The following is a 59,485-nucleotide window of genomic DNA, read 5'->3' on the forward strand; positions in this document are numbered from 1 at the left end:
ACATGGCACCTGCCCAACGAGTCTCAAACTTGTCGACTCAAGAGGATGAGGACGTTACTTTGACCTCTAGCCCCAGCATCTGTCATGCTCCAAATCAAAATGGCTCTATGGACTGTGACATGCATATAGTGAATAAGTACTGGTAGTGTTTTGATGTAACAGCAGACTTCCCTGTCGATTTCATGTTACTAGCATGGTATAACAGTCAAAAGTAAAAAATACTTGTGGTGCCATTATACGATTATTGTAACATAAAATTCAAATGCTTCAGTGATTTTATAGTGTTTCTTCAAGAGAAATATATCTGATGATTTTTTTAGCTTTCTAGCTCTGCTCTAGACCAGAATATGTCAACTTATAGAGAACTGCATATAATGACCAAACAATCATTGTAGAAGTTTCCATGGTACAGTTTCCAAGCCAAAACACAATATCCTGGTAAGAGTGATTCAAAGAAATATTTCAAACTGGAAAGGGTAACTTGCAAAATTTATTAATCATCTCCAGGCATATACAATTTGGTAAAGCATACTTTATTTTCATTCACAACCCCAATATTGTACATATTTCAAGAGACCATTTATGATCACTTACTTTCGTACACCGTTAATTTTCATAAGATACAGTATCAAACGTGCATTACACATAGTAACTGACAGGCTCTACACACACACACACTCCCAAAATTATAATACATGCCCCAGAACACGCACACACTCCAACATCATACAACATGAGGCTTTACCCCACACATAAACATTCCCACATTATGCTGCAATCACCACAAATACAAAACCAACATTATACAACTGATCCTACACATACACATACCAAAAATGATTGTGAAGGGCCATCACCAGGTATTTTGTAAAGATTACTTCGCGGGGCACAAGTCCTTGTTACACTGATCAATAACACAAAATTTCAGAAAGATAATTTTCACTTTTCAGTCTCTTTTTTCCGTGTCATTTGTTGAGACACAAGCTCCTTTGTTGCCTTTGGACTTACTGGAGCAAGATGTGCAGACAATCTTCGAGGGTCATCTGCTGCCATAGCCTTTGGACGGTGCATTCCCATCTTGTCTTCTAAGCGTGCAGAAAGCATCCTTCTCAGAAGGTCCCTCACGTGCTGATAGTTTTTGTTTACCTTGCATGGGTATACAGACCACCTTCCACTTTTCTTATTGAAAGTTCTGTGATACCTATAAAAAAATGTTGTTTATAACTGGGTGTGTCACATAAGTCCTAATAAAAGTTTGAGAACAATGACCTGATGTTGACTCTACAATATCTCTAATTATCAATAATTCAACAGCTCATATAGCTAAGGTTGACAGTCAGTTAAAAAGGTACAAAATATGAAATGGACCTCCTCAATCTGAATATTTGATATAGAGACAAAATTTTCAATTGATCTTTCGATCAAATGGTCATGACCTTGTGCCCTAAACTTTTAATGATAACTTATTATTTTTTTATGTATATAAAAATTTAACTAGAAAATGATCTGATAGACAAGAAAACTGATCATACAGGGCTCTTGTACTGATACTGGACCCTAAAAACAGTATATAAATTGGAAAATGAAGAGATAAAGACTTACACAACTTCTCCTTTCTTGTTCATCAGTAATGGCTCTTGTCCAAGGCTTCTCAGTAATATCTATATGACAATTATTGACCAAGGCTTAATAATTACATGACAATTATTGTCCAAGGCTTCCAGTAATGGTATATAATTATTGGAAGGCTTCATCAGTAATGGCTATATACAATTTTTCCAAGGCTTCATCAGTAATGGCCTATCTAAGGCTTCATCAGTAATGGCCCATCTATATGACAATTATTGTCCAAGGCTTCATCAGTAATGGCCTATCTATATGACAATTATTGTCCAAGGCTTCATCAGTAATGGCCTATCTATATGACAATTATTGTCCAAGGCAGCCAGCTGGTTTCTTGTTCTGTATGCTGGAGGACTATATTCAAAACGCTTTGCACAATACATCAAAATAAGATTGTTGAATACTTCAATCTCTGCTGTCATTCTGTAGATAAATATGAAAACAGGATCTTGTATACACTTTTAGTATGGTCATGAATTATCAAGGCTTCCACAGTTAACTAGACAGTGTCTTATTGTATATAAAATTGTAACTTCGTAACTTCTATAACCATATTATGATGTGAGCTAAAACCTTTATTATTCAGTCCGTCTGTTCTGAAGATCAGAATCATTCCACTAATCTACCACAATTTTTCAAATAAATCAAAGCATAAATTCCTCTAGAAATAACAAATGCATACTGACATTCTGGTTTTGATAAGAAATATATAACACTTCAAATAACAAGCACCAACCATTAAATGTAAGGCATGCCAATGCTACTTGTAAGGTTAACATTTGCTACAAACCTGTGCAATTTTTGAATGGTACTCAATCAAACATTAAATTGATTACTCCCTCGGATATTTTCCATACCTGAAACAGGCTTATTTCAAACTTGTACCAGCCCCCTTGTTTAGTTCAAGTGGGCTAGAGTTAAGACTGGTTGAATCTTTCGTACCTGAAGTTTTCAATGTATCCATAACTGTTTCTCAGTCTTTTGTCTAACACTATTTCATTAATAGCTTTAGCTGCGAGAGACTCCTTTGGAAGCCAGTCTGGTCTGTTTGCATCTTTCTCTAGGTCTCCATGTGAGCACTCCGCAGGCCCTTCACCTTCTGAAAGGATCCACTCATGTTCATTGCAAGCATGGTGGCGCACTTGTCCCCAAATATTCTGAAAACATTTGTTCCTTGCTTATTAATTCACTTAATTTCTGTAATAAGATAAGTTACTATATTCAATCATCTAAATGCAAATCACACACTAGAACTCATTATACTTACGATGAACCTCATGTAACCTGTGGCTTCTCTACAAGCATACCAAAAATGATTGACAATATGTTTGGCCCATCTCAGTAAATCTTTGCATCCTTTTTTCTGTCCAGCCTAAAAAAAAATGATCAAGTTGACTTCAACTCTTTCATATCCTCCTGTCTATACATATGTATCATGAAAACACCCCACCCCACCCCCAAAACACACACACCCTCACATATATGTGATAAATTAAAATAAAAAACACTGTATATGTCAAAACTATTCATCATGAAAATGATTAAATACAAGATACTCATAAAATGGTGCCATTATCTGTTATATCAGAGTATCATATCCTTTGATCAGAATCCTACATTTTCTCTATCAGTGTTTACCTTTGTTATCCTTTTGCCCAAGTTTTTGGCTACGTGCCAAATGTCATGACTGTGTTTGATCTCAGTATAAGATGTCCCTGAAAATCAACATATAGAATGTGGAAATAAACAAGGAAAAGGTAGCATGATACAGAAACACCAATATTTTATTGAAAAGATTTTTCGAAAATTTAAATTGCCGATTTAACTTGACCTAATATACAGTTACTTTCTTCCATACTTTCTCGGGAAAGACAATGTTTACACATGAAATGATAAATCTGTCTTTTCCTCGGGAAATACAGCTCACACGAGCTATGTCGTCACCATTTCATGTAGCGTAACCAGGTCACTGATTGCTGACATAATACATTTTGATGATCATTTGATGGTGAAGCCATGTATACAGTGCACAGCAACTTTCAATTTCTTTTGTTATTTCTGTACATTTAAGTAAGGGAGAAAAAAGAATCAAACATTGGTCTGTTAAGTGGACAGGGTCTCTCAACCCTTGTGTAAGAATTTGGCTGGTTAGCACTCGGCAAAGCCTCTGTTAACCATACATCAACTGTCCACCTTCCAGAGTACCAAATGTTCACATGTACCCCGGTCCTCAGACTGATGGTATATGTTCCTCTTCTGTTACTATACACTGGAATGTTCAGTTGGATAGTTATATATGATACTTACTCATCAAATATCCAATTCCCATATGTGCATCTGTCACCACCTCTTTCACACCTAAACCTTTAGCTTTTAACTCCTCAATGCTCCTTCGAAAGGCTTCCTTTTCAATTGTTGTTGATTTGCGGTCAACAACACGTTTGTCCATTGTTACTAAACTCAGCACCTTTTTGGTTTCCATTTCCATGAGGGAATAGCTACAGTACTGAGCACTATGCCCTGGACTATCCATTCTTCCATCTCCTAGAATTACGTAGACAGATCAATCAAAGTTTGAATAAAATTTATCAGTTTATGCATTATAAAAAGAATGCAAATGACCTATGTGAGGCCAATGTCAGCTAGACATTGTTTGCTACAGAAGTATATAATGAATACATGCAGAAGTGGCATATTATATTGATTGGATAGGGAACATACTATAAATGTTCCACAAAACATGATAGATTATAGAGGTAAATGTCATAGAAGCACATTAAATAATCACAACATAAGACCCTAATTGGCTTTCACAGCCATGTTTTGAAAACAAATTATGTCTGTTCTATATTTAATTGAACTGAGGAGGACATAAAAATGTTCCACTTAAATTTCATTTTTTATATAAAGTACATGTAAATTGTCAGCACTATGTCTTTTCCTGCAAAACTTTCAATCAGTTCTGTTTGGTGTTCTTTCCAAAACAAATCCACAGTAGGTCCAATGTAAAAGTTCTGTATCCTGTGGAATACAGCTGCACTTGGGAAATGAAGATTTAGCATCTTAGCCCAAAGGGCAAGCTTTCCAAAATTATTTCCGGATGTCACACACATAGCAGATATCAGAAAGTCCCCACTATGTAATCGTCTATTCAAAATATGCTGTGAACATCAAATGTGTTCAATGTGTTTGTCAGCACAAATCTATAATTAAACAAAACCGAGTTTAATAAATTATCATTTAACCAAGCTACAGTAGTACAAAAGATAGTGCAAATATTATTTTCTTGAATATACCACCATTTTCTTATTACTGTATGTACCTATTCAGCATGAATCAATGAAATTTACAGCAAATATTACAACAGGAACTTGTGAACAATCATATATATAATCACCTCCCTCCTTTAACACAATAATTAAATTTGTGTAAAAGTTTAGAAATAACTTGCAAAAGAACTTACTTCTACAAAGATACCAAAATGGGACAGACAAGCACTAGTTACTGACAAAACCTACATTGAATAGTATGTGTATACTCCCATGTTGACTTACCCATTTCAAATAAATAGCTGATCCCAGGAACTCAACCTCAATTGCCAGGGTCATCCTGCAAACTGAGCACTGCTCCTTTGCAGTATATGCTAATGCAAGAAGCTGGCTTACATACACGAAACAAACATCATCTCTTACAAGTCTATCTATATCCTCTGGACTCTTTACTCTCTTGACTCCAGGACCAACATCTTCCTCCACCACTTCAATCCCTGTCATGACATCTTCTTCATCCTTTTCCATCTCCTGACCAAACTCAGCTTCTTCAAATGCTAGCTCTTCCACATCATCAGTCATTCCTTCTGGCCTTTATGTTGTTGCAAAAACATTAAAGTGGAATTATTAAGACAAAACATCAGGACAAAATAATTGTAATAAAAATAAATAAGTAGGTTGTATAACTGTACTTACAAGTAATCATGTATTAATGTATGATATTAAATATACTTGCCACTGTAACAAGATAGGAAAATATACTTCATTGTTCTCTATATGAAGTTGTCACTTGAAGGTTTAAGGGAAGGTGGTTGTAACAGATGGGAGGCCTTATAGAGATATTTTTTTTAAATCAATAATACTAACCATTAGGACTAATGGTGTAATTATGGTACAGATGTACAACTTATGAAGGCTCAAGTATTTTGTGAATGAAGCTCATAGTAAGTATGATAAACAGCAATATGTAACTTACATAATAGAGAAGTTGAATTCTGGCTTATAATCGGGATCATTTTGTAGGTCGTCATGACCTTCTTCTTCAACCTCCGATATCTCAAGTGTCAAACTGAATGACAAAATAAAATATTACAACTTCCATTAATATACTTGTGAACAATTTCTGATTATCTATGTTCATACATGTATCTAAATATGAGTACTACATAACTATTCAAATTATCTAACAGATGAATATTTACTTACTGCAACTGAACTAACAGAATTATGGGCATTATAAATAAAATTTTCACTCTCAAGTTGTTTGTAAGAGCAAAATATTAACTGAGTTACAAAATATGATATAACTCACTCAATTGGATTCACAAATGATCCAGACAAGGCCTGCTTTCTCTTTCGTTTGCCTTCATCAAAAGATGGTTCCTCTGCTGATAGCTCTTCAACTCCTGACATAGTTGTCTCTCTGAATATTGATGATGGAATATATTATACATGTGTGCATTCCAGGGTGTGTGAATGTTACAATTATCAGTTCATGCTCTACGTTGTCTAGACTGTGTGTTGTGTCAAAGAATTTTTCACCGCACTGCTAGGAGATGACTTATACAATCTATGCCTGTTGTCAAATCAAATTACACACATTTTATTAAACAATAAAAGGGCCGGTTTCCAAAACGGCCCCTTCTCTGATTCAAATTTCCTGTTGGTGGTGCATTGCCGATGCCGTTGTGGTCACAAATCTATAAAGTATAAAGATTTAGGTCACTTGGTTTGTTTTTTATGGCTCCTCAAAGTTGTACCTTTCAGAAGCTGTCTAAATGTTGATAAAATGTGCATGTTATGTAAAATATTAATGAAAATCTAATCAAATGATAGGCATCGTAAAGAATACATTCATGGCATGATTGTGACAAAAAATCATGTTTCCATCGCACCATTTGGCTGTTTTATGGAAGAAACAATCTCAAAAATGCCATTTTCGATGATAACATTTTTGACACAAAAACTGTGTTTTTTAGAGAATACACCCTTTTATGGGCGTTGGATGCAAACCAATTTTTATCCTATTAAATAGTACGTAATATGCTATTGATGAGAGGAAAACTCATCAAAATGTAAGTGGTGGAACATTTTCAAATGTTGGGTTGAATTAGCCTATGGTTGAATTGCCGATTTTCGACTTTCTTTAGTTAATTAAAAAAAAAATGAGAGTATTTGCTCGGTATGTTGAGAATATGTACACAGATATGAAAAAAAGTGAGAGAAACACTTTTTCTTAAAAATATCCAAGATGGCTACTTCGCAAGTCCCCGTGGTTGAAGACATTGGCTGACAAATAGACAGAACAACAAACAAAACGTGTTCCTTATGATTTTGGTTGGTTTTCGCATTTACGGGATTGTTCATAGCTACCAGCGATTGTATAATACCTATATTTATAAGTTTGGTTAGTCACATGGTAACGGGGATCTTTCATATCGAGCCCCAAACATACTTTCGACATATGCACTCTGTTGCCGCATGGAAAACTATTTCAAGTTTTGTCGGAATTTCTTTACCTGTGGTTGTAATGGTTGAGGGTTTTCCAGCGTCCTGTAATACCCAAGGTAGTACAAGATACTGGAGATGTGCGCACACATTCCCATCATTCTCTCTCCAACTGGGCACTGGCAGTAGTAGTCCTTTATTGGGGCCTCAACATCGGGTGAAACGGTGAATCGCATCCTAACGTTATATTTCGTTTGGCTTTTGTGTCGAGAATGTATTTGACATCGGAGAAGGTCTGGGGAGTGCTGGTAAAGCCACACCTCATAGTCGCCATCATCACTTAAATGTTCGGCGATGTAACCAGGAGCCAGAGATATCTGATACGTTCCACACGTAATGGTTCTCAAGTAATCAAGATCGAGACGGGGAAACAGTACTTTATTTATTTTTTTTTTACACATCATAAAACTGTCATGAAAATATCCGCTCTGATATTCAATATAAAAGTTTGTATATAATAAGCTATATAATAGGGTTTCAGACAAGGTTGTTACTAATTTCCCCTTTTCTTTCAATTTACAACCACATTCAGGCGGCGATATGAGAACGTTCCACCACATGGAATTAGCTGATTTTTGGTACACATATGAAACAAGTAAAGCTCTATCCGATTTTCTGATAGAAATTTGCATCCAAAACTATATAACGGGAGAAAATTGCAAATTTATGGCATTTTTCTTCATAATTGTGTCTCTGCAAGTGCATTTTCATCCAAGAATATATTTTTTTTATGTTTTATGAATAAACACGATGTTTTGGAAATATTTATCAAAAGAAATTTATACTATGTTGCGAATTACAATTTTGAGATAACCTTCTTTTATTTACGAACTTATGTCTTTGATGCTGAAATTGACAACTTTATACAAATACATTTTCACTGAAATTATGAAATCTGGGTGTTGGAAAGGTGTAAAATTATTTTTCGGAAAAGAAAAAAACAGTAGTTGAGCTAGATAAGAAATTATACGGGGGCAGGCTCCTATGGAGAATTAACATTACTGGAAACAGGCCCTTTGATGAAATACGAACTGATAATACATACACTTCTACATATATAAGATAAAATAAAATTTCTTCCCTTAGCGGCATTGTAATAAAAGCTCTACAGAGCTTATGTTGTTTGTTGATCTACATGACGTTAAATAAAGATTATTATTTATTTATAGATGTCAGTTTTATCAGAGACGTATATAACACATATACGTCTCTGGTTTTATACACAAAATAATTCAGACACCACAGATGTTTACCAGTAGCACATCAATAATGAATGTTAGAAATGATAGATATGTACTATATTTTATTTGGAACAAAAAGGAAACAATCTTAATTACAACAGATAGAAAGAACCATAATTAGCCTATTGCAATACTGTATACCCTTATGCTAACTCAACTGTACATGTATGAAATCAAAGTACTGAAAGTACTGGTATGCTAAGACCATTAGCTTGCTATATACTGAAACCAACTATATGCAAGCAGTAAAACATTGCAGTCCATAAGAAATGACCAGCAAATATCAGAAATAACAAGCATAGTAGTATTACTTATGTAATACATGTCCTGAGTAGGCTCCAAGATGCAATGATAGGGAAGTTGTCCATTTCTTTGGATACATTGTAGGGAATGTTGATCTTGGACACCATATTATCACTTTAAAGACCGTGTATCTTATTGGTTTAAGACCATTAGTTAGACTATTATGCAAATAACATGCTACATACAAATATTGGGCAGCTTCATTTTCCAGATTGTTTGTAAATGACTGCATAAGAGTGCCAATTTTCTAAAACAACCTTGATTTGTCACCATAACTTAAAATAGAAGATGCCTATTCTTCCGGAACACCTGGTCTTATTCTCTTTGTATTTTTTTAGGGAATCTTCAAGTAGATATTGTCTCTGTTTAAATTTTACACTTGTTTTGCTGGTTCTACGATTCTGTTGACATGTTTATATATTCTTAGTTCTCTAAAACTTGTCGCAAGATATTTTATTCCTCTTGTATTATCATTTCTTATCATCATTACAGTGACCTTGAACCTTGAAATTTACAAGATGTGAATATCTTTTAGGTTGTGAAATTTGATAGAAAAACGAGGGTAATGCAAAGGAAAACACCCCCATGCAACTATCCATTTTTTGACTGTAACCTTGATCTTTGACCTCTGACCCTGAATTTCTGAAGGTACCAACTTCTCCTCATAAGGGATACATATTCCAAATTTGATTAAGGTATACTATCTGTCTTAGTCTCAATGCGTTTACAAGGTAACCATATAGGACTTATGCAAGTACTGTGACTTCTACATTCAATCTTCAAAATCATTACTATATCTTCTCCACATTGCCCAGGGATAACTGAAACTGGAATTCAAATGAAAACTACTACCCCCCAACACCCACAGCCTTAGTTATCTCTACATGATGACCTTTTGCACAGAAACATCCTCGGAAACACAGCGGCATGTGCACATGTTCCCTGAGAAGTTCCTGGGAAGTTTTGTTGAACTTGGTCCACAGGTTTAGAAGTTGACAGACATGCAAAACCTGTCTATATTGACCAGTTGCCATGGCAATCAATATTTCGAGGGAAAATAATGCATGCACATCTACACATCGTCCCGAATATTACTTTAAGTTTCACTGAAATTGGTTCACCAGTTTAGGAGGAGTTGTCTACACAAGATGTGTCTACAGACAGACAAACAGATGGATGAATGGACGGATAGACATGATTCCAGTTTACCCACCCTGTTGGTGGTATAAGAATGCACAAGAGTGCTTACAGATTCCATGTGGACAGACATCATGGAAAACTATTATTATTAATAATAATAACAATAAAAACATGATAGAGATGCTTATATTTTGTTTCATTGAGTTTTTAGATATGGTATTTTTTCCATGCTTTGATCAGCAATGTAATCCTGTAATGTCAATATCTTTAAGATTGCATACACAAAATTGTTGTAGGTATAACTTTTAAGATAAATAAATAAATACATAAAATACATGCCCAAGTTTAAATTACGGTAATGTTAAAAGTTTTCAAAATTATACATGGCTTCTTATACTAATAGATCAAAAATTTATCTAATTTAGAAAAACAAGCCATAGATGAAACTGTGTTTCCAACCATAGGCTTAACTGTAAAATCAAGAATAAACTGTCATCATTACATACCATTCCTATGACTTTGCATCAAGTGCCACAATAACAGAACTGCCATGCACAAATGTTCAGCTCAACCATTGCATATGAATGTAACATGAAATCACTAATGCAGCCTTATTAATTGTCATTGATCTCGACTGCTTCCAACTTTTTGTTCGTTCTCAAAGGAAAGCTAAACCCGCTTGCTTATAATGTGTTTTATTCTAGTTTTATGAAGCGAGTACATCGTAAACTTTTAATACTCAAATGTACAAGTAAAACGTATACTAAATATAGGTTAAATTTGCATGAAGTTTTATGGATTGTCATGAAAATATGTATATGTCTATGAAAATATTGCATGAATTTTGGCACAATACTGTATATATCGATCCTTTCTACGCATGTGAATTGTTATCTACAAACTTGGTAAAACAGTAAATCTTGCTAGAAAGTATATTTTACATAATACTCTAAACTAAGTAAACAATAATTAATTAAGCTGTCTACCGGTGTGTATTGTAGGTTGTATACTACTAACTCAGTATACAGTCATATTTTCTAAAAAAAGTTTTTTTAGGTAATGTATACACTGCACTCAGAAAACAAAACATTAGTAAACATTCTGTGTACACTACAAACTCAGTATACAGTGATCTTTCGTATACATTTGTAAACTACAAACTCAGTATGCAGTTATTTTCTAAAAAAAGGTTTTTTTATATATATATATTTTATACGCTAAACTCAGAAAAAAAAAGTAAACCTTTCTATGTACACTTTAAGCTGATTTTTTTAGTTTCCTCGATTTGTCGAATCTTCTTTGGTAATGGTAGATATATTGCCACCTTTTGACAGTATTTTGACCTTAAAAGGCAACATGTTTGTAAGCACCTCCTCAAGTGATTCATTATCTTGAGCATCTAGTTGGAGGCCGGAAAGAAGGACATCTTTCTGCACGGTAAGGTCCTCGAATCCATTGTTGGTCTCAATGGCCAATTCCAATTCGGAAGAATCAATAGAGATACCTTCTACCATTCCAGATTTCATTTCTTCGAGGACATCCACCTGCTAAAATAGAGTAAGGGAAATAAATAACTATATTTCATTATTGCTATGATTATGTGCAAGAAATATACAATTCTGTGTAATCATATTGACAGAGAAAATATTGATATTGAAATGGTATTATCAAACAATCACTTAACATTAATATCAATAAATAATTGCCTTGACACTAAATTTATGAGCTTTACTTTTTGATATGAGACCTTGAATTTGGCTTGAACAAATCCATTGGCCATCATTTTCACATAACAGTTAAGCAATTTATCAGATGTACTAGGTTTTATCACCGACGGTATATGAAGTGTTTTTTGTCCTGAATTCTAAAGCTTTAAATTCATGTTATATAGACAATGCAACCTTGACCTTTGAGTTTAAAAATCCATTTTCAATGGTGATGTGTATTTGAAGAAAAAGCTACATGTTTCATGTCATGACATTCACAAGAAAAATTGAAATTAAGCAATAAATTCAAATGTTGTGTGGAGACAAAAATAAAGATAAAATAAGGTTATTTGTGAAACACAATGCCCTCGAAGGATAACCATTCCTTATGAAGCTAGTCATTTGACAGAAACAAAGAAATTGACAATTCTTAGAATTTAAAAGAGTGTTATAACTCCTGCAATTGCTGTCAGATTTTTTACCTATACCTTAGCCATCGAAGATCTTCTTAAAATAAAGCAGTAAAACAAATTTAGTTTAAATCCAATGATTAAAACTTCAAATATTTAATGGAAATTTAAAAATTGGTTATTTTTATCATTTAAAATCTGTTAATTATATAACCCATCAAAATGTCAATGCATTTTGATTAATATCCAACACATACGAGATCTTCTTGATATCAAGCAGTTTACTAAATTGAGTTTGATTCTGCTGATTAAAACTACAGTTCTATGATGGAATCCCTGACGCAGACAAACCGACATTGACAATCAGACAAAAACAGTATGCCCCCCAATCTTCAATCTTGTGGTCATAAAAATACAAGCATTTAAGAGAAATGAGTTTTCCCATCTACTGTTTCTGATCTCTATCTGTGTTGGAGTAAAAAATATTATCTGTTAAATTTTATAACAAATACTTACTGTTAAAGTACTGTTTCTTGTTGTGTTTAGCTGTGGCTGGCCTTGCCACTCTCCTGTAACACATTCAGTTCCTTCAATATATTGGCCAACTCCAATTGGAATATGCGCCATATCCCTCCACAGAGACAGGTTTACTTCAGTGCCATCATTTTCAATTCTAATAGTGTGTATGGATGTCTCTTGTCCTCCCACTTTTACAGTGCGTACGCATTCATCCTACAAAGGAATAACATTTAATTCAGTAAAGCATATATATGAATAATTTATTATTTGCTGGTATCAATTAAGCAATAAACAAAAGAATGATTTTGAAAGTATATGACTGGCTACAATACAGAAGTAGGATTTCTCAGGAGTGAATACATATGTTCCCTCTTGCGACAGAAATTGCTTTCTTTCATTACAATGGCACGTCAAACTTGAACGATTGCTTTTGACAATATCCTGTCGCCTTACCGCTGACTCATATCTCCAACCGATAGAGCCTACTGCACAGCGAAACTATACACCTGTACACAGATCAAAGTGTAAAGCCAATCTTTCAGTAACTAGCTAGCAACTAGCCCAACAATAGAACTTATAAAGTTAGCATAATAGACTTTAGAGTTGACCGGACATGATAGACTTACTATCAACAGCAAGGGTTAGCAAGGATGACTGCTTTCCCTCAAAAGGCATTGGTATATAAAGACATCTACATATATGACTGTTGACCTGTAAACCTGTAGAGCAATCCTGAAAAGCCCTTTCACCAAAGTAGCCTGTATGAAGTTTAGAGTTGACCAGACATAATAGACTTTAGAGTTGACTGGACATGATAGACTTTAGAGTTGACTGGACATAATAGACTTTAGAGTTGACCGGACATAATAGACTTTAGAGTTGACCGGACATAATAGACTTTAGAGTTGACCGGACATAATAGACTTTAGAGTTGACCGGACATGATAGACTTTAGAGTTGACCGGACATGATAGACTTTAGAGTTGACCGGACATAATAGACTTTAGAGTTGACCGGACATAATAGACTTTAGAGTTGACCGGACATGATAGACTTTAGAGTTGACCGGACATGATAGACTTTAGAGCTGACCGGACATAATAGACTTTAGAGCTGACCGGACATAATAGACTTTAGAGTTGACCGGACATAATAGACTTTAGAGTTGACCGGACATGATAGACTTTAGAGTTGACCGGACATAATAGACTTTAGAGTTGACCGGACATAATAGACTTTAGAGTTGACCGGACATAATAGACTTTAGAGTTGACCGGACATAATAGACTTTAGAGTTGACCGGACATAATAGACTTTAGAGTTGACTGGACATTATAGACTCAAGAGTTAAAATCAATGAAGGAAAATCTTTTCATAAGACTTTGATAAGAAAAAATCATACATATTGCCTAAGGTGACACAATGGTTTAGAACTATATATAATTTTACAAAAAATAACAATTATAAGCAAAAACCCATAAAATTACTGTACCTTGACAATTTTCGCAGTCACAGTCACAACTGATTTCAAAGGCATGGTCTTTATTTGGCAAACTTTTTTCATTGGCGAAGGTGGGCAAATGAGGTGAACTGCCTGTTCCTCAGAAGGGTACAGTAACTTCACTGCAGGTCATTATTTTAGAGTTTTTCGTCAGAACAATCTTGTTGCTTCGTAGAACAAAGTTTCTGATGTAAAGGCACTTGCCTTCACTGATCAGGCGATGTCTGTTAATGTCATTCAATGTAGCGATGCTACAATCTGAAGAATCAGCCACACTGAAAAATTCAGTATTGTCATCTATTCTCCAGTAGATGTTGAGAAATTGGCTGAATGGCCAACTTTTATTACCTTAACCCTGAACAGTCAGGGTAAGGGGCATGTCTTCCATCCAACTGTTTCAGCTCCTTCAGTGTTTTTTGTGCTATTCTAAAATATAGACATGAAGTGGTCATTGACAGAGAAAAAGCAATGAAGAAATATACCAAGTATGCAAGAAGAATAAAGATATCATTTCAGATGGTAAGCCTTTGATAAAAGCGAGATAACAAAAACATATATCAAAACTCTTGTAAAATACAACATAATGTTTCTTCACCTACATGATCGTACCCCAAACTTTCAACATGTAAACTGTCCTATGAATTCAATCATCAGAATTCCAATAAAATCACAATCAATAACGATGTTCATGAGAAAAAAGTTCCATGTTCTCAATGAAGGGTGAGGATACAATACGTATCACAATATACACCAACCAATCAAGTTGGTACATTGTATTATACTCAGTCTCTTTGTGACCCTGGATCTTGTATCTAGACCCTGTGCTAGCCAAGTAGCAGTATAGGTATCGCGACAGAGTTACCAAATGATGCATTGATACACCACCTCACGATATTATTCATTGGTGAATCGTTAAACTTCTAACAGACACATTATAAAGTAAACAGATATATAGCTGTAGCATTTGAGGGTCTAGAAGCAGAAAACTTCTCGGTTCTTTCCGTCAAAAAATTAACGATAATCTAGATTTTTCTTTTCCTGTAATACAGAAGTTTCAAAGGTTTAACCTCAGTCACAATTACTTGATGAAATCTGTTAAGCTTTCTTTTATAGTTCAGTCAGATACAAGTGCTTGGCATCTACTTCAAATCTGACAATAAAATAGTCCATGTGCAAAAGTCTGTTCAATGTGATGAAACGATTAACTGAATCTGTGCACCAGTAATGTGTCTTTAAAATTGATGTAGAATGCTAATAACTGTAAGAGGACTAATCATTTGACTGCAAAATACCCCTGCTAACAACTGCTCATTAATAAAACATCTCCATATCTACAATCAAGATATCTGTATTCAGATACTGTTCAAAAATGATAGATCATTTTCATCAGGAAGGTAACTAAATGTCGTCTGTCACAATGTGGTATCTAGTACGGTAAATAAACAACAATAGGTTTGTAATCAGAATAGTATGATTCTAATGTTGCACATGATATTTGTTCACTTGACAAACACCTTGTGTAAATATGGTCTAAACAACTGTGGTAGTCTGTGCATTATCTGAGATATTTTGTTCATCTGTAGGAATCCTTGTAAACTTTCCGACATCTTAGCTGTGTCAATGTTTGTGTCTCCCATTATGACGAGTGGAATTTTGCAATCCATGGCTTGCAATATTTGCTTCAAGAAGGTTATGAAATCTTGAGAAGGATTTCTTGGTGAATTGTAAATGAAAACAAGCTGGACAGCAGTATCATGATGGTAGAAAACTGTAGAAATCATCTCTACACCTATCAATGTGAATGCTTTAGAGTCGTTCAATGTTACCTTGGAGTAAAGCGCGATGCCTTTGAAGGGCCTGTCCTTACATGTTGTATCATCGGCTCTGTACAAGGTAAAACCAGGTATTTCATAGGTGGCATCTTCATCTGTGCTCATTAGCCTAGACTCGGCAATGGCTATGATATCAGCACACAGCATATTGTAATCTGTCCTCAAATCACTTATGTGCTTATGGAGTGATCTGGTGTTGTGATACACAATTTTTAAATCGGTGTCAATGTTATTCAAAATTGGTACGCATGACAACAAAGGTGCACTGAGACGAAACCTATTCATCTCCAGCATAATATCTTGTGAAACTGCTATTTTGTTCTCGTTCAGGTGCACATCTTGCAATTTTTTGACACGACTCAGACCTACATAGTGCATATGTTGTAACTGTCTAGTTCCAAAATGAATAACAGCTGTGTCTAGTGTTGAACCCTGAGACTTGTGTATAGTCTTTGCTGCAGCCAATCTCAATGGAAATTGTCTCCTTGCTACATAGAATCCCTGGTTTCTACCAACAGAAAATTTCCTGGTTATTTCCAAAATTGGTGTCCAAGTTTTGCAGATCCCTTGTGTATACAAATGGGCATATTTCATTCGTGTCTTTGATCCCGTTTTAGGTTCTGAAAAAAGCACCCATACAACACTGCATCTAGCTGAATGTGGAACTCGAAAGTCAAGTTTCTTAACTTCAACTAGGGCTCCATTTGTTAGACCGTCTTCCACATCCACATTCACACAAATTTCTGCTGGCAAATTTTGAGCTATAAACAGTGTTTGAAAAAGACCCATTGTCTTTGTTGGACTGGCTGGTATTTGTGATAATATTCTTTTTTGCAGACTTTCATTAACATCTCCACCAACAGTGTCTATTGCTTCAATCAAGCATTTCTTTTCAGCACTAGCATTTTCATAGGCTTTCATGTTGTGATTATCCACAAGTGCATTTGCTGTGAATAGGTGTGGTTTGCATTCCACTCTTGCAGGGTCCGTAACAACTCTTACAGAGAGTGTAGCAACATCCTCTGATGTGTGAAGGCCTTCACGTAGCCTATTCAACAAAGCAGCAAAATCACCATCATCTTTTTGTCTCATAATCTGAGTCAGCTCGAAGATCTGAAAATAGTCTTTCCATAAGTTAGACGCAATTGGACCATAGTCAATTTTCATGTCCTCAAATATCCAATTGTCCATCACTGGCTTCAGTTGATACAAGTCACCAATTGCAATAATGCTGATGCCTCCAAATGGAATTGTAGTAGCAAAAATTTGCTGCAGACGCATATTTATGTAGTTGAACATTTTATTGCCTACCATAGATATTTCATCTATGAAAATGACCTTCAAACTGTGCAACTTCACTCTTATGGTATCTAGTTGTTGTGAATCCAAAGGTTTGTACTTGAAAGCCTGATTCGCAGAAATGCAAAAGAGTGAATGTATGGTACTACCCCCAATATTATGTGCTGCTTTGCCTGTTGGAGCACAAAGGACAGCTTTTATCTCATCTGGACAATCAACAAGACGCTTTGCAAAGAAATGGGTCACAGCCTGGTGAAGAGCAGTTGTAACAACGCTTTTTCCTACACCAGCTCCTCCCGTTAGAAAACAGTAAATTGGTGTTTCCTCAGTTTTGAACCAATGAAGTACATGGTTGAAGAAAACTTTTTGCTTTCTGTTTAATGACCTTGCCATCTCTAAGAAGTCTTCATTTGACATATCATTAACCAAATGTTCCTCGATGTTGATTTGCTTTCTGGTTATTCCCAAGTCTGTAGCTAAATCATATGTCTGCTGGTATTCAGAAGGATTGAAGCATCCATGAAGAGCACTTGGGACACTAAATTCCTGTTCATCAATTTCTTAAGTATGCTGTATTTCAGACACAACCGAATCAGCATTTGTGAGGTATTCTAAATTATCTTCCACTGCCTCTACAATGTCAGCATATGGACACTCAATCTGGCTTTTGTTTGAACTAACTACTGCAAGATTGTGCTGATAACTTTCCAGGTAGCTTTGAAATTGACCAAGCAAATCTGTTGTTTCTTGTCGCCAAGGAAGGAATAGCATGAGTTGTTCTCTACAATAGTTTTCTGGGTCAAGTGCTTTGTTGAAACGAACATATCTTAGGACCTTGGAAGTTTTTCTCCTTTTTAAAATTGTACCATTTTTCGTATGGTACTCATTGGTTCCAGGATCCTCATTCATTCTACTTGAATGTTCAGTACCTCTGTCAAGAAAATCTTGTTCATCTTGTTCTTTGAAGTCTTCTGGCAATTCCCCCGTAATCTGTTTCAAAGGTGCCTTGGAAGACTTTGTTGGAAATATTGCATTAAAATTTGCAGTAATGTCTGCTAGACAGCAATTTGTTAGTGCATTAGGTCTTCTCTGGTACCGTTTTATGTTGTCCGACTCGATGTCTGTGGAGTTTTCAGGCAAATTTTCAAGTTCTTTCAGAGGTTTGAGCAAGAAGGTCCTTTCAGATTCTTCACTAGTGTTAACAAAGACTGTACATCTACTACTGCAACGCAGAGGCATCTGCAACACCAAATAGACTGCTTCTTGTGCACATATTTCAACATGTGTCAGAAACTTGTTTCCAATGTGGCGAACTTGTTGTTTAAGGTCAAGGTTTCCTGATCGGACATCTTTGCACGCTTGATGCAAAAGGTTGGACATACCCTTTTGATCCTTTGATATGTAAGACACAATGTAAGAAGCACATGAATAGGCACCAAGTATGAATTGTACATCCATGTTAGCTTCCCATGCTTCTAACAACAACCTATTGTAGGAGTTAATTCTTACTTGAGAGGGGTTCCGCTTCAAGAAGACCTTTGCTGAAGTCAAGGAAGAACGAACTGCATTGATATAGGTTTCATTGTTCATTTCAAGTTTTTCCAAAAACTTTGGAAAAGAAATATCTTCACCCATAGTCATTGTATCAAGCATTTGGCACACTCTTATGTAGTCTGCTGCAGCTGTAGGATACTTTTCATTGTCTCCATCGCTAAAAGGTTCCAGTATTGTTGTGTTTTGCATTGGTGGTATTGGATAACCAAAGCGACAAATGGCTTTTCCTTTCTTCCTACATGTGCGTGCATGTCGGTGAGTCTGAATATTGATCAAATCAGAACGCTCATTTTCTTTTGAGCAGGTGCAGTGCTTATCAATGAAATTTGTAATAGTTTCCTTTGTAGCAACTCCATATATTGGTGCCTTTTCAATCCAGGCCAGCATGTGAATATGTGGTGAACCTCGTTGCAAGAACTCCACTCTGTAGAAGTAGTCTTTTATTACACCTAACGGAGCCAACTCCCCTTTCAGCAGTGTTGCAATAAACACTTGCACTCTATGGTTAAAATACCTGGCACAGGTGACTGGGTCGGATTTAATCAATTCAAATTTCTCAACCCAAGACATAGACTTCAATTCATCATCAACATAAGATTTTTGTTTAATCAATATCCCAAGGATTCACAATAGGTCCAACCACTTAGTTTCAGCAGCAGAAAAAGAACAGAACCAAGTTGGGATACCTAACTGCCTAATCATAGCAAAAATTTCTTTTTTGGCATGTCCCCAGTAAGCAGGCGAGCCTCTAAGGGTGCGCAACACTCTAAATCCTTCATTTTGTCTCACAACATTGTTAAAAGAGACAGGGTTTAAAACTTCCCCGACAGTCACTTTCTTCTTTGTTTTGCACTTTCTCATTGCCAAGCTAACTTTGTCCTGAATCTGTTTTATTTGCAATTTTTTCATTTTGTAAAACAGGTTTGGGATAGAACATGCAGCTCTCCTATCTAGGCATCTGAGTTCCCATTTACATATTGTGCTATAATGAACTGGTGTCTTGCGGTCTCGGTTTTCTGGACATCTCTGTCCACAGTATATTGAAGGAAAGGACAGGTATTCAGCATCTTTGTCTTGATATAAACCCAGAGGTGTCTGGCCCTCACCTGGTGCAAATGACAAAGATCTATTGCTATTGTTAAGTGCCTCTAGGTCAACTGGATGTAACAATGTATCTGTGTTGCCAGTTAAACGGTCATCAAAATTTCTTGCTTCTGTCCAACCATCAGAATCATCACTTTCATCGAAATCATCTTTGCTTTTATGGTTACTTGTCGATACATCAACTTTTCCTTCCATTTGTATCCCATCAACAAGTAATTGTTCAGAGGCATGTTGATCACTAGTTTCATCATTAGTATTGTCCACATGAATTTGCTCTTGGCTCTCAACAATAACATTGTCTTCTTGATGTCCATACCAGTCTCTTTCATTACCAAGACTCCAATTATCATTGATATGAATGCCCTCGGATTGGAATATTTTGCTATTAGCAATTAACCATCTCAGAGCAGAAATGCATTTGTTAGGTCTGATGTTTTCATACATTACAGAATGCTTATTGCTAATCCGTCTCTTAAGTTTAACTTGAATTGTTTCTGAATCGGCTAATGTTCTAGGCAAACTTTTGACAGTGTTAAGAACATCTGTTGGTACATTTACAACATTGCCCCTTAAACTTCTTTGACCACCACGTGGTTTTTCACATATTTGCATGAAAGGAATTCGAGGACTGATAAGTCGTTCTTCCATCTCTGTTATGTCCAACTCGGGAGGCTTATCTGGGAAACCCATGCCATTCAAAACAGCACAAGGCGGCACCTTTGCCTGCTTTATATAACCTAGACATGTTTCACATACCCATTCTGAATTGTTTTTACTTTTAATACCTTGAAGACACCACTCAGTAAATTGGGATTGAGCACATTTGAGTTGTGAAACATTGACAACGCTGTTTTTAAAGCATGTTTGTGTACAAGAAGAGCATACGTAAACAGGTCCTTCTGAAACAGCACACCGAAACTTTTCAACATGAACCAACTCGACTTTTCTTGCTCCTTTGACAAATGCAGTTTTTTGTTCTGTTTGATGTTGTGCGTTTATTGTTCCTGTTATGCCTTTGTTGGAACTCTCACTGGAAACTGGAATCTTCTCAAAAATAATTTTACGATTTTTGAGCTGGGAATCAACAGTTACTGTCATTGCAAGCTCTGCAATCAGTACATTTGATTGTCTTTTGAACATGTTGGATTGAACTGACCCATATGAATTGCCTGGATGCATGTTAGAAATATTTTGCAATGTGTTTTCTGTTACATTACCTCTATGCTCGGCTGTGTGTTTCATTACAGTCTTTCGAGTCTCCTGAAATTCACTTTTTTTTGGTTTGACAACTTCACTTGATGTGGAAATCTTTCTGCTTTCAGGAAATAGATATGTATTTCTAGTTTTCATAACCTGTCCTACAAACACAGGGGCTGTCTCTGCGAGGAAATGGGGGTCCAGCTTAATTTGTGAACATTTCAAAACAGGTGCCACACATTTTTTATTATCCTTATTAATAATTTCAGAGTAATTTTTAACAGTAGTGATACATGTTTTGTTTTTTAGGCTTGTGTTTGAACAAGAGACTTTCAAAGAATGAATCTCAAACTGTACTTGCTCCAATGGAATACTTGACAAGGAACAACAGAGTGCCCTCATAAATCCACACAGGGTTGAAAAGGTTGGCAGAACAGACAGAACACAACATCCTTATGGGTTACACAAAGCATCAGTACATCTACTATGAGAATCAAATACATAGTATACTCCATTCTGTGGCAAAACAACAATAGCAGATGCATGAAAGACCACAAGAGCATGTTTAGTTGCAAGATATGAAGTAAATACAGCATTCAATGCATTTTCAAGTGACAATCCTACAGGTGACTTGAACCCAAGCTGCATACTACCGACATAGGTCTTTTTGGGGGTTGCAGTGAAAAACTTGCCATCAAGATTCACACATTTCGGCAATTCACCGACAAGAAGCAATTGCTTTGTACCAAGGCTTTTGTATAGGACATCTCCTGAATCCAGAATAACATTCAGATCAATTCGACTAAAATGTTGTACCTGTTTTTTTTGTGTATATAGTATGAACATTAAACAATTTGTCATACACTGTTTCCCACGTGAAGAAGCATCAAATTTATCTGCACCTTGACAATAATCAGCCCTAGTTACAGAACTTGGCCTACTACTATATGTTAACTGATGTGATGCCATATTTCTCCAGCATAATCATTCACCTCTATTCAACCAAAAATCCCTGACCACTGTTACAGATATGAATATTTCCAGTACTTTCCCATTATAACTCAACTTACAAGTACTTAATTAAGTTGCTTCAAGCTAAATCAATTAGAACACAAATTCTTCTTATTTTAGTCCCAAATTACAGAGTAGTTCTGACTTATTACACAAAACATGTGTAAACATATCTCGTATCAGAAGTTTAGGATATAGCAAGTCATAAGCAGCTGACTTCCATAAGCTTATGTTCTATTTGTGATTTTGCATGTATATTGTCTTCAAAATTTCAAATTTCAATCCATTATACCCAATTTTCATCTATCTGTATGCTCAGTTGCTTTGGATTTCACCATCCTACAGGTAATTTTACACCCATTCTCCTGTTCATAATTTCTTTCTTAACAGATGTCCAATTTTTACCCCATTGTCATTTTTACATTGTGTTAAAGTCAGTCTCAAGGTTCTAAATCCTTGTGCTTAAGTTAACAAGAGTTCTAAATATGGTTTACGAATTCCTGATATTTATACATTAAGGTTTCAGTTTCATCACAAATTATCATCCTCATTCTTGTTTGTGCATTTTCTCATGTTCATGTTAATCACAGGTTTTCATGTCAATAAAGGCTTTAAAAAACTTCATGTACGTTGGATTATGTTCAACAACAAATTTCCATTGAAAGTTCTCATGTTCATCGCATTCATTACCCATGTGCATTGCAGCAAGTTCTTGTGTTTTCACAACTTTTCCTCATTGTGCATTGTCAAGTTCTCAGTTATGTTCAAAGTTCTCATGTTCATAACAGGTTCTCATAAATTTCTCATGTGCATTGCAAGTTCTCAAGTTCTTTAAGAATTCTCATATCATCAGTAAAAAAACCCTTTGGGTTATGTGTTCTAAAGTTCAAATTTTCATAATGTTCACAAGTTCAGTATGTTTTCATAGATATCACAGGCTTTCAAGAATATCACAAACTTTCACATTCAATGACTGGGCCAAGAAAATTCAAGTGTTCATTATAACATTCTCAATGCTTTCTCACACTACTCATTTTTCAGTGCTTGTTGCACTAGTACAAGTGTTAAGAATTATCTGTATAGGAAATGATATTAAACACCTATGTATGAAGTGTTTCACAAAAGTCAAATTTTACTCTGTTTAGTACTTACTTTCACTGAATCAGGTCTGGATCTGCAAAATAAAACATTTCTTTTTAATTGTACTATTCAACCATACATTTTACAACAAATGAATAGATTAATAAAAGCTCTAAGCTTTATGTCAATTACCAATTCATGGTTATATTTTATGATTTAATTACTGAATTAAATAATGTTTGAACTTTATAAAAATCAAATCTTACAAAAAGAGGTCGTCAATTTTCCTATGTTTAAAAAGTAACAGCTAAACTGTATATAATAACATAGATAATAACTAGAGATACTTACAGCACTGTTCTGCAGTCAACTTAAAGTAGCAATACTGCTGGCACAACTTCAAAGATGGTTTTAGTTAAGATTATCCTGGAATAAACAGAAAGGAGAATTATAGAATGGTTTTTGTTTTTATATCCTCTTACAAAAAGAGGTCTACATTAATTATGTTTAATATGTCTTGGTCAGAACTTTACATTTTAAATTTATAGATTTGGATTTGATATTTGTACTGTGTATAAAAAAATTGTAAATGAACTTTACAGTTATTCCCATTAAAGAGCAATTACCACTCCAGGATAAGATAGACTATTACATCCATATTTAAAAAGAATGGCATTGGATGAATGAAAATGTTCACTTTCAGCACATCAAATGGTGTTCAGCAAAGTAATCCACTATTTGTCAACAGATTTCAAATGGTGTACGAGGTTAAATTAGGCTAAGCTTACAATTGAATTGTGCAATATTTCTCCATTTGAAACCAATAACGTTATCTGTTTAGCTGACCGACGATGTTGTAAGTTGTTTGTGTTTCGTACGTGAATGTCAAGGATGTGTAGACCTTTATCAGCACACAGGAACATTGTTTGTAGACAAAAACCACTTTATCGGCTTTTCATGAGTTACCCCCCTTTAACCAATTACTTCAGATCAACATTGGTTTCTTATACATGACTTTTTCAGGTCTTGTATATTTTATTGTTCCGTCACATAGATATTGATGTAAAGAAACAAATGTTTTAGGCCTGAACAAGATAATTAGCAAATATATCAATAAATTGATAAGAAAATCAATGAAATAGATAAGCAATTAAATGAGTATAATTATATTGAAAGTTGTACATTTTCATAAAATAGCAAATATTTTCATCAAGATGTATTTCTAAACCGCATATGAACAAATCATATCTGCTTATTGATACCAATTTGTAGTTTCCATGCATATTTGAATCTTAAACAAAGAAATTTCCAAGTGTATAATGCACTTTATGGAACATTTCCCTTCAACCTATGAATGCAGACCGGTTTGATTTCCAAAATAATATAATGGACTTTGGATATGATATAAAGTTTTTTTCCTCATAAATGTGTAAAGAAGATTGAAATGAAAATGATATCTTAAAATGTATACTGAAACAAAGTCAATAACTGCAAATTTTTGGCAAGCTGTGCTTTCCCAGATTTTTAGCTCACCACCATACCAGACATTTCCTTCATATCGCTGTTATTGCATCATAAACTTTCTCTTAGTATGCATACATCCTTGATACATTATCCCAAGTATTTTAACCCTTGTAGTTCTTATAATGAGACACTAAATATTCAAATTTACAAGTGATCGCAGGTTAGAAAATGTCACTTAATTATGGTAAAACACAAGTTGAGCTTTTTGAAAATCATCATGACAAATATAAAATAAGTTACCGGTACAAAGTATAATGTGTCATTGTCATTATTAATTTAACAGTCATGTATTGAGCAACTTTCCCAACTCAATCGTCCGTAAAATGATAACAAGACTGTGAATTCCTTAATTATATTACCCGGTATATGAAGCATACAAAGGAAATGTACCTGGCATTGAATATGAATTGAGGGGCTTTGCTTTGCGTTCTGAATTACCCAGTTTTGAGTCCAGTGAGGAGGGTTTTGCACTTGGATCCTGTTTCAGTTATATAATTGATAAACTTAAAAAGAAGCATAATTTACATGGTTCAAATTTATAAATAATGCATTACAATTGATCAGGTAATTGAATGTAATGTGTAATTGAAGACAACTTCAATAACATGTAATGGTAATGTAATTAATTGTCTAAGAAAATGGCTGTAATGGCCAATTACTCTTCAATTACATTTTAAGTACATCGTGACATGAACATATCTAGATCTGGAGAATTAAAAGTAAAAGTCTTTATGATATTACTATTCTCAGTATTGGAGTTTTCGCATCATGCTGATTGATTTGAAATATGATAGAATTATCTCTGCTCCAAATCTGGCAGATCGAGAGCCCTGATAAAGTTAAATCTGTGTGATAAATCTGTGCAGTATAATAATTTATTTTGACGTTTGTATTTCAAAAATCACTTTGACTTGAAAAGTAATGTGTAATTTAATTATTTTGAAAATACCTGTCATGGCAATGCCATTTTCATAATGTAATTGTAATTCAATTAATTACATCATGTAATTGAAACCATGCCTGTTACAAACAGTAGCTGCCTAACTGATCCTAATTTAAATTTTGGCCCTGGGGTACTTATAAATTATCTCTGATCAGAAATTTGGAAGAGCTAGATCTACAATAGCACAGACAGTGACCGATATTTTAAAGTAAAATCGATATATTACACAGATTCCTAGATCTATTCACAGTAGCGTAAGTAGTACAGTACAATATTACGGGTAAGTTTTCTTCTGTTTAATTGACCTTTCCCCAAACTCCGCCCACAAATTAAATTGACGAATGATAAAAATTGAAGCAATACTGTGTGGGACAGCTATGTTGTTGTTATGTTGGCTTGTTGCCAAGGGCCTGTCACACGTTTTCTGACATTGTAATCACGCATACGATGACATATGTGCAGACCGTGTATATTGCCATAATTGGTTGTAAATTCAAAACCTATAATGCATAATGGTAAAAAGGTGTGCATACGGTGTGTGTAACAGCCACGACAGATACAGCGAGAGGGTAGAAGGCATTTCTTTTCATGTTTTTCCGAAGCCGAAAACGAACCTGGAGAAATGCATGCGGTGGATCAAGTTATGCAACCGTCCCCATTCACAGCTTAATGTCGACTGGATTAATAAAAACACATTTGTTTGTTCAAAGGTATGTTTTCCAAACTAAATTTTAAGATACAAATATATGTCAGGCCCGTCGGTAGTCTCGGTTGAGACTTAGTGGTATTTTATAATCGGTCTTTTCATAGCCCCACCAAGTCTCGGTTCAGGCCTTCATAAAACCTGTGGGAACACAAGGTACATCGATATCACCTGTTTTAACAAAATTTGCCAACATTTGCGGCTTCTGGGTGCATCCATATCATCGTGTCTCAACCGAGACTAGCCTGTCGGAAGCAAATCCATATTGGGGGTGGGCTGACATAGGCCTATGTAGTAATAGTATGCTGGGATGAAAATACACCCCCCCCCCCCCCCCCTTCCGACGGGCCTATATATGGCTAAGAATGTTTAATTGTTGTTAAACATACTTAGATAAGTAAGATAATTAGATAGTTAAGTATTATTTTAAAGATGTATAGATTCTAGGATATAATCGCCGATAAATCATAATTTATTATTTCCATGGTATGTAGTGTACTGTATTGCAGTAGCAGATAATGATCTGTGACTTATTATTGACAACTGGATCATCTTAATTTTCTTACTTATAGTCCGTTCCATCTGTGCCTGGTCGGGAGGCATTTTCTCCTAAAGTAATGCAGAGATCAATGTTTTTACTTATTACTTTGCTAATGCTTACACTAAAAATAATGGAATTGAAAATAAACATTTCAATCCTGGAATTTTTATTTCTTACACTGTATACCCATGTAATATGCATGTCATTGTGTCTACATATACTCTCTGATCAGCAGTGCTACATATACTCTCTGATCAGCAGTGCTACATATACTCTCTGATCAGCAGTGGATAATTACCACTATTTATGTTGCAGCATTTTGTTGGTGGAAAAGGTCCAACATTTCTTCATCCTGACCCAGTGCCACATACTTGTGGCCCAACTGACACCCCAAAACCAACCAGACTACCCCCCAAAAGAAGAAAACTTGAATTCACAACTCCATCAAGGTATAATAATAATTTATTTCTACATGTAATATTATCAATATTTAATTATGATTCATTTGTTATCAGGATGGAAACACCAATGATAAATATAATTTTGTTGAACAAGTACATGTACACATTTATAATAAAACATTTGTTTTCAGTTGAAATCTATGGACTATAATAAATTGAAAATTAACAATTTCTGACTATATCTAGTATAATATAGTATGCATATGCTGCCCTTAAATATTATCATGACTAATTAAAGTTAATTTAAATCAAGTTACACATGTCGTATGATTGACACGTACACGCATGCACATGAAAAGTCTTGATACATGTACATTATTTAAAAACAATTTAAGACAGCAAATACATGTATTTACATACATGTACATGTTAACTCTAGATCTCTTTGCTTTTTATTTTCAGAACACTTGTAACAGTGAATGAAGAAAATTCTGTCAACAAAGAAAATGTCTGCACAGATCTAGACAGCAACACTGATTTAATGTCTCCTGATGCACCTGATCATGTTTCTTACAGTGAGAAGAAGTCAATTGCCACTCAGACAGAACATTTATGTACGTTTTCTATTGCTATTTATGTATGGATGTAATTTACCAAAGTACACTTCAGATAGTTTATCTAACAATTCTTTCATGAAGACGCTATCTGGATATATCCTTTCTATGTGTAGATCTTTTTTTGTAAAAACAACAAAGTCACAAAAAGGGGCACCTGTTACTAATAATTGCCCTTGAATTTGAAAGTAGTATTGATGTTTTTTTAACATGTGTCCATTTTCAGTAACATCTAGACAGAAGTTTTCCAAGTTAGATGTCTCTGAAATACGCATGTCTCTTGCACTGAAAGGACACTTTATTTCCAAAATCCCACATTCACCATTTCCACATACTTTGCCATCTGGGGTTGCAGCAATGAAAGGAAAGGCAGGATTTACAACTAATCCACAATCATGTACATGATTACCGTTTTCTCTTATGTATGTCTGTCTTGCTTTCTTTTCACTGTTTCGTCCATATGAAGTGGCACTTACATTAATTTGTTTAGGATTAATAAGTTCCTCTAGATATTTATCACTGAAACTTTGTCGTTTACAGACTTCATGAAAACGTCATGCGGTTAACCTATATTTCCTTTCCTCATGCCATCTAAAACTGTTGCTCTGATCTCTGGTATTTTCTTCAATTTCTCTAGATTTTTCGAGAGTTGTTTTCAAGTCACCTGTTATTTGCGAAGCGTACACATAGCTTTCTGTTAATTTAGCGCTTTGAGACTCATTCGGGAATGACAAATTTCCACAGTCTGATCCAACTTGAGGCTTTATATCTGGTTCATAAAACGATGCCTGTAAAGAGAAAAAACTATAGTATACATGTACTGTGTATAAATTTACGAGAAAAAAAACAATAAATATTGTGTATGTAGACATGGTAGACATTAACAATTTTTCAATTCATATTTTTCAGGGTGTGATCCAATGGCCTTGATGAAATTAACGATAGAAAATAGATCAATCCACAATGAGCTGACAAAAGTGAAGCAAGAAAGAGACAATCTCAAGGAACATGTATCAGTGCTGTCTAAACATTGTGACCAGGTATATCAATCAAAAGTAAAACAAACTTGTGATGCAAATGTTCAAACCAAAAAAACAAAAAGTAACTTTTGTGTGCATGACATAATTGAGGATGATAAACAATTCTTATATTACACTGGCTTTACACCAAATCAGTTCCTGAATGTGTACACTTTCTTGGTACCAGATAAAGAGGAGATACCATTTGAAATTCTGACAAACAGAAAAACTGTCGTAATGGAGCTAGATTTGATGAACCAGCTTTTTTTAACTGTGATGAAATTAAGGCACGACTTTGGTTATATTGACTTGGCTTTCCGTTATGGTATAAGAGAACAAACTACATCGATCATATTCAACACCTGGATAAATTACATGTATTTAAGGTTTTGTGAATTGTCTATCTGGCCCCACAGGGATGTGATAAAAGAAAACATGCCAGCAAAATTTGCCGAAGAGTTTCCTTCAACGTTTGCCATTTTTGACTGCACAGAGATTAAAATCTACAAGCCTTCTTCCCTGAAAGTTCAATCACAAACTTATTCAGATTACAAATCCACTAATACTTTGAAGGGACTGGTTGCCTGTGACCCCAGAGGATCAATAATTTATGCATCTGTGCTATTCTCTGGCGGAATATCCGACAAGGAAATTTTTATCAAGTCAAAATGTAAAAACCTTTTGAAAGATCTAGTGGATGAAGGGTATTTACAAAATGGAAATAGTGTTATGGCTGACAAAGGTTTCAATGTTGAAAAGGAACTCGCAGAGTGTGGTTTGAAATTAAACATTCCTCCATTTGCTCGTCAGGGTACTCAAATGAGTCAAGCAGATGCATTACTGACCGAGGAAATAGCAACTCATAGAGTGCATGTTGAACGAGCAATCGCAAGGATAAAAAAATTCGAAATTTTGGCAAATAGGTTACCACTAACTTTGTTTCCCCTATCTACTCAAATTTGATATGTATGTGCGATGCTTACCAACTTTTTCGCTCCATGCATTCAGGACAAACCAGCAAAAGATTGAACGTGAGGTCTACATACATGTATTCAGTAATTTGTGCACCAGGCATTTCATTATACAAGAAAAATTGGTAACCTAGTTATTTGTACAGCATTATTGTTTTGTGATAATTAAAGTCTAATGCATAGTACATAAAAATGTAATTGAACTAATTTTAGGGTTTCCTTACATAAAATCCACGGCCAAGTTTTGTAGTACCAAAATATGTATTTGAAGTTTTCTTTGGAGTTGATATCAAATAGCTGATTGGTAGATTTTTCAAGGACTTCAAGTGCTGAAGATCGGAATCTGCTACATGAATTTTCCTGTAATTTAGAACAAAAATGCATACACATGTACATTTAAGTAAAATAATAGATTAATTAGTGCACAATATGCATGTTAAATGGTTTTCAGGTTGTCCCAATTCAATTTGCAAAGAAATGTTTTTGGAATACTGAATTTGCTACATGTATGTCAATTGTTGTTGCAAAATAATTAAACATGTATGAAGTCCATGTGATATGTGTACATGTATCCTACATTTGTACATAATTAAGGATATTTAAATGCTGCCAATACATATGTACATGTATATACAGTACAATATACTATACTGGTATATAGATATGTTGTAAATGTATTGTACATATATGAAGGACATCTTAATTTAAGTACATGTATATAATTAATATTGTACAATACATAGGGATATTTTATCACACTCAATTATAGATTTATATATGGTGTCAATAAATGGTCAAAAAAAAAAAAAAAAAACGGATATTTATAGATTACATCAATTTATGGATTGGAATATTCATTTGTAAGAATTGATTTCTAAGGACCATATCATATATATTATTTATTCAAACTGCTTTGAAATAAATTAATGTATTAAAATAAACTCAATTACTACCTGTTATCAGTCAAACTGTTGTCTGTAGTCTTTCTTTTTCGAACTTCTTTTGGCTTGATGACCCTCAACTTTGGAACAGCTTCAGGTTCAATTTTGTCACCTCTTGGAACATTCCATTGTTGTGGAAGACTTGTGCAGGTCAACTCGCTAGGGATATCTGTTAAACCCATTAACTGCAATTGTCGAAGAGATTGCAACAGCCCAACCACATGTGAACAACAACCACTGGACCTTGAATAAAATTTGAAAATTTTACTTTGAATAGCAATATGAACATATATATTAAGAATATATATACAAAAATGTTATAAAGAATTTTCTCTCATATCATGCCATATAATAATGATTTGTCCGATGAAGTAAACCCATGTAAGATTTTCTTGTCTTTCATGAGTATGACGTCATAATAATGTATTTGATGGACTAGTCCCATGCGCTATTATGACGTCATAAATCCCATTGACTTTACCTACAATGACGTCAACTTTTTGTATCATTCCTAGGGCGTAAGGGAACACTTAGACTATAAAACCTCGATGAAATTAACTTTATCCTCCATTAAATACATCAATATTTAATTTCATGCGCAAACTATGTTTGCCATTTGTGGGTACGCTGAATCTATTCCTGCGGTTAATTTTTCAATAAGATCAACATAAAAATTGGTAGAATAAAGAGGACATCAATGCACGTGTTTTACGTTTTTGACATTTCTGTGTTAATCGTATGAGAGAAAAATACTCCTTCATATGCATCTATGAAAGATAGGGCTATTCTACCCTCGGGAGTGACAAAATGCGGCATTTTGTCACACCTCAGGTAGAATAGCCTTATCTTTCATAGGCGCATATAAAGGAGTCTTATAATAATGTTGCCAAAGGAAGAAATTTAGAAATTGAGCAACCCCTCACTCACAGCACTGTATATTTATAGATTATTGTTCAATTTTTTACATTTATCGTCATCGATGTGTAACATACATTGGGGTGCATAAATAACAAAATATTAATGCCCAATAATAAAAGCATTGGGGAATATACACCACTGGCACTACACAATAATTTGTGTAAAATTTTATATTCAATCATATAGAATCGAGTGCATTCTATTTAACTTTTAAGAATATATAATTCTTTTAATAAATACGCTGATTCAATATATGAGAATATGGCAGTTTGTTTACATTAGAACACACACACGTGTGCTAGTGTCATATGTGAAGCCAGACAATAAGTCGGTCCGACCCATCCCAGCGTTCAGAGAGGGGGAGGGACACATGGTTTTCACACCTCAGTCACCTGTGAATCGATGTATACAGTACACACGTGTCAGTTGTTTGTTACCATATGCAGTCGTACAGTGATGGGAGGGTTTAATTTTGTAACCTGGGGATTAAAGACGCAATGTACTGCATTTTGTCCGTAAGGCAACACAACCTACTAACCCCTAAATATCATGGAAGATGAGCTGAACCGATTCTGTTGTACAACTTGTAGCTCACTGTGATGATGACTATTTTATGTACAAACGATGAAACTACAGATGTATTTACGTATATTATATTTTCAAATTGGAAACAATTATACATACCCTGCTGTACACGAACAGTGCGTCATCTCTATCTTGCCGTCTTTTGGAGATATGTCTATGTTGATTCGATGAGGGAGCTCATTTTTCCTTTGGCTCCTGTGACATTTTGCCGATATTTGAACGGTATTTGAGTTCATCTGAAACATTTTCACTTGGTGAAAATAGCCTTCACTGAAGTATTTAAACCCCTGCTGTCGAGATTTCAGCGACATTTCTACATCTTTGATGTAATTTTCTGAGATATCTGACGGTAGATCGTTTAGTGATACAGCGCGCAGACTACTGTCATCCGCCATGTTTACAAACAGCGTGTATGACAGGCGACCGATGGCTGTCACGCTTGGAGATGAAGTGGGCGTAATGGGGCGGGGCTTAAGCTAGCATTGGGGAAAGGTCAATTTCCGATCATTATGAAACAATCATTCAAAAATAAATCCACTTCAAAATACTGAAATACTTAAAGGAAGCAACAAAAATGTGATAGATGCTTACATAACATTTTTCAAATGCATACTGCTTCAAAGGAAAAGTCTTGAAAATATTTTGAAAAAAAGTGTCATGAAGTTTTTTTCTGTTTAATTTCCGATCTGTTGGGCCACTGACAGAAGTGACTGCATCAACTTCAAAATACTGAAATACTTTACGGAAGCAGCAAAAAATATGCTAGATGCTTATATAACATTTTAAAAAATGCATACTGCTTCATAGGAAAAGTCTTGGGAAAATATTTTGAAAAAAAGTGTCATGGCGGCAGTGCCCATCTTGTCAGCTTGCGCGTCGCCGTCGAGTCTAAGCTTAGTCTTTGGGCTGTGTTGAAAATTCAATACATGCGATGGCTTATTTCAAATGAATTGTTGCAAAAAATGCAAATGCTAGTTCAGTATAAGTATTGACTTTAAATTTAGCTTATAAATATTGATACTTACCTACGTAAATTACCCGCCGTCTTCTTTCTCCTGCTGTCTTCTGTCAGGGTCCAGCAGCAAAAAGCACCCCGGCTGTTTCCGTCAAAAATTTTATGCTACTCTAAATCATTCTTATTTTAGTTTCATTCTTATTTTCAACTACATATTTCAGTATTTTCAAAAGTTTTCAACAGTATTAAACGGGTTGAAAATTTGCGAAAAAGAAAAAAAATAAAGATATATGACACCCACAATGCATCGCGCGGAAAAGAAAGTTAAGCTGCCATATTGGCATCACCTCGGGTAGCAGTAAACAGTTAAATGGCCAATTTCTGAAAAATAAGGGACACATTCCAGATAATTACACACAGTAGATTAACCGTGCAAATCAGACATATAAAAGTATATATTTTCATAAACTACACACCACATGCAGTTCTAATACACAATAGAGCATTTTCTGAAAACCATGGTTACCACATTAAAAAACACTGAAAATAGCAAAATATTGTGATTTTTGACTGAAAATCTCACAAAGTCAGACAGAAATTTGAAGTATGACACATATCAACAATTTATCACTACATACCTGAGAGCAGAATGATTTATGTTTCAGGAAAATGTAAGTCGGAAATTTTTCACAACATTACCTCGTGTCCAGACATCAGAATTTGGCTGCCAGTAAAGCTAGCTTTTTCTGTATAGGTACACTTTCGTATAATGGCCAAAATTGTAATCTCAAACTAGGTACATTTTTTTTTTTTTTTTTTTTTATGTAAAGCCCCAATATCCAACATCATCATGAATATACCAAATTTTGCCCCCCCCCTTTTTCTTTTCATTTTTTCTACATGCATTTACACAGATGTTCTCTATTGTACAAAAAAATCACCCATGGCCACACCAAGAAACTGTGTACTGCTACCTTATACACCAATATTTTTGTCTTGAAATTCCTTTAAAACCCATCAGATGTCTAGAAAATGATATCACGAACAAATGATATATCCGAAAACAGTGTATCTTTTAAAATGACCAAGTAGTACACATTTACATAAATGATGCATTTTTAAATAAATTACAATCCAACCCTGTATGAAGTTAAAAAATTCTGACACTTTTCAGATTCAAATGAAGACATGAAACACCATTCAGAATTTGTCTTTAACATTTTCAAAACATACTTTCTCATCAGAATTTTAAATTCTGACAGATCTTTAGTTTTTTTGAAGCCAGATCATGCCTCCAACTTCATTTTCCTCTTAAATATGGCAACATATTCATGTAAAATGGAATATTGACTCATATCTTATGTCTGCTTTAAAGAAATATTTCTGTCAAGATGTTGACCAAAGTGAAGATTACATACTGGGCAAGAGGTAAAAAACCCTTTCAACACTGTCTGCCACTCAAATTAAGTGTACATCACATGAATAGGAGACAATTACTCAAAATTTCATTTCCACTTGACAATGCCAAGGGAGGTAATTTGAAAATTGGAAATGTCTATTAACAGTTATTTCTTCAGTTTATTCAAGTTATTTTGACTCTAAATGATGCTGATTAATGTATATCCCTGTATGTAAGATGGAAGGTAATTGGTATCATAGTTCTGCGGTCTTGTTTGGTGATGACATCATTATAATTATGACGTCATCAATACTCTGATGTCATCAACAGACATCTATGATGTCATCAATGCAAATGACATCATAATGATACATGCCCTTGGGAACAAAGTCAACATATGAAGGAAAATGGCTGTTATCAACAGAAGTTGGCACAGGAAGAGATGAAACAAGTAAAAAATGTACATAATTCTGAGCAGGAGGAAAAGTAAAACAACACCACCTACTTCCTGCTCTCAGCCAGACACCAAACTGGAACCGCAAGCCACCGAACAAATTACCAGACCCCTAGAGGGAATGGTGGAAGCAGTGCTGCACCAACAGGGTGGAAGTCAATTAATGATCAGCAAACTCCGCCCTGTGAAAGAGAATGAGGTAGGGGTCACCATGACTGAACAAAACACAAACAATGAAAACATCATAATTGCATTACACTCACTGTCTTTGCTGTGCCAGGCCTTTGCATTACATACATGTGCACAACCCAAATACAGTATTGACATTACACGCAGATTGGGCCTTTGTGTTACAGTGAAAGGCAAGTGTGTTCACTGCAAATTTGAAACATCTGATATCAAGATGTACACAGAAATTGAGTCGAACGGCAGAGGACCAGCACCTGGAGCCATTAATCAGAGCCTTGTGCTGGCTACTCTGAAATCCAAAGTGGGCCCGTCCGATGCTCACTTATTTCTGACATGCATGAACATCAAGCCACTCAGCAGAACATATATACAGAACACATTTAACAAATTAAACACTAAAATGACGGAGATCAATAGGTCATCTATGCTTCAAAACCAGAGGTTTGTGAAAGAGTGCTTGCAGCTTCTCGGTAAACAGCCTGTTGTAGCTGTAGAAACAGATACAGCATATAACAACAGGCTCCAGGCTGGGTATGAAGCAGCATCTGCTTCCTTTTCTCCTTTAGTGGAACAGGAGACAAAGCACAAACTGACACTTGCAATGGCAACGGCCAATAAATTGTGCCTGAAACCAAGCTGTGATCACTCTGGTCCAAGCTGCTCCAAGACATTTGGTGCTGACCAGTCTATGTCCTCTAGTAAGCGAACACTTGCTCTTGCAAACATGGAGAGTGTTCGCACTGCCAATATTGTCGGTGTGAAATCTCTCATGACTGATAGCAGCAGTCAATATCCAAAACTTGTGAGAGAGTACTGTAATGAAACAGGTCTGAACATACAACATGAAACTTGTTTCCTTCACCTGCTGAGGAATTTATACAAGAAAATAAAAACATTAAAACTCAATTCCATTCAGCAAACTTTTGACAGGGACCTGTTCAAGGAGAAGCTTGCCTCCTGCGTGCACGGTCGACTGAGACTGGAACTCACACGTGTTCAACAAGCCTGTACTGGTGACCACTTCATAGACTGGTGTCAGACAGCCATACAAAACGTGATACCGTGCTTAAGCGGCATGCATGCTAACTGCCGTGCACACTCCGTCGTCTGTTTAGCTCATATGCCTCTGTAAAACACACGCCATTTGCCTTATGGTCAACATTTAAATCTGAGTAGAGAAGACGAGCATAAATTACATACCCTCCTAAACACAAGCCTTTCATTTGCAACACTAAAAAAGATTCCATGCCTTTTAACAACAAACAAATCAGAAAGCTTAAATCACCACGCATTTACATACGCACCAAAGACCACCCTATGGAGTAGAAACTTCAATGGACCTTGTCATTCAGCTGTCCATTCAGATACATTAGGGACAGGTCAATCAGCACTCATCTTGAGTAAGACGGTTGGCCTGAAATACCACCGACAGGATCCCTTTTGGAAAGAAATGGTCAAAAGGGATCTAACTGATAGGTACCACGCAATATCAGAGCACAGTCACTATATTCAAATAGCACACCACAACACGCTTCCATACACAATTACGATGTGAACATAAACAACCACTAAACACCAAACAACAGGTGACACCAGACCGGAAGGGACACCAAACCACAGGTGACACCAGACCGGAAGGGACACCAAACCACAGGTGACACCAGACCGGAAGGGACACCTAACACCAGAAACACAACCAACTGTCATGAACAATTCTACACAAATAGAAACACAACCAACTGTTATGAACAATTCTACACAAATAGAAACACAACCGTCATGAACAATTCTACACAAATAGAAACACAACCAACTGTCATGAACAATTCTACACAAATAGAAACACAACCGTCATGAACAATTCTACACAAATAGAAACACTACCAACTGTCATGAACAATTCTACACATATAGAAACACAACCAACTGTCATGAACAATTCTACACATATAGAAACACAACCAACTGTCATGAACAATTCTACACAAATAGAAACACAACCGTCATGAACAATTCTACACAAATAGAAACACAACCAACTGTCATGAACAATTCTACACAAATAGAAACACTACCAACTGTCATGAACAATTCTACACAAATAGAAACACAACCGTCATGAACAATTCTACACAAATAGAAACACAACCAACTGTCATGAACAATTCTACACAAATAGAAACACAACCAACTGTCATGAACAATTCTACACAAATAGAAACACTACCAACTGTCATGAACAATTCTACACAAATAGAAACACTACCAACTGTCATGAACAATTCTACACAAATAGAAACACAACCAACTGTCATGAACAATTCTACACAAATAGAAACACTACCAACTGTCATGAACAATTCTACACAAATAGAAACACAACCAACTGTCATGAACAATTCTACACAAATAGAAACACTACCAACTGTCATGAACAATTCTACACAAATAGAAACACAACCAACTGTTATGAACAATTCTACACAAATAGAAACACAACCGTCATGAACAATTCTACACAAATAGAAACACTACCAACTGTCATGAACAATTCTACACAAATAGAAACACAACCGTCATGAACAATTCTACACAAATAGAAACACAACCAACTGTCATGAACAATTCTACACAAATAGAAACACAACCAACCGTCCTGAACAATTCTACACAAATAGAAACACAACCAACTGTCATGAACAATTCTACACAAATAGAAACACAACCGTCATGAACAATTCTACACAAATAGAAACACAACCAACTGTCATGAACAATTCTACACAAATAGAAACACAACCAACTGTCATGAACAATTCTACACAAATAGAAACACAACCAACTGTCATGAACAATTCTACACAAATAGAAACACTATCAACTGTCATGAACAATTCTACACAAATAGAAACACTACCAACTGTCATGAACAATTCTACACAAATAGAAACACAACCAACTGTCATGAACAATTCTACACAAATAGAAACACAACCAACTGTCATGAACAATTCTACACAAATAGAAACACAACCGTCATGAACAATTCTACACAAATAGAAACACAACCAACTGTCATGAACAATTCTACACAAATAGAAACACAACCAACTGTCATGAACAATTCTACACAAATAGAAACACAACCAACTGTCATGAACAATTCTACACAAATAGAAACACAACCGTCATGAACAATTCTACACAAATAGAAACACAACCAACTGTCATGAACAATTCTACACAAATAGAAACACAACCAACTGTCATGAACAATTCTACACAAATAGAAACACAACCGTCATGAACAATTCTACACAAATAGAAACACAACCAACTGTCATGAACAATTCTACACAAATAGAAACACAACCAACTGTCATGAACAATTCTACACATATAGAAACACAACCAATTGTCATGAACAATTCTACACAAATAGAAACACTACCAACTGTCATGAACAATTCTACACAAATAGAAACACAACCAACTGTCATGAGCAATTCTACACAAATAGAAACACAACCAACTGTCATGAACAATTCTACACAAATAGAAACACTACCAACTGTCATGAACAATTCTACACAAATAGAAACACAACCAACTGTCATGAACAATTCTACACAAATAGAAACACAACCAACTGTCATGAACAATTCTACACAAATAGACACACAACCGTCATGAACAATTCTACACAAATAGAAACACAACCAACTGTCATGAACAATTCTACACAAATAGAAACACAACCAACTGTCATGAACAATTCTACACAAATAGACACACAACCGTCATGAACAATTCTACACATATAGAAACACTACCAACTGTCATGAACACTAATACTCACCAACATTTACAATATACAATTAGCAAAGCCATGGTGACCTCTACAGACTCTATCAATCAAGCACTGCTTCCTACCACTGTTCACTTTGCATGGCTCCAAGGACAAATGGCTGATATTCACACACAACTTGTTGTGGCAAAGATGAGACACATGCAGTTGAGGGGAGATACACTGACAATCCATATGAAGGAAATACTGTAGACGATGGACAGTGACACGCCGCCTGTGATTTCTGAACATCAGACGTATGACACCATAGCCGTCCTTGTTTACTGTTCCCACCCAAGTGTGACAGTGGTCACCAGAAACAGTGTATTGCCATAATTTAGAATGAAAGACCTGCTTTTCTTGAGCCGTGAGAACTGAACTAAAAATAACAGACATTTGGCTTTGTAATTGATATAGATGTAAGCTGTATCTATAAATGAAGCATATACAGCATTTAAATGAGAAACTTACACCAGAAAAACAGTAAAATGCAATTTCTGAGCTAGTTACCATGGTAATGGTTCAATTAGCTACCAGAAATACACTGAAATACAACCAGAATTATTGTGAGATGACCACTTAAGTGTTTCACACTTATTCCTTACTGCTTTGCTACTTGTATGTAATAGATGTGATATGAACTTCTCAAGTGTCTCTGGCTTTGAAATTACAAGAAATTGGAGAGTTATCTCCCTTTTTCATCACCTGGAGCAAATAAACAGATTGAGCCAAATCAGATTTTTTGTTGTCTTTTATGATGTTTCTAGCCATACCAGATGTAAATGAGAATTTTAAAGGATATTTGTCATACAAAAAATTTTGATAAAATCCTATAAGGTAGCAGTAAACAGTTAAATGGCCAATTTCTGAAAAATAAGGGACACATTCCAGATAATCACACACAGTAGATTAACCGTGCAAATCAGACATATAAAAGTATATATTTTCATAAACTACACACCACATGCAGTTCTAATACACAATAGAGCATTTTCTAAATACATGTTTACTCTGTATTAAACACTGTTGAAAACCATGGTTACCACATTAAAAAACACTGAAAATAGCAAAATATTGTGATTTTTGACTGAAAATCTCACAAAGTCAGACAGAAATTTAAAGTATGACACATATCAACAATTTATCACTACATACCTGAGAGCAGAATGATTTATGTTTCAGGAAAATGTAAGTCGGAAATTTTTCACAACATTACCTCGTGTCCAGACATCAGAATTTGGCTGCCAGTAAAGCTAGCTTTTTCTGTATAGGTACACTTTCGTATAATGGCCAAAATTGTAATCTCAAACTAGGTACATTTTTTTTTTTTTTTTTTTATGTAAAGCCCCAATATCCAACATCATCATGAATATACCAAATTTTGCCCCCCCTTTTTTTTTCATTTTTTCTACATGCATTTACACAGATGTTCTCTATTGTACAAAAAAATCACCCATGGCTACACCAAGAAACTGTGTACTGCTACCTCGCAAAATTTACCACTATAAAACGTGAGTCTTTGTCATTGTATTTACAAATTTCGATGTCTGGTTATCATTAATACACAACACAAAACGTTTTCTTGATATACAAGTAATGAAGAAAATGTCGATAAGGTTGTTTCATTTAATGACTAGCATCAGCAACTTGTAGGGGCGATAATCCAATGATTACGGTAATGTCCGGCAGATGGAGTAGGAGTAAACTTTCGATTTATGAACCAATGAAAACGAAGTACTGATACTCAGGGCCAAGGGCGATAGCAACATGCTGAAGAGCATTGAAAATGCTCTTAGCATAAAAATTAAACTACATGTAGTTGTAGTTCTTTACAATTTCATAACTTCTATATTGCTGTAGTGTATTTAATCACTTACCCCATGATTCTGCAGCAGATATTTCAGACAGTACAGCCGTGTGCTCTTTTGGGGATCCAGGTAAATGTAGGCCTAAACTTAATGGCGTTGCCGTCACTGCACTTGATGGTCCAGGTCTGACGTTTTCTCCATGTCTTCATCATATATGCACATACCAAAGTATACATTATATACAGTGTTTATCTAAACTATGCGATATCTGTGCAATAATCCAGACACATAAATAACTAGGTAACCCAAACTGTCAATTAAGTGATTTACTGCATCAGCCAAAAACATGTACACATTGGGGACCGTAGCTTAAAACTTACGAGAATAGCATTGGTACACAACTTGCAAAAGATGAGATTAAATCATCATCTCATTACTGATATTAAATTTCCTGTGATCAGTGAACAAGTAAGAAAGTGTGAGCAATAAAAATCAAGGCATAGCTTAACGAAAACCTGAAAAAGATAACCTGTCAAGTAACAGCTTCGCTAACTCTGAATCAGTTTTCAGCTCAAGTTTCGTCTTCAACGCTCGCCACCTGTCAGCCTGGTTTCCTAAATAGACGCTCGTTTGTCCTTTCTTTGAATCCACATCCTTTCTATGCCTTTTCTTAGCACTTTCTGTAAGAGTACTCTTCGGACCACGTCGTCTTTTCTTAGCTGTGTCTGCCATGTTTACAAACGCGGAATATGCGCATGTGCAATGTCATCGCTACGAGCGGTAATGTATGAATTATTGTGGGTCCCACATTGTTTATTTTCCGATTTTTTCAATTTTTATTTAAATTGAAAACAGTCAGTTTTATTTTCTTTAATTAAAGGAAAGTATTTGTTTTGTTACATATATTACGGGGAAAATCAGATAAAGTTTGTTTTTTTATAGTGATTTTTACGTATATTGGGGCTTTAACTGAACATTTAATCTGCTTTAAAGCATTTTTCAGCTTTGATTTGGACATGAAATAATCAACAGTAAAGACTTGCAGTAAACAATCACAGTGGACTAACTAACAGCCACATGTATACATACACAGACTATCCATGCCAAAGACAGGGGGGTGGGGGTGGATGTTCTCTTTGGGCCTTTCTGTTTACTTATGGGGGGCTCTCCCTGTGTCTTAAACACCTTTGATGTTATATTATCAAACAGGCAATGATGTGTATATCACAATGACCAATCAAATGGTCAGCTTCAGTTTGATTTTTGTATTCTTAATACATCTGACTAATTATGACTGACCACTGCTGACCACTACTGACCACTACTGACCATTACTGACCATTACCAATATGAAGGGAGACAGAAAGAGAAGGAACAATGAATAAGGGCCAGGCATTTAAAGATGAAGATCCTGAAGTACCTGTCACCAGAGAAGAGAGACCAGCTCTGACCAGAAGACTGACCACCCAGGAATTTCAGCTGATCACCAAGCCTAGTCCTGATGGACTTTCCCTGGTAGCAACAGATACTGGACACAGACCATGTCCAACACGGATACTACGGCCAGCAACTGTTACAGCTGAAGAATCCAATTCCAAGCCTGTGATAGAAGGAAACCGGATCATAGACATAGTGTTGATGGTGAAAATGTGCAACGACATCATCAGACTTCATGCCGGACAACCTAACACTACAGCATGCATGGTACCAGAGTTTGAACTGGACACCGAGCGGAAAAGGGCCCTGGGATGGAGTTGTGCTGTCCGATGTAATAAATGCCAGTACAGATCTCCACTGTATAAACTATATAGAGAGGCAGACACGGATAAGCCCGGACCAAAGCCAGCCCTTGTAAACAAGTACCTGCCTTCAGCTTTGTGTGGCCAGGCTGTCAGCACCAAAGAGCCAGGTTACTTCTCGGACACTTGAATATTTTGGAGTCAATGCCAGCACCAATACAAACCTGCTGTCAAGAAAAGAAGTATGCCATTGTTAGCAGAGCAGCACAAGCAGCATGCAAAAAGGTCCAGGACCGCTCGAAAGTCTTGACTACAGGAGAGGTCAGCTAGATCCCAACATCCATCTATGTAGGGGAGACAACCGGCCTCAGGACCACCTGTATTGAGAAGAGGTGACAACAAATTTATTAGAGACATGTTAACAATCAGAAAAAAAACACCAAAATAACACACGACAACAACAAAATATATGACTACCTAATGAGGGAACCTCCACGTGGTGGTAGTCGGACAATGTTGTATACATCAGTGTACAATAGCTAATACCCTCAAATCAATAAAAACTTCATTAAATTTTCAAATCTTACATGCAGTCACTGAACCCTAAATGACCATAACACACATTTGAATTTAAACAGTACTGCCTATTATTATTAATAAAATAAGGTTCTGAACTTATGTGCTCTACATTTACACATTAACTATTATGACAGAGATGGGAACAGTCCAGATCACTTGAAAATTCTAAATTTTCAGAAAAACAAATAAAAGCAAGTCTGTGTGCATGTTCCTTTTTCCAAGTGTCAGGAAAAATGAAACAGATTTTGCAATTATTAAGATATTTCAGTTCTGTAAATTGGTATATAAACTTGAATAATTCCTACATGTACCTATACAAAAAAGATTTTCAATTTCAAATTACAACTTCATTTTTTTGTAGAATTTTATTTTTTTTTTAAATTACCAAACACATTCCATGGTGGTGGAGCATCACCAATTTCACCAAAACTGGTGGGTATTCAGTGTTTTTGTTGATAATATAAAATATTAAATCCTCTCAGAATAATATTTTACAGCTTAATCCTGGGATTAGCTGACCTCGCATGGCTGTACTGGAGCTGTTGTTGCTGATAACCTCGCATGGCTGCCCTGGATTGGAGGATCGTGGCTGTAGGTTGCAGTGAGGTACATTTGTACCGAGTTTAGGTTTGTTTTGATTATCACGTGCACGGCGCGTTGTGACGTTAGCTTAGACACCCTGTATGCTTATCATACAATATATATATATTCATTATGCTAGCCAATACGTCATTTTCGTTTATTAACCGGACGCGCTGGTTCCAAACACTCTGATAGCCCTGTAGCTTCATCACAGGTAGAGAGATGAAGGAGTGTCTCGCTAATTGCCCCCTAGCGGGAGGTCATATTATTGTCGCCATCAGTGTAATGAAGGATGCTCAAAAACAAAGATGGTGCAGTGTTTTGTTCCAGATTGTAACCAAAGAAGCGAGAACACAAGTTTCAAGTTCTTCAGATTTCCTAAATATGACCGAGAAAGAAAAAGATGGGTGGACCTTATCAGGTATTTACTTCTAATTAATTTATTAGGGATGCAAGGAAGTTTTCAGAAATAATTATGGTCAGAAAAATCATCTCCCCCATTTTAAAATGTGTGTCATTATTTGTGTTGATGCCTCAATTATACTTTACTGAGAGTCTGTGTATACAATAGCCTATAGGTAAAACAAGGCCCACTGAGTAGTAGTAAAAATAGTTTAAAATATACAAACAAATTTTGTCAATGATAATGACATCTCGGTTATATAAGTAAATGTTTTTGTTTCATAAAGCATTAATGCAACTGTCATGCACCCTTGGAATTAAAGAGACTATTTTCAAATTTTTAAAAGGGTTTATACGGTGTACCCTTTCACACTCCATATCTGAAGCTCTGATATCTGTACCTGATAATTTAAAATATCAACTTTGTATCATAGCATATGTATTCTAAATGATATTTAATATTTTTCAGATGACAAGACAGAGAACCTAGAGATGCCGACAGAGTCTGTAGTTTTCATTTTGTAAATGGTGAGAAATCTGCAGGCCCAACTATTTTCCAAAGAAATGAGAAGAAGAGATTTGAGTTTTCATCACCAGAAAAAGAGCGCAAGAGGAAGTGAGTTTGTATTTAACTTTATTAAAAGTTTTTCAGCAGTAGCATTTACAAAAACTGATGTGTTGTAAAACATGTTTTAAATCCATTTTAATTTGTGGTTGCAGTAATTAAAGGTGTATGAAAAATTATCAATCACTAGTAATGGTGAGGGGATGGGAATCTCGCACCCGAGGTATGGATTTTTTTCTATCTAAGCACGGTGAACCACGCCTTAGACAGCAAATCTATATCTATTTCCCCATCCCACACCATTACTAGTGATAGATTTTCTTAGTCAAGTATTTGTGCTTTCCTCTGTACAGTCAAATTTAGAATAAATAGTTCAAATCCTTGTTTGTAGTAACAGAATTATTTCACAAAAACTGATTATTACTACTAGTATAAACATACCTGTACCATATTTATCCTAATAAAGCCTAAAGCCAAAATAGTTTTCTATTTCATATTTAATCAACTGTGAGAAATAAGAGGAGGGGGTAAGGATAAATACAGTATGAACACAATGGATTGCCAACAAATACTCTTGGAATGGGTTAACTGAGTAAACCCAAGTTTAAAGTGGTTTTCTATTAATATAAACATGAAATTGAATGCACACTTATTTTATATTATTTTGTGTTTTTCAGGAGATTAGTATTTGCCAGTGATAACCAGGAAAATGTAACCAAGACACCACAGACACCGCTTCCAAATGCTGATGAATTCTTGGATACCACACCGGTCCACTGCAATCCAGTCTTTTCAAGGGAAACCATGAACATATTCATTGCGAATTTGGAAGAAGAGGTGAAAATGCTTACCGAAGAACTTAAATATCTGAAATTAACATTCAGTTATGAACACATCAAGAACAATGACGAGCTTGTGACTTTGTATACTGGTTTGCCAAATGCAACAGCATTTGATTGTCTGTATGACATGTGTTCCAAATTTGAAATCAATTACTACTATGAGTGGAAAGTAGAGAAGATCAGGAAAAAAGACCAACTACTGATGACTCTGATGAAACTCAGACGGAACGACCCACAACTGGATATGGCAACACGGTTTAGTGTATCTCGAGGAACAGTGCAAAACATCATTTTCACCTGGATTCATGTGTTGTACGAAATCCTATTTGTTGCTCTCATGAAGAACATTCCATCTCGTGAAAAAAACCAGGGATGTTTACCATAATGTTTTTCAACATTTTGCAACTGCCGCACTACCTTGGACTGTACTGAAGTTTACTGTGCAATTCCACAATCTTCAATGACCGATAGATATGTCACATACAGTCATTATAAATGTAAACGTATTAAATTCGTCACAGTACACAGGTACTTCTGACAGAGTGATCGTATAGTGGAATATTTTCTAGTTCGTCTTCTCTGTGGTTCTGTCTTATTATTCCATGGCTACAGACCAATAACTCGAAGACAGGAATAAAAGTTAACCGAGTTTATTAGTTACAAAAGACAAATAAACATGGAGATATTTACAATGATGAACAAGATACACCGGCTCCGACGACGGCTATGACTTTACTTGGTTACACTACCAGTTGTAAATTCTTACTATCCTAAAACAACTGCCACCCAGTTGCCCAACCCTGGGATATGTGACACTACCGTAAACCCTACCAGAACATAATAATAACTTTAAACAACTGCCTGCTAGGGGAAAATACCACCCAACCCAGAGTAATTTAGAGGTCAAAGGCCGAAAGAGTCCTACTTACCTTTCTAGGGAGAAAGAGAGCTGACCAGCTACATGAAAGCTACTGCCAGACTGACTAATACCACCCGAACACTCTGCTATATAGCTAAATTTAATAATATGCCACGAATTACACGCGAGACCTGTCACCGGAGTAGGTATAGTAATGTACAGGTGTGGTGACAAGTGCCTAAAATATTAACCAATCAGAGCCGTCTAAATAATAAAAGTGCAAGGGAATCCCCATACTGGAATATCCCTAGTAAACAAACATGGCGGCGATGTAACAGAACTCTGACAACGCATGCCAGACCCAATGATTTAACAGGGCGTAAGTACAATGAACTCACTACTTTTACATAAACACAGGAATACAATGAAAGGCCTGGTTGGAGTTGCACCAAATGGTGTTGTGACATTCATGAGTGACTTGTATCCTGGTTCTACATCTGACAAGGAAATTGTCAGACATAGTTGTGTACTTGACAAAATGGAGACAGGAGATTTAGTCATAGCAGACAAAGGATTCTTAATTTTTGATCTTGTGCCACAAGGTGTTAGCTTGAACATTCCACCCTTTCTGACAGTTCACAACTGGCAACTCTCACTAGAAGAATCGCAAGATCCCGAGTACATGTTGAACGTGCTATAAAAAGGATAAAAGGTTTCCTCATATTAGACTTCATTCCTACCAAGCTTAGCATGGAAGAATGGAGCAAAAGATGGCTTTTGCAAGTACATCCACAAAAATGTAAACATATGCGCATTGGAACTATGGATAAGGAAGAATCAACATCATATACAATCAACAACCAGGAATTAATACAAACAAATAAAGAAAAAGACATCGGTATCACAGTAGATCATAAGCTCACATTTGAAGATCATTTAAGTGAAAAAGTAAACAAGGCCAATTCCATGTTCGCCATGCTTAGGAGAACTTTTGAATACATGAACAAACAGACATTCATACCATTATACAAGTCATTAGTAAGGATTCATTTGGACTTTGCCAGTTCTGTTTGGTCGCCTTACAAAATGAAGGATATTGAAAAGCTGGAAAGTGTCCAGAGAAGATCAACTAAGCAACTGCCAGGAATGAAGGATATATCCTACCCGGAAAGGCTAGTTAAATTAAACCTTCCAACGCTTGCATATCGACGAATAAGAGGAGATATGATCGAGGCTTACAAGATTATTAGCGGAATATATGATCAGGATACCAACAGCATCTTAAAACCATGGAACAGTGCAGCAGCGAAAAACAGCAGCAGAGGAAACTCTAGAAAGATATTCCCAGAGAGATCCAGAACAAACGTTAGAAAGAACTTCTTCTCCCAACGAGTGGTCAATGTATGGAACAATTTACCTGAGAATATAGTATCAGCACCAAATATTAACACTTTTAAAAATAGACTGGATAAACATTGGGCTTCTCAAGAACTTGTTTATAATTATAAAGCTTCAATTATTTAGGAAAAAAAAAAAAAAAAAAATGTTGATTCATTGTACTTGGAACCGATAAAACAAACGCAATATAACAATTATGATAATCTAACTAACATTTATTGATGAGATGTGGAAACACATATTTATGAACATTGTATTCAAATGTATATATTTGTGTATACATGTATATATATGTATTATGGTTGGAGTCTGGTGTAGAGGGTCGAAAAATCGAGCCTGTACCAGAAATAAACTTAACTTAACTTAACTTAGGCCATATGATGATACGGTGTGGAAAGTGTGCGGTGCATTGACAAATCTTCAATTTCCACTGATAAGAGAGGTTGAGAACTTGTACTCTTAAGTTGAACATGATGATTTGTGAAAAAAACAACTGACAACATTTTGTGTTCATGTAACTATGTATATTACATTTTCAGATTTAAATGACAATTCAAAAATTGACATTATGTTGAAGTTCTGCATATATCAAATTGTCTTTAATATTTTAATATTTTATTAAAACAGAGTTATTGATAACTAAGTACATATATACAAATATTCAAAATATAAATATCAAACTAAATTGACATGGTTTACTCGTCTTTGTTATTTACATGTGATACAAAATAGCTAGTCAAACCTGTTACAATGTATAAAACACACTTGCCTACAAAATTTAGGGTAAATTATATCATACTACCAGTTACAAATTACTTTATGCAATATCAGACACTGTCAATACAAAAGTTTATTTACACAAGGCAAAATATTTTGACTGTTTAACATCCACCTTCAACCAACTTTGGAACCATTTTATCTACATAAAACTCTATCAGTTTTGGGATGTTCTGCTTTCCCCACAACTCATCTTTGTTTATTTGGACTATTAACATGTCTTTCAAAGTCCATATACAAAAAAAAAACCACATCCTTCTTAGAAAGGTGTAATTGGCCCTGTATCTGATGGTAGTATGAAACCTGAAGGTCTAGTCACTAGTCCTGTTGACTGCATGAAGGCTTCCACTGCTACAGACTCATGGTCTTTACCCCACTGAATTGCTTTCATGCCACTTAAGTCGTACTCTCCTAGCAAGCGCTTATAAAGTGATGCAGGGTAACGGTTGGTTTCTGTTGCTTTGATAACTAGTCCAAAGTTACTTGCTGTCAACCTTCCTTTTCTATACATGTACCACAAAGAACTCTCACTCTGTCCCTTTGTAACACTTTCAATGTGAGTTATATCATTGGATTTCACTTTCAACTTTTCAAGTAAGTGATTAGATTTGTCTTTAGCCTCCAAATAATCTTTTGATGTGAACACATCCTCTACAGTTTTCACTCTTTTGGTCTCTGGTTCTGGCATCAACAACCATGTAAACCCAACATGACGTCACACTTTTGAGTTGAGTTCACTGTGAAATTGGTCAACATCTTCTTTGGACGCATTTCGTTGTAGAGCAGAAAATGGTTTGGGTTTTGGGTACATCTGACCAATGGTTTTAATGTTTCTGGAATCCATTGCTTTTTTAGCCATTGACCACTTACAGCTCACTGATGTTCTACTAATGTTTTTGTTGGCATAAATCATCCCTGCAGCAATGTGCTGGCATTTCAGCTGACCTCTAGGGCAATCACACTTGGTATCTTGAACCTGCTGATCGGCACCAAGAAATACCTGAAAAACACAATTAAGAATATCTTAGAGTTGTCAAGCAGTTACAAAAGAAGTGGGACATTCCTATTATATTTTCTAAATGAGCAAATATTATTGTCAATCATTTAAGATACCTATCTTTTTAGTACAATTTCTAAAAAATCTACTGATGCTTTATCAATATTTCTGTTAGTACAAATCTACAGAAACTCAAACTTGCACGTGAGCTTATGATAACTCGAGAGACCAAACTCCTGGGGTGTACATATTGCCCTCATTAAACTAAGATGTCACGCAGACATCAAATATAATGTAACAATTTTAATATAATCTGTCCTGGCCTGTCAGTTCGTGGTACATGTTATTATACGAATATCTGACAACCCTTATTTAGTAACATTTGAAATAGGAAACTGAACAATATTTATACAGTCAAACTTGTATATATCATATATAAGGGACGATAGAAAATAGGTTCTTAATTAAAGGATGAAATTAACTGTTAATAAAATTTGCTGTACACTGGCCTTTACATAGATGACCCCTATAGCAGTTGATAAGTTGTTAAACTTAAAGGCTAATAGAGAATTGAATTGAAACTTGACATTTCAGTTGGTTTTACTGTATATATCCAATGGTTGACATACACATAAACATTGGAGACTGCAAGTGAAACTGTGAATGTGATTTTCAATGTACAACTCCGATGAATTTAAATATCATTCATATACTATATTTGGATTTAATCATTCATAGAAGTAAGACTGAGTAATAAACTGAAAGCCGAGTTGGGCCAGTGACATAAATAAACTGTAACCTCATGGGCCAGTAACACATTAAGTAATAAACTGAAACCTCAGTTGGGCCAGTGACATAAATAAACTGTAACCTCATGGGCCAGTAACACTATAAGTAATATAACTGAAAATTCCATTGGGCCAGTGACATAGTAATAAACTGAAAGAGTTGGGCCAGTTTCATACAATAAACTGTAACCTATGGGCCAGTAATTATATAATATAATAAACTACCGAGTTGGGCCAGTGACATAAATAAACTGTAACCTCATGGGCCAGTAACACATTAAGTAATAAACTGAAAGCCGAGTTGGGCCAGTGACATAAATAAACTGTAACCTCATGGGCCAGTAACACATTAAGTAATAAACTGAAACCCGAGTTGGGCCAGTGACATAAATAAACTGTAACCTCATGGGCCAGTAACACATTAAGTAATAAACTGAAACCCGAGTTGGGCCAGTGACATAAATAAACTGTAACCTCATGGGCCAGTAACACATTAAGTAATAAACTGAAACCCGAGTTGGGCCAGTGACATAAATAAACTGTAACCTCATGGGCCAGTAACACATTAAGTAATAAACTGAAACCCGAGTTGGGCCAGTGACATAAATAAACTGTAACCTCATGGGCCAGTAACACATTAAGTAATAAACTGAAACCCGAGTTGGGCCAGTGACATAAATAAACTGTAACCTCATGGGCCAGTAACACATTAAGTAATAAACTGAAAGCCGAGTTGGGCCAGTGACATAAATAAACTGTAACCTCATGGGCCAGTAACACATTAAGTAATAAACTGAAACCTCAGTTGGGCCAGTGACATAAATAAACTGTAACCTCATGGGCCAGTAACACATTAAGTAATAAACTGAAACCCGAGTTGGGCCAGTGACATAAATAAACTGTAACCTCATGGGCCAGTAACACATTAAGTAATAAACTGAAACCCGAGTTGGGCCAGTGACATAAATAAACTGTAACCTCATGGGCCAGTAACACATTAAGTAATAAAATGAAACCCGAGTTGGGCCAGTGACATAAATAAACTGTAACCTCATGGGCCAGTAACACATTAAGTAATAAACTGAAACCCGAGTTGGGCCAGTGACATAAATAAACTGTAACCTCATGGGCCAGTAACACATTAAGTAATAAACTGAAACCCGAGTTGGGCCAGTGACATAAATAAACTGTAACCTCATGGGCCAGTAACACATTAAGTAATAAACTGAAACCCGAGTTGGGCCAGTGACATAAATAAACTGTAACCTCATGGGCCAGTAACACATTAAGTAATAAACTGAAAAAGTTGGGCCAGTGACATAAATAAATAAATAACACATTAAGTAATAACCTCAGTTGGGCCAGTAACACAACTGTAAGGCCAGTAACACATTAAGTAATAAACTGAAGGCCAGTAACACATTAAGTAATAAACTGAAAGCCAAGTTGGGCCAGTGACATAAATAAACTGTAACCTCATGGGCCAGTAACACATTAAGTAATAAACTGAAATCCGAGTTGGGCCAGTGACATAAATAAACTGTAACCTCATGGGCCAGTAACACATTAAGTAATAAACTGAAAGCCGAGTTGGGCCAGTGACATAAATAAACTGTAACCTCATGGGCCAGTAACACATTAAGTAATAAACTGAAACCCGAGTTGGGCCAGTGACATAAATAAACTGTAACCTCATGGGCCAGTAACACATTAAGTAATAAACTGAAATCCGAGTTGGGCCAGTGACATAAATAAACTGTAACCTCATGGGCCAGTAACACATTAAATAATAAACTGAAACCCGAGTTGGGCCAGTGACATAAATAAACTGTAACCTCATGGGCCAGTAACACATTAAGTAATAAACTGAAATCCGAGTTGGGCCAGTGACATAAATAAACTGTAACCTCATGGGCCAGTAACACATTAAGTAATAAACTGAAAGCCGAGTTGGGCCAGTGACATAAATAAACTGTAACCTCATGGGCCAGTAACACATTAAGTAATAAACTGAAACCCGAGTTGGGCCAGTGACATAAATAAACTGTAACCTCATGGGCCAGTAACACATTAAGTAATAAACTGAAAGCCGAGTTGGGCCAGTGACATAAATAAACTGTAACCTCATGGGCCAGTAACACATTAAGTAATAAACTGAAAGCCGAGTTGGGCCAGTGACATAAATAAACTGTAACCTCATGGGCCAGTAACACATTAAGTAATAAACTGAAACCCGAGTTGGGCCAGTGACATAAATAAACTGTAACCTCATGGGCCAGTAACACATTAAGTAATAAACTGAAACCCGAGTTGGGCCAGTGACATAAATAAACTGTAACCTCATGGGCCAGTAACACATTAAGTAATAAACTGAAACCCGAGTTGGGCCAGTGACATAAATAAACTGTAACCTCATGGGCCAGTAACACATTAAGTAATAAACTGAAAGCCGAGTTGGGCCAGTGACATAAATAAACTGTAACCTCATGGGCCAGTAACACATTAAATAATAAACTGAAACCTCAGTTGGGCCAGTGACATAAATAAACTGTAACCTCATGGGCCAGTAACACATTAAGTAATAAACTGAAACCCGAGTTGGGCCAGTGACATAAATAAACTGTAACCTCATGGGCCAGTAACACATTAAGTAATAAACTGAAACCCGAGTTGGGCCAGTGACATAAATAAACTGTAACCTCATGGGCCAGTAACACATTAAGTAATAAACTGAAACCCGAGTTGGGCCAGTGACATAAATAAACTGTAACCTCATGGGCCAGTAACACATTAAGTAATAAACTGAAAGCCGAGTTGGGCCAGTGACATAAATAAACTGTAACCTCATGGGCCAGTAACACATTAAGTAATAAACTGAAATCCGAGTTGGGCCAGTGACATAAATAAACTGTAACCTCATAGGCCAGTAACACATTAAATAATAAACTGAAATCTGAGTTGGGCCAGTGACATAAATAAACTGTAACCTCATGGGCCAGTAACACATTAAGTAATAAACTGAAACCCGAGTTGGGCCAGTGACATAAATAAACTGTAACCTCATGGGCCAGTAACACATTAAGTAATAAACTGAAAGCCGAGTTGGGCCAGTGACATAAATAAACTGTAACCTCATGGGCCAGTAACACATTAAGTAATAAACTGAAACCTCAGTTGGGCCAGTGACATAAATAAACTGTAACCTCATGGGCCAGTAACACATTAAGTAATAAACTGAAACCCGAGTTGGGCCAGTGACATAAATAAACTGTAACCTCATGGGCCAGTAACACATTAAGTAATAAACTGAAACCTCAGTTGGGCCAGTGACATAAATAAACTGTAACCTCATGGGCCAGTAACACATTAAATAATAAACTGAAACCCAAGTTGGGCCAGTGACATAAATAAACTGTAACCTCATGGGCCAGTAACACATTAAGTAATAAACTGAAACCCGAGTTGGGCCAGTGACATAAATAAACTGTAACCTCATGGGCCAGTAACACATTAAGTAATAAACTGAAACCCGAGTTGGGCCAGTGACATAAATAAACTGTAACCTCATGGGCCAGTAACACATTAAGTAATAAACTGAAACCCGAGTTGGGCCAGTGACATAAATAAACTGTAACCTCATGGGCCAGTAACACATTAAGTAATAAACTGAAACCCGAGTTGGGCCAGTGACATAAATAAACTGTAACCTCATGGGCCAGTAACACATTAAGTAATAAACTGAAACCCGAGTTGGGCCAGTGACATAAATAAACTGTAACCTCATGGGCCAGTAACACATTAAGTAATAAACTGAAACCCGAGTTGGGCCAGTGACATAAATAAACTGTAACCTCATGGGCCAGTAACACATTAAGTAATAAACTGAAAGCCGAGTTGGGCCAGTGACATAAATAAACTGTAACCTCATGGGCCAGTAACACATTAAATAATAAACTGAAACCTCAGTTGGGCCAGTGACATAAATAAACTGTAACCTCATGGGCCAGTAACACATTAAGTAATAAACTGAAACCCGAGTTGGGCCAGTGACATAAATAAATAAACTGTAACCTCATGGGCCAGTAACACATTAATAAAATGAAACCCGAGTTGGGCCAGTGACATAAATAAACTGTAACCTCATGGGCCAGTAACACATTAAGTAATAAACTGAAACCCGAGTTGGGCCAGTGACATAAATAAACTGTAACCTCATGGGCCAGTAACACATTAAGTAATAAACTGAAACCCGAGTTGGGCCAGTGACATAATAAAACTGTAACCTCATGGGCCAGTAACACATTAAGTACTAAACTGAAATCCGAGTTGGGCCAGTGACATAAATAAACTGTAAACTCATGGGCCAGTAATTATACACATTAAATAATGAACTGAAATGTAACCTTGTCTCCAGGCAATGTGATATCTATATATAAATCATAGTAAAATTACAAACAGTTAAACGGAGACACTTGGTCAATGATATATAGATGTCAGGTGAAAATTCACCAAAACAGACATAAAGCCTCTCTGATAGTGGTGGCATGGATGTTATTTTAACAACAAACATTAGTTTACTGACATTGGAATGTTTAATTACACTGTGCAGACATAAATGGAACTTGCTATATAAGAAATTCATGTACATACAATACAAATTGAACTCCTATATCAAACATGTGCAGACATAATTGAAGTTTATGAGATATCACACGAAATGAAACCAGCAAGCTAAACAACTAGAGGGAACATAAAAGGCGATACTGAAGACATAGTGGAAGGGAGACAACTCGGACTGGATTGGTGTTTTGTGTTACATGGAGATACCTACACCGAATTACATCTGGGTTAATCTGCTGGCTTTGATCCCAAAATGTACTCCACCTCTAACTGATCTAAAATAGGGTTGTTGGTTGTTGAAATGAACACCGTCCGGTAAATACAAATCACACAAATTGGTCATGCGGTCATGCTCCAAAAACTTACAGTCATTACCAACGACTTGTAAACACACCACTGCAGGTCGAAGCTGGGTTTCTCATCAAAATGAGATTGAAGAGTAGTGACCATGCCCCCAGGGTATCCAACGAAATTAAGCTGATGAGAGTGGGGTTGAAAACCAAGATTTCGCTTTTGACAATGTTCGTCACAATAGGCACCCAAACGACGCACTAAACTATGGCCCCATAAAACAACAGTTTGGTTATCTGTAGAACACATTGTAAAGAATCTCAGACGTGCAGAAAAAAGTTAATACTCTACCGGAATTCGAAATAATACTCTCCTAATGGTTCGTCTGTAAGGCGCTGTCAGTGTCAATCAGCCAGGTTGTTGTTGTCGTAGTCTGAGACTGTCAAAATGGCCTTGAAAGCACGTAAAGCTGACTTCCGATGTGTAACCTTGGCCGCACGTGCAGAGAAATAACTTTCGCTTTCAGTATCGATGAAGACGGCTGAATATTTTGATTTGTATGAAAGATATCAAAATGTTTTCCTCTTTTTAAATATGGCGTTGTGAAGATAAATTTCTACCAGGAGAAAGTGTGATATGGGGTTCAGGGATGCTGAACAGGGGCTAGTCTACATCCTATTGACCAATGACATTATGACCCGGATGTCTTCCTTACCTTACAAGGGAATGGGCGGAGCTTACCAGATTAAATGTGACGTCATTCAACATGTAAACAAAACTACTTAGAAAGCGTGATGGCAGTAGCTTCTAAAGAAAATAAAAGTTCTCTGCAAGTTTGGCAAAAACATGTTTGCTCACAAACTTTCATTTTTCTTACTGCCTTCTGTTATAACAAGACTAATAGTCCTAAGGGGTAAAGATAACCTCCATTCCTATATATAGTTCTAAGATTTAAGGGATCTGATAAAGAGTGACAGTATAAATTTAAGGACGTGAGAAATGAAATGTTTGGAGGAAGAAAAAAAACCAACAACAACATTTCAAGCTATTCTGTTAGGCAGAACCCGCCTAATCGAAGAGAAAAAAATCAGCCTGGGTCAGATCAGTGACATATATGTTACACGTCCTTGGTCAGTCGTGATTTTTTAACTGAAGTTCAATTTATTTTTTTTTATTCAGTTTTATCATCACAAACACATAACAATACATTGTACATCATAAATCTTCAAACTACAGCAAATTTGTTGACTTTATGTTCTTCACACACAAAGCAGATAATTCATTTTTCACCACACACATACCAACAGACAACCAAAGTGCACACTGGTATTGAATATACTTACATGTAGTAGCCAAATGTCACACATACAACACAAACCACCACTAGTACTGATTAAAACAATAATGTATGTACTTGGTATGAGACCATGCATCCTCTGAACAGTATTGGGTTATTAATAAAACATATATATAGATCTATAAGAGAATAGTGAATGTACATGTATAATGTACATCTTACATACCCATTGTGTCAAAAATGTATCACCTTGCGTTCATACTTCAGCCATAATCAGAAGACATACATACCGTTTACATGTATACTTACTTACAGAAGTTCAATTTATTATAAATGTGTCATCAATATGTCAAATTTCATTGAATATACAACAAACACATGAGGCTAAAAGAATGTCTCTAATGTGAATAGAAGATACCGAGTACCGTAGTTTATATGAAATATCTTTTGAAACTTCTGTTCTTTTTTAAGCTGACACATTAAGATGTGGATATATATCTTAATTTCCTGTGTGCCTATATATAGTTTGTAATTAAGCGGGCCGGGGTTACAGTCGACCCCTTCCCCCACCCCCATCCCAACCCTAATCCCAATAAATACAAAACAAAAAAATATCGATATAATCATCATCAAACTCATGAAAACTTTCATCTTTTCGTCCTATGTGTTTATTTAGATAGATATAAGAACCAGGCTTTCCTGTGGCGTTTCAGTAACACAGTGTACGCCTGAGCTGTGCGTCAGGCACGTGCAAGAATGTTGGGTCTCAAGATCGTATTGACCAATGAAAACGTTAAGGAAAGGACAACCAATGAGCATGGACTATTATGAAAACTGCTCAGTGCTGCGACAAAAATTTTAGCGCCGGGCACGAGACTGGTCATTCAGAAAACACCTGCTGCGAAACTAACATGTAAGTGACATTTTTCTCATACATATTTATGTACTAAGTGTAAAACTTGAAGAAATAAGAATTCCTATATGTTTTAAACATACCTTTTACATGTATGTTGTGACTGTAGCGTAAACATGCACGAGAAAATGTACATGTTTGTCCCTTTGTGTGACCCGGTGTGGCCATACAAATCTGTACTCTTGTAGTGTCGATATCTCATTCTTTTCACGGGAATAAGAGAACATTTGTGAGTTCCTACAGCTAAAGAGAGTCTCGCCATAGTTATGTCGTAGTTTAAATTAAAAACATTGTGAGAACCATGAAAACAATTTGGGAGGGAAATTACTATTTTCTGGTATAACAAAGAAACTTTTTGGTCCTAAGATGTATGAAGCCCCCAGTCCTATATACATGTAGGTTAATGGGCGAGATCATTACTGCTTTCTCATAGACTGGACATACAATCATGTTAATATTGTTATGAAATTATGTTACCATAGTTACAGCTGTAAAAATATAATTTTTCGAACAATATTGGAATGTCATAGGATTTCTAATATCGCACTAGAAGGGTGGGGGCAGTAAGCATAGGTGTTTCTGATGTCATACACAACTTTATTCAAGTAAATTTAAGACTGATTGAGGTTTTAATTTTTCAAACTACCTCCCTTTCTTCCTAATTTGAGAGCAGAATTGGTCAAAACACACCATGCGGGAAAATCTATATTACTTGATAGCTATTTGTGATATGCAGTAAAGTGATATATCAATTTGTTGATCTGATCATTTTCTAAACACTCTGAGAAGGATTTTAATGAAATTCAAAAAACTAATTGTGATGTATAAAGCACATTAAAAAAAATTAATCTATTTGAAATGTGCTTTACTATGTTTGATTAAGTTTAATCCTATTCATAATTGCTATAAATACATAAAAAACACTGAAACTTGTTCATAATGATTTTATTTTAATTTCATCTGGGGTGAATAAAGGGAGGTAATTAAGGTGCTCTTGTGGGTGAGAATTTCAGCTGTTTTCAAAAAGGCTTGGTATCAGTTGGAAAGTGTTCTACAGTAGGTAACAGGTATAAGAAAAGTCAGTAACAACCTTAGAATGTATTTAGACTGGAATTCAGGGCAATTCCAATAGTTTAATGTGTGGTATCCATGGTAACTAAGAAGGAAAGTTTTTGAATTTTGGATAAATTCTGTTTTGATGATTTTTACTTAATAATGTGTGTATTTCTCATAGACCGGACATACAATCATGTGAATATTGTTATGAAATTATGTTACCATAGTTACAGCTGTAAAAAATATAAATTTTCGAACAATAATGGAATGTCATAGGACTTCTAATATCACACTAGAAGGGTGGGGGCAGTAAGCATAGGTGTTAATGTCATACACATGACATTTAAGAATATCTAATGTCATATCACTGTTAATTACTTTAGAGAAATGTGTCAGATGCTAATTTGAAGTTTTTGTGGGATTTCTAGCCTTCACTATGACATCACAGTGCATTGGTGAAGCCATCCATTAGCAATTGATGACATCATAGTACTGATGACATCAGTCATTACCATGACATCTTATCAGACTATATATATGTAGTACCAATCTGTTTTTCTGTTATCTAAATTCACAGAAGAACAAACTACTCAATTCAGTTTCAATTGCAACTTTATTCAAGTAAATTTAAGACTGATTGAGGTTTTAATTTTTCAAACTACCTCCCTTTC

At 35.7% G+C, this 59,485-nt stretch overlaps 3 protein-coding genes across 3 annotated transcripts; 1 reads left to right on the plus strand and 2 right to left on the minus strand.

The window, feature by feature from the left end:
- Positions 1 to 1,867: 1,867 nt before the first annotated feature.
- On the minus strand, positions 1,868 to 4,111 carry LOC132561627 (uncharacterized). Its single transcript, XM_060226328.1, has 5 exons — positions 3,931 to 4,111; positions 3,262 to 3,338; positions 2,891 to 2,995; positions 2,566 to 2,780; positions 1,868 to 2,046 (listed from the first exon to the last, which is right to left on the minus strand). The coding sequence occupies exons 1-5, from the start codon at positions 4,109 to 4,111 to the stop codon at positions 1,875 to 1,877; spliced, it is 750 nt and encodes a 249-aa protein (XP_060082311.1). The 3' UTR covers positions 1,868 to 1,874.
- A 22,165-nt stretch (positions 4,112 to 26,276) lies between these two features.
- On the plus strand, positions 26,277 to 30,005 carry LOC132561625 (uncharacterized). Its single transcript, XM_060226325.1, has 5 exons — positions 26,277 to 26,474; positions 27,324 to 27,457; positions 27,872 to 28,023; positions 28,250 to 28,420; positions 28,933 to 30,005. Exons 1-5 carry the CDS (start codon positions 26,277 to 26,279, stop codon positions 30,003 to 30,005), a joined length of 1,728 nt encoding a protein of 575 aa, XP_060082308.1.
- A 19,106-nt stretch (positions 30,006 to 49,111) lies between these two features.
- LOC132561626 (uncharacterized) lies at positions 49,112 to 49,852 on the minus strand (the record flags this gene model as incomplete). The annotated part of the gene is made up of 2 exons (XM_060226327.1): positions 49,112 to 49,545; positions 49,723 to 49,852. Coding segments are annotated over 2 exons (564 nt in total), but the record flags the coding sequence as incomplete, so codon positions are not given.
- Positions 49,853 to 59,485: the final 9,633 nt, after the last annotated feature.

Source organism: Ylistrum balloti, unplaced genomic scaffold (assembly GCF_031769215.1).
Source record: "Ylistrum balloti isolate Yb309-2 unplaced genomic scaffold, AGI_CSIRO_Ybal_v1 Utg371244, whole genome shotgun sequence".
Lineage (NCBI taxonomy): Eukaryota > Metazoa > Mollusca > Bivalvia > Pectinida > Pectinidae > Ylistrum > Ylistrum balloti.

Coding starts and splice junctions, on each gene's coding strand:
- LOC132561627 (XM_060226328.1), bottom strand. CDS start 4,111: ATGGAAATGGAAACCAAAAAGGTGCTGAGTTTAGTAACAATGGACAAA. Junction 3,339..3,930: donor GGGAATTGGATATTTGATGA/GTAAGTATCATA, acceptor GTTGATTTTCAG/GGACATCTTATACTGAGATC. Junction 2,996..3,261: donor TGGGCAAAAGGATAACAAAG/GTAAACACTGAT, acceptor ATTTTTTTTTAG/GCTGGACAGAAAAAAGGATG.
- LOC132561625 (XM_060226325.1), top strand. CDS start 26,277: ATGGTAAAAAGGTGTGCATACGGTGTGTGTAACAGCCACGACAGATAC. Junction 26,475..27,323: donor ACACATTTGTTTGTTCAAAG/GTATGTTTTCCA, acceptor TTTATGTTGCAG/CATTTTGTTGGTGGAAAAGG. Junction 28,421..28,932: donor TACAACTAATCCACAATCAT/GTACATGATTAC, acceptor CATATTTTTCAG/GGTGTGATCCAATGGCCTTG.